General features: G+C 47.3%; 2 protein-coding genes across 2 annotated transcripts; both read left to right on the top strand.

Annotated features, from left to right (window-relative positions):
* The first annotated feature begins 2,102 nt into the window (after positions 1-2,102).
* Positions 2,103-3,041, top strand: LOC119463698 (glycerophosphodiester phosphodiesterase 1). Its single transcript, XM_037724523.1, has one exon. The coding sequence runs from the start codon at positions 2,103-2,105 to the stop codon at positions 3,039-3,041; it is 939 nt and encodes a 312-aa protein (XP_037580451.1).
* An 11,110-nt stretch (positions 3,042-14,151) lies between these two features.
* Positions 14,152-55,574, top strand: LOC119463699 (oxygen-dependent choline dehydrogenase-like). Its single transcript, XM_049655342.1, has 12 exons — positions 14,152-14,302; positions 18,141-18,343; positions 19,933-19,970; positions 20,571-20,800; positions 33,343-33,474; positions 44,097-44,221; positions 47,632-47,799; positions 48,671-48,815; positions 51,063-51,226; positions 52,103-52,280; positions 53,124-53,421; positions 55,345-55,574. Exons 1-12 carry the CDS (start codon positions 14,152-14,154, stop codon positions 55,547-55,549), a joined length of 2,037 nt encoding a protein of 678 aa, XP_049511299.1. The 3' UTR covers positions 55,550-55,574.
* The last annotated feature ends 6,509 nt before the right edge of the window (positions 55,575-62,083 follow it).

The following is a 62,083-nucleotide window of genomic DNA, read 5'->3' on the forward strand; positions in this document are numbered from 1 at the left end:
TATAAGACCGAGACCGACCGAGCTGTCAAGCGCTTTTTATTCCAAAAAGCAAACGCCCCAGCTCATGCGCGAAGAAGTAGAAGAACAGGAAGGTGATGATGGCTATGTACAAATGAAAAGGACGAAGTACGTTAATAGTGCTTACAATATATATATGACAGACTGGTGCGAGTTCTTCACAGTGGGGTCATTTATAGGAGTCCACTGTTCATATACGACTCCTATATAATGTCACGTAGTAGTGACGCTGAAGAAAACAGTCGTAAAACTATGTACGACGAAACTGGTTGTTTATTGGGCGAACCTGTGCCCACAAAAGCAAGGTACACTCAAAGCACAACGATAGCGGCGAACACAGTCGGCGATCGTCGAAAATCTGATCAGCGGCGAAACGCGTCGGCTTTTATACCTGAGTCATCGAAGGTTCTAGATTAATCCCTGATGCCCGCGCGTCTTCCAGAAAGTTCCAGACAATTCGCGTCAGTCATGCAATTAGATAACATAAGCGTCGGTGAAAACAGGCAATGGAAAGAAGCATCGATAACGTTCTAGAAACTTCCGATACAGGCGCGTCCTGCGCCGAGCGATAACGTTTTACATTTGTTAGCCGGTGGAAAGCGGCCACCGGTGAAAGATAAACATGTATACGTGTCAATATATATAAACACTGGACTCCTATAAATGCCCCCACTGTGAAGAACTCGCACCAGTTTGTCATACCACCAAGGAATGTCCCCGCACAACAACCTCCTCCCCCCCTCCCTCCCATCCTACACCACACACAAAAACAGTGAGTGGCCAGTCTGTTCAGCTCGGACCCGCGTTACTATCGACAGCTAATGAGCCGAGCCCTGCAGGTAGCCAAAGCCGCAGGAGTCCTGGACAGAGGACCCCTCACCCTGGCGCAAGCGGGAAGACAGAAGCCAGCTTTCGTTCTTTCTTCTTTTTAGTGAAATAAAAGTTCTTTCCTCCTTCTCCTGCTCCTCCTCTAAATGGCTCACGCCTCCCGTGGATTTCGCTTTATTGCAAGTTGATTTTGAGCCGTATAGTATAGTTGTACGTTGATGAATTCCGACCTCTATACAAAAGACAAAGAAGCGCTCTAAGATGGAAAAAGTTCAAGAAGATGAAAAATGACCGCCCAAGCACTCCGTGCAGATGGTTAACAAGCGAAGCTGAAACGTGCTGCCCCGGTGTTTATCACTGGGTTAATTTCGATGGTTCATTAAAGTATTTATCAATTATTGGTTGCGTCTGTGTTTCTCAATGGGGTTACACACACGTTCGGCTGCGACGGAGATGACTTCGTCAATGACGGTATGCCCGCCGTCCGCCGTTGTCGCTTGCGTTCGATGTCTCGAGTTTGCTCGGCGGCGTGGTTAGCAGCATTCGCCCGCCATTGCCTCCTTGCGATTCTTTGAAATTAAACAGCTTCAAAATTAAACCTGTCCGTCACGCAAGACAATGAATGGCTCATACCCCTTTGGGCAATGGCTCATACTCCCGTAATTGCGGCCTCCCCATTACGACTTCAGAAGAGAAGTGAAATTCTACGCTGGAACGATGAGTGGCAACGGAAACAGCTGTGGAAGAACACGACGACGAACGCGGGAGCAGTGGCACGAGCGCGTGCCGAGCACGTGCACGAGCGCAACACGAGAGATTCCAAAGATCCAGCTGCGGAAGACGACGACGCTCGAGCCAATGCTGATGATGACAGTTTTCTGTGGACAGGCGACTAAAAGGCGATTTTTTGTTTCGCCTAGCCATATAAAGCTTCGCTTAAAAATGTATAGTTGGAAACTTGAACTGTTCGAGAAGATATATTTATAATTTCCAAATTATCCTTATATGTAACTCGAAACTAAAATATTGAATTCCCAATCGCACGTGCCACGAAGGCCACATGAAGTAGAAGAAATCCTTGCGGCCGTCGTCACTACTTCGAGATTCTTGGCTGCACTGCTGACGAATCCCTCAGCGTCAGTTGCGCCATTACACCGAAGGAAAAACGAACCAACAAACCACTGTGAAGCCGCCAGAGACGACGTGCCTCGAGAAAGCGTTGGACTTGCTGCACGCCGGGTCTTCTGGAAGCCATCATGCTCTCAGAGTTTGTGGTCACGATCGTCGGGTCATTGTTGGCCCTCTTCCTTGTGGTGCTATATTTCGCCGAGCCCGCCGACGATGCCCTGGCCGCCGAGGTGATTCTGGGAGATAGGCGCGATGACAATCGCTGGCTGCCGCCTGTGTTCGTGGACTTCGCCGGAGCAAAGGACGTGCCGCAGAACACGTTGGCGGCCATCCAGGAAGCGAAGAGAATGAACGCCTCGGGAATCAAGCTTTATATGTCCATCACGAGCGACGACGTCGGAGTCCTGTTTCACGTAAAAACCCTGGAGGTAACCGCAAATGGCGATGGTCCGTTGGACGAGGTGGCCTTCGAAGACTTGCGCCGTGAGGACATTACCGAAAAGAACCCATCAGCGGTGCGCTACCGGAACGAGCGGGTACCGACGCTGGAAGAAGGCGTCGATGAGTGTCTGCGTCAGGGCCTTCGGATCATCGTGAATGTCGAGGGGGACGACTTCCGTGCAATGTTCGCCCTAGCCGAACTGTTCCGCAAGCGGCCCGAACTATCCAGACGAGTTCTTGTAGTGTCTCCCAGTCCGATGTTTCTCTTCCGCCTGGGAGGTCACAATGCAACATTTGTGACGGCATTAGCCTGGCGACATGGAACTATGGCGTACGTGGACAAAAGCTACACCAAGCGACGCTACGAAAACATCGGCTGGCACTTGATTGCGAGGGCCGCCGACTGGCTCCTTAGTTGGTCCTTTGACTACGGCCTGCTGACTCGCCTGTCCATGGTTTCGGCAGTGCTAGTCAATGCAAGCATGATCAGTCCCCAGTACGCACAGTCTTGGAGTGACTGGGGTCTGCGTGTCATCGCGCTGGCTTCGAACGACCCGGCCGAGCACGAATATCTTCGTCGAGTTGTTCAAGTGCCTATCCTTACAGACAACTTACGTCGTACTTAGGCCTGGATGAACTTCAATCCAGTTTTATTTTCGCGGGTTCTCACTACTGCGTCAAGGAAAGGTTGGCACGGCAACCTGTGCTAAGAGTAAACATATTGTCCATGTTTAATTGTTTGGTGACGGGCTGAAGGAGCACACATAAAACCCAGCGTCTCCTTCACCCATATCCGAATATCCCATCCCATCTGCCTTCATATGCTAGAAGCAAGAAAAAAAAAAGTAGCAGGACCCACTTCCTATAATTTTAATACAGGCACGTTTTCCCTCTCGGTACTCGGAAATTGCACAAGGTTGTCACTAATGCTTTCACGTCGAAGGATGATGACGTAAGATTAAAGCAAGTACAAGCATTTGTCGGGAACGAATTGTTGAAGCAATGCAGATAACGACTTGGTTAATACAAATCCAGTGGAATCCCGTATGACGGCCGCCATCGTGTTTTGAAAGCTCGTGCTGTCTACAAGTCTAGAAATCGGGAGACTTCAACACATTTCTTCAACACTAAACAATCAGCGTATTTCTTCCACTAAAATCGCAGAAAAGCGTTCGTGGTGTGGACATATGTTACAAGTCGGACGCGATTAGCGTTTGCTGAATGCGCTCTAGCGGGGACATCACAGACTCCCCTACTTGGGAGCAGCGGCGGTAATGACACTGCTAAGCAGCGCCGCCCGCGAGAGCAAATGAAAAAAAAAATGCCCTGGTTGAACGCGGTTAAACCAAGTTTGTCGCGCGATAGCACGGTTTTGTTTGCTTTGGGCAAGGACAGAGAGGCTACTCGGCAGCCGTCAGCAACTACCGCATCTACAATTGCACCACAAGACAACGCACAGACGCTGCTCGGCGCGACAGCAGCAGCGAGCGAATTGACCTTCATGCTGCGTCTCGCTTCAACGAGAACTAAGCGTCGAAAGCACTCGGCGCACTTTGTCCACATCGCAAATGGCTTTCAAGATATGGGCGCCCACGCGGCGTACGTCGAATCCGCCGGTAGTGGCAGGCTAAGTCCCAGTTTGACCTTGGCTGAGCTTGAAGGTCAGATTTACGGAACGAGGTGTTTCCCGGGTTTGTACCTGGAATAGTAGAGCTATCGCTCTAAATGTCGCCAGTGCGCGTGGTCGCATCGCCGCGTTAATGGGCGGAAGTACGGGTTGCAAGATTTTGTCTCCCATGCATTCGTTCGCAACAGCCTACCGTTCAGTGCCACAACAGCCTCGAAAACACGAAGGGCCGATAACCGCCCACGAAATTCTACATATTTCCGGGTCGGTAGCGCAAATAAATCAGAGGAGACGAGCATGCACCGCTGCTGTTTTTGGCGGAGTCAAATAAGTCACACGTGTTCGCTTAAATTCGCATGCCAAATTTTTATCCGTGTGGCGCAGTCAGTTGAGGGGGCTCTCCCGTGTAACTGGGGTCCATTAATAAAAGAGGACACTGCAGGGGCTCGTAGCCTCAGCTATACCACTGAGTACCGGCAGCAGCACCAGTTTCTTGCAGGTGCAGATAGTGGTGTGATGTGAGACGATCATGATGTTAAAAACGAAAACGAAGAAAGAGGAACACAATTCGTCAAATAGTAAGCGCACAAGTAGAGTCACTCAAGTACCTTGGAGTTAATTATAACGGACCTATTAACTGGCAGCGGCATATTGAGTATATGTTGCGACAAAAGAAGCTCCTGCAATGGGTATTTTGCGCAAGTTGAGCAGTCGAAGAACAGGTATGCGAAGAAAATCACTTTTGATGGTATACAAAATGTAAGTTCGTCCGGTATTAGAATTTGGCTGTGTTTTATTCTCAGGTGTTCCATTATAGAAGCTTCGGCCGCTACGTCTGTGCTTAGGCCTTCCAAAATACGTTGCAAATGCCGTACTATATCCGGAAGCGAGAATCCCGCCCATTTTATGCCAATTTCACTTTCTGACCGTTCTGACTTTCTTAAGACTATGTGAATCACCATTAAGCTGTCCTCAAATAATTTTCATCTCCGATCCAGAATCATTTTTTTCCTGTTCATTGACCCAGGTTTCATACACCACAGATTATATTTGTGCAAACATTACTTGAACCACTAAATGTGCCAATTAGCGACGTGCTTCCTAATAATACACATTCAAATTACCCGGAAATCAGGTTCGATGACATTTTCCCAAACCACACGAAACTACTACCTGACGGCATCCTAAACGGCATGTTACAAGACCACCTAAGCACTCTAGGAACAAGCATTATCGTTGCGACAGATGCGTCACAGTGCGAGAAAAAGACTGGCATTGGAATATTTTGTCCTGCACTCGATTGGTCTTTTTCTTTAAGACTGCATGATTTTGTGCTTATTTTTCTGGCTCAGTTTTTAGCAGTAATTCTAGCTTTACGTAAATTAGACCAAACGACTACGACAGCTGCTATTCTTACTAACTCCCTATCTGTATGCCCTTCCCTTACCGCTACTAGTGATACGCCCATGCTAAAACTCTTTCACTTGCTAGTTCCTGCCCGTGTGGAATGTGTTCATTTGATTTGGGTACTTGGTCATAAACGTTCGTTTTTTAATGAAACTGCCGATTCCCTGGCAAAGACATCACTTTCCGGCCTAGTTCTTCCTATTTACCAGTGACAGCAAAAATCAAGGCGGCTAGATTTCGGATGCGATCTATTAGAAAAGCTTTATCAAACACAGTTCTGACTGCTGCTCCAGATTATAAGCAACTGGCATTTCCCTGGCGTAGCGAATCCTGTCACACAAAGATGCTTGAGGTCTCTCTCACCAAATTACGTTGCCGCATTCCCTCCCTGAATTTATACTTACACAGGTCGGGGTTTGGTTCCCTACCCCATCTGCTCGTTTTGTAATGAGGAAGAGATAACACACCACTTTCTTCTATCTTGTCGCCGCTTTTACTGCAGCTAGAAAAAGATTATTGGAAATATTTTTTCGAAGACTTGGCCTGGACTTAACGGAACCTGTTATTCGTTGTATGTGGCCTCCACTTTGAGATTCAGCCACAAGGATGCTTGCTCTGCTGTCCAAAAATTTCTTACAGAATCCAACCGGATGCTCTGCTAAATTGTATCGTTTCCTTTTTGTGTACTTTAAATAATTGTTACTCATTCAATATGACTTTCCTGATTTTATTTTAACAGATAATTCTACGCTATTCAACGCTAATTCCATAGATATTCGGAAATATATATGCCTTATATTAAATTGGAATAATCCACCCATTTCCTGACCGATCCCCCATCGTGGGTAGGAGCCACAGACGTGATAGGCGGCGGCATCAATCCCAACAACAACCAAAACAACCACCCCAACAACCACCACAATCACAACCACAACCGCAACCACAACACTGCGACCATTCTAGATCGCAAGCGAAAATTTTGATTCAGATCGGACTTGATCGCGATCCAAAGTGCCTGTGCTGCGCCGGTATTTAAATAACGACCGAAAGCCAAAGCGATTCATACCACTGCTGCCCTTCTCACGCAACACAACTCGCGGAGTCAATATGTCATAAAGTACGGTTCGCATTCTTTTGAAGAATGTGCTACCATATCATACGCCTGTGCTAAAGCACTCAACTACTTGCAACTTGCTACTACAGAAACGTTACCGACCAAGTGAGCGCTGTCGATCAAATACGAGAAAGCGCGATGTGCATCGCACGCGCAAACCAGCCGGCGCTCCTGAAGGCGTCGCTAAAGGCATCTCGTATTAGAGCTGCAGCAATATTCTCGACGTCACGAACAAACTTTAACGACCGAGCTACAAGGCGAAGCAACAACAGTGCTTTTGTGACTGTTGTGACAGTTCACGCAACAGCGCCGGCCTCCTTGGGTGCCCGATCGTCAAGCAATCGCGAAACATCGGCGACGCGAGGAGCAATTTTACCAAGATGGCGGGCATCGCGAGCGCCTCACAGTGCCGGCGACCCGGTAGATAGTGAAGTGGCTCTGCGCTAGGGTAAGGAGTGGCGCTGGCGTCTGTCGGCAAACTTGAGGTTGGACGCCCTATTCTTTAACGTACGCTACTCTAGAGTGTACGTTTACGAGTGAATTGCTGAGGTAAGTCATTAGGAATATGCCGGGAGAACGCTTCGTCCTATTGTAGAAGATGTCATCTGTAATTTTCTATGAGAGTAATTTCATGTTGTGGACCTGAAGTCGTAGAGGCCAGCATGCATGCTCGTAGATCGTGTGGGCAGCGCGTGGTTTGCGTGAGTGAAGGGTGGGGACATCTACGGCGCCTTGGCCACCCGTGACATCAGGCCATTGGCAATTTAAGAACGCCACGATCCCAGCGTAAAGATGGTGCTTTTGATATATATTGAAACAAGTCCGACAAAATTTAGACGAATTAGTTGCGATTGCATGGTTGAAGTATGATATGTGCATTGAAGTGGTGTGCCTTCAAGATGCAACACTTTAGAAAGAATTCCAAGGAACACCATAATTATGGGCATGCTAAGCAGCAAACGGCGGTCCTTTCACTGTCATCTGAGGTCCCGTAAAAGCTATTAGCAAATTTATATGAGTGTACAGAGAAACACAGCGCCTCAATGTAAGCATAAAATACTCACAAGGAATTTACAAAACATCCATTTTATGTTCATTTTTAAGTACAGTGCACACGCCACGGAGGCTCAGCTGCTATGGCGTTCTGCTACTTTAAACGAGGTCGCGAGTTCAAAACCCGATCGCGCCGGCCGCATTCCGATGAGGGCGGAATGTAAAATGCTCGTCGGCCGGTCTTTGGGTGCCTCGATGCTCAGCGCCGCCGTCTAGGGTGGAGACAACCCCGCTGGCGCCGCCATATTGTGTCACACGAGCTGAGACTCAGCTACGCTTGCGTTCATAAAGTGTTACTCGCGGCGCGCTTCCAAGTGCTTTGCCTTGATGAGGATTTTTTTATCGGTGTCCCATCTGCATATCTTTATAACCAATAGCCGTTAACTCGTCGACGGTCGAAGACGTAAATGTATGGCGCCGGGAACATGCCCCAAGTTGCCTAACTCAATCACATTTAATATGCCGTGTGTATGTTTAAAATACGCACTATTTTTTTTTGCGCTTCGATGCTTGGTATATAAGGTTTGCGACCCCCTGTGTGTGGAAGTTTTTCTTTTTCGCTGTTGTATTTTGGTTTACACGTCACGCCTCCTTTACCGTAGCCAGCCACTCGCGCACGGCGGTTAGTTTCCCTTGCGTTGCGCGTGCTCTTCGCGTTCGTCGCAATTATTTGACGATATCTACGCGCAACTTTTGCTTTTTATGCCCACAAAACTGTGTGCTGACAGGATTAAGCTGGTGTAAACATAACTGCGATGTGAAAATAAGGTTTAGTTAGTGCTGTAGAGAAAAATGTAACGTAACTTGTCTGTGTCAATCTTGCGTAGTGCACACAAGAAATCAAACGATGCACAAAATACATTTACTTATAATGTCTAGTACAATCAATCATGAAAGAGATATGTACACGAAAAATTATATGTACTGTGTGGCGCCTGAAGGTTATGTTGAAAGACGAGATAAAAAAATGAATTCGCAAGGTAGGCTCGACACACAATTCGGGATAGAGAGAGTTTTTTTTTATTTATTCATTACATGGGGGGGGGGGGGGGGGTCAAGTGAGTACATCAACCTTATTACACACGATATAAATCGAAAACAAGAATGCAAACAAGAAAACGCAACCGCCGGTAATATTAATCAAGATATCCAGCCAGAATACATACATCAGCTACCATCGAATACGTCGCATCAGCCAAACACATCGATGGCGAGTACAGAACATTTCATAAATAACCATTAGAACACTGACAACTACATTGAAAAAATAAACAACACTGCATACATATCACGTACAAAAACCGTAAATGAAACTAAGACAGTCAAATACAGATTAGCAATGTTTTTCACTTCGAAAATATAGTCCATGATGATGTAGGGCTGTTGACTTTAACAGACGGCGCCCATCCTGTCGGTTTCCCTCGTACTGGTCCTCTTCAAAGTATTTCTAAGTACAGGTAAAACAACAAAAGTGATTATTGATATGAAAAGTTGCCTCGTAAATACAGAGAACCCATTACAGTGCTTAAAAATAAATTTTAGCAGAAACAATGCTGTATTACCTCACTTCACACGTTTCGAAGAAATGCACAGGCTACAACAGACACCATGCCAGAAAGCGCCGAAACATTTTGGTCCCATGATGCCCCTTAACTCTACTACACCTGGGCATACCGTGCACAGGCATTTAAAGACCGTCACAGTACCCACTACGATCGGGAATGAGCACGAATGACCATCGGCTTACGATCACCACGCTACAAATATGTACAAGTCTAAAAAATCAGCTATGTAACGTAACACCCTGAGGTCCGCAAGATATCTCCTGAGAAATCAGAGAAAATCACAATGTTTCGCTTACCACGTGCAAAACCGCCGCTCTCCCCAGACGAAGCACTGCGTTCTTTAGTCCCAAATAACCAGTACCGAAAAAGAAAAAAAAAGAAACAAGAGACACACACGATGTGTGCTTCCCGTGAAAAAGGAAAATAGGTGGCTTACGTGACGATTCGTAGCTAATGTAAGACTATTTCACGGCTAAGCATCTTCGTCAGTCCTTAAAATAAGGGTACAGACTGCGCCCTGCGCCCATCAAAACGAAAAAAGCCTATGCGACGCGCGCTCGCAAACCATACGCTACTCAGACAGCATCGGTGCAGTGCTTACTTAGTTCGTGAGCGAACGTAGGTACGTGAGCGAGGATCAGAGAATACTTTCTTATTTAAATCAAAAACACCGTGCGGTAGTCTAAACATTCTTGACACTTACCTCGCAACTGCAGGAGTTATCCGTTGCCTTCCAGTGATCGCGCATTACTTGGGCTTCCCATCTCTTCCGTCGCTCTGGGTCCCGGGGGAAGCGAAAACAACGCAGTCCTTTACGCGTCGATCCGGCGCACTTGGGAACACAACAGCCCGTCATGTCGACACGATGCACTTGATAGCTTGTCAGTCATGCGGCTGAACACTGTCCAGCAAGTAGAAGCGTCCGCGAAGCATCCGCGCGCACTGTGCCTCGAACTCAGCACCGGCACCAAGCAATCGCAACGGCTCGCTGTGACACAATATGGCGTCGCAGCGAGAAAGCGGCGGCGCGGGGGCGGTCAAAGGTTGGCACCACCCTGAACGGCGGCGCTGGCATCGAGGCACCCTGTTGGGTGCACGTTAACGAACCCCCTGGTGGTCAAATTAATCCACAATTACCTACTACGGTGCCCCTCGTGACTGACTGTGCGATTTCAGTGCGTTAGACCCCGCAATATAAGCCCCAAAAGCTTAACGTATAATTTTTGTTATACGAGTTCAGCTTGACCCTTCGAAATGTTGATTTCAGCGCAGGAAACTTGATGCAGAACCGGCATTAGCCTTTTTGACACTCTGTAGCGTAGTTTCAGTAGAGGATAGATCGAAAAACCTTTCATCGTTTTCATGCGAATGTATAATATCCACGGCCAGAAATAATGATTATAGAGTTCTTTTGATCTTATTTTTTATCATCTGTATTTAAGGGGAGGTTGGTGCCTATGTGGGGCGCCGCAGTAATCGAAGTGCTGCTCCAAACTGTCATTTTTGTTGGTAACTGCTTCAAACCTGCTCCGAAACGATGCTGGGAAATTCGATCTCGTACTGATTACCAACTGCTGCTGTGGCAACTTTGATATGTGACTGATTACTTTACATTGTGATGCTCAGCTTTATCAGCTTTGATCTCATGTCTGCCACAAGAACTGACATTTTAAATATATAGCTCATTTGGCGGTATTTTTGAACTTGACACGCAGACCATTGTGGTGAAATGTGAAAGTGACTGATAGTACTTCGATTTCATACCGATTATTAACTGCTGCTTTGGCAGCGGGTATATGTGATTCTGGTTACATTTATAATGTGGTGCTCAGCTTTACCGGTTCGATCTGATTTGTGCCACAAGTACGGGTAGGTTAAATATACAGCTCATTTTATTGCGCGTTCGTTAGCCATCTATCTTCTTAATTGTTTGTTTTTTGCAATTTCGTTGATTATTGTATGTGCTATGTGTTTTATAATAAATATTAATATTTACGAGACGCTTCGGGGATGCTTTGAACTCCAGGAGTCGCATGGTATATTTTGACATCTACTCCAAAAACACCAATAGCTGCTCCAAACTAGCATTCTTTCTGCTCCGAATACACTTATGGCTGCTCCAAAGTGACATTTTTTTTCTGCTCCAATATGTGTTACAAAAATTAAAATGTCGCTTCCATCACTGGCGCCGGCTACTGCTCTCCTCTGACAGGATGAATAGCCGGCGATGGATGTGGAATAAGGTTTGGGCTATGTGTGGTTAACTGATTCTAGTATACTGTACACGTGTACAGTCTACGAGTGTTCGCACCGCTCAACGCAAGAGCAGTAGTTCCACGATGCTCTCTCAGTTAGAACAAACTGTGCGTGTTGCAAAACCGGAAAGTTGGTTTCCGACAACATTTTCAACTAACCTATACTATTAGCATCAACATGTTCCTCTTCCCAAATGCAGCTAAGAGAACGGGTGCCGTTCTCTTAGTCATCGTAAAATGAAAATTCTTGGTGGTCGGTGTATATTCGCGGAGCTGCTTTTCGCCTCCTCTCACCCGGGAAGGTATAACCGCCAAAAACAATGTCCCTACCGCCTGGACAGAGCGAGACAGCCATTGTGCTTTGCACAAAGCGAGTTATTTTGCCCGCCACGAAGATGGACGCAGTTGCAGGCAAGACACGTGCGAGCATTGCGCGTGTGACCCGGGACAGCGGCGCCGACCTGAAGAAAACGACACATTTGGCCTCCACGTCTGCACGCCGAGTCTGGGCACGTTGCACAGAGCCATTATTGTGCCGGGCCGGATTACAACTGGAGCCCATAAGACCTTTTGCGTGGTAAGTACATATAAGATGAGCTCTTGTTAACCCTGAGGTAGGGCTTGAAAGAAAAAAAATCGCCGATGATTGCGAAACTCCCTAATGCGACGTTTGAGCGCAGCTCTATACGTGCTTTCATTTCGTGATATGTTGGCAGGCGCGGACAATCTGTCTCGAGCGGCACGTTGAAAACGGAGCGGAGTGTGGCGTGACTGCCCCGCTAGTCGTGTGATCGCGAGAGGCAGCGCGTGGGTGACGTGTGGGCGCATTTCACAGCAGCCGCCGCAGACAGACCTCCGTTTATGCAGCGCTTTGTTTCCATATATGGTATCGGTGGACGCGCTCGCAGCATGCCTTATCGTTGACGTCATCGGTGAATAGAATACGCGCGCAACTCTGGCGCCATCTCGTAGCCGTCGTCTCCGCAGAGCCCGTCTTGCACGACACTACGCTTTTCTTCTCACGTTTTCGCCGTACCCTCCTCTTCCGCTTTCCTCCTCGCGCTCTCTTCGTCATCGCTGTCTTTCATCCCCCGCAGCGCTCCGCATTCGCTCTTTTATCCTTCGCTGCGCTCGTTAGCTCGGTTACGCCGAGGATACCGACGCAGGAACAGGCGCCTAAGAACTGTGCTGTAAATGAAAAAAAAAAAGCCTGCATGACTCAGTGTGATAGTCAACTGCGGTCGACAACAGGATTTGTCTTCGTCGTGACAAAGAGTAGTCCCATTGACAAAACGTCGCCAGCTCGAGAGATCCCTTGTTCGGCCCTTGCTGATCCCTTCAAGTCTCCAGCTCCCTGTGAACCTCTGTCTGCCTCTCTTTCAGTTTAGTGTAGAACCCTGAGTAGCTACGGAGCCCATCGTTTACAATCTGCAGTGCCCCAGTTGTCTATGTGCCTCTCCTTCAGGTAAAGCATTCCTTGCGACATGGGCATATCACCAAACATTTCGAAGGTTGGAATGAAGGAACATTGAATATTGGTATTCAGATCTAAATGAGAAAACTTGTCAAATGAAAGGACAGTTGTTGAAAACCCATGTCGAGAACAAATGGGAAAGGGCAGAGGAGTGAGATTTAGCTAAAGACGGGATAAGTTATGCATTGGCAGCCCACAACACAACTGTCACTTTCAGTGTGGACACCGTGCCATTGGGTTCCATCACCATCGAGTATTCCCCAGTTGTTTCCCACGCGACAAGTGAAGATGAACAACACAACCTAACTTTAGTGAGTAGACACGAGCCGGCGCATTCAACGTGAAACAGCCGATATATATTTATTGTGACGGTTTCCATAGAGGAATTATTTCGCACCAATACAAACATATATTGCCTCATCACTTACACGAAGCGTTAGTTTAAATCGACAGGGCAAGTTGCCCCAAACATGTGTGGCGTGTTATATGTGAGGCGTCTGCTGCAGCGGGACTCCTCGTTCACGCTTCCGTAAGAACACTGGACGCCATCTAGCGGCACTGCCGCGAAGGCTGCACGTGATCTCTAAAATACATGGAAATAGACGAGTGCGAATAGTGATGTTTGAGACCAAATCGAATACGAATCGAATGGTGCCAAAAGCGAATCGAATCAAATGTCAAACACTGTTCGAATGTTTTTCGAATAACAAATAGCCGGTTATTCCCTATAATACAAAACGGTGTTACACGTAAAATTTCCGCGCAACTGGTCGCTCGAGACACTTTGCGTGCATTCGCGGGCTTCTTTCATGCTCGGAAAAACACCTTTATGTAGCACGTATCTAGCAGCAGAAAGCTGTATCGGGAGTTTTTCATGTTGGTGCACAATTTTTTCATGGACACTTTTCATCTAATTATAATATATGACAAATTGAATAATTAATTAAGATTAATTAGGTAATTATAGGCGGAATGCAAAAAGTAATCTATATATCTCCAAGCGACGGCAAACAACGTGACCTTGGTTCTGTCCAGCTACGTGGCATTTGCATATTTTCACATTTTGATGCACGACAGTTGGGACACCCTGCATATGCTACTCATTTATAACAAACTTAACGAAAGTTAAATTTCGCTGCAGCTATAGCCTTTAAGCATATTATGGTGACCCAGTGACGTCCGATTCACTGCCCGTTCGCAGGACCTGATTTCCCCGGAGGAGCTTCAGTGGCGGCGTCACCATGATCAGCTCTGCCACGATCCCGTTCGTGATCCCCAAGTGGGGCGTCTTTCTGCTGGCGCAGATTCTGTCCATACTGCAGATGAGCCAGCCACCCAGCATGAACTACTACCACACCGAGAAGCTGCACGAAGAGTACGACTACGTCATCGGTCAGGCACTGACGCCGCTTCACGCGACACTATATATCCTCCTAAAAAAGCTCTTGTACAATACACTGCACATTGTCTTCAACTTTTTTTTCTTCGAAATTCACTCGAAAGTGATTACGCAAAATATTCCATGTGGGTACGAGTTGCGGTGCATGTGTAAATGTAAAGAAGTGGTTTACTCATATCCTCGTAACCCCCTTTCGATAATTTTGAGACTCAGTTGATATAGACCTATGTATCGTCCCAGACGGCTGAAAGCAACCTTTGAGGTGCGTGTCGAAATCACCGAGATTGCATAAAAATATCGCACGTGGCAGTAACATGGCAATGTACTACATGTAGTTCCATGTTCATCTCTGCGTTTAGGCAATGAAATGTAGTTTTTACCACAGTAAACTTGAGGAGATGATAGAGATAGTTATTTTTTTCACGTGCATGGAGACCAAGTTGTGGCATCTAACCGTGGTATTGAAATTTTAAAAATTGTTTTTCAAATCCATAATATAACAGCAGACAATAAAAACCACCTTGAAGGCCGTTTATATCCATACCTGTGTTCGGGTCTCAGGAGGATATACTCTTAAAGCGTACCGATCATGCACATCACCAGACGTTAACGGTAGGGGTGTGCGAATATTCAAAAAATTTTGAATAAAGAATGGAGTATTGCACAATTCTATTCGGTCTTGGAATCGAACCTTCGGTATTCGTAAATATGGATCTATTTTGAATAAATTAAGTCCTCTAGCATGCACAACCAAACATGCAGATCGAGCAATATTGTAAGTTTCATTCTGGAGGCCATAGGTGACATCAAACGCGAGAAGCTACGTATAGTGGAGAAAGATATACATCGCTCATGGAGCCATACTGTCGCTTCTAAACCGTCATCCGCACTCTCTTATGAACTCCGGGCATGCAAACTTCTTATTTGTTCTGTGTGTATCATTTGGGCTATAATTAAACAATGATTACGTTCAATGTTAGGACAGAAATTTGCGAACATTGCGAATATTCTAGGATATGAACATCGTCTTATATTAATGGTTGAAATTACTATTTCGTATTCAAAGACTATTCGAAAAGCATTCGATATTCGATTCACTCAATTCGTTGCTGGCACTATTCGATTCGGTCTCAGAAATTGTTATTCGCCTACCCATCCTGTCATTTATATAGGCGATGGCCACTGTCATACTCTTTCCTTCCTTCCTTCCTTCTTCCTTGCTTTATTTATTCTATCTGGCTCATACCCGCATATCCAATGCGGGCATGCGGCACACGTGACTTTTTGCGTGACTACGCCGCCACCGAAATCTGTAACGCAATACAAGCTTCGCTTGAAAAAAGAAGCGAACTGGTGAAAGCTAGCACGGTTCCCCCTACTACTACGTCTCTCATAGCCCTATTGCACCGCAATGGTGCACTGGGGCCAAGTGGAAGAGCAGTCGCCTCGTTTGCGTTCGGCACTGCGTTCGAATCCCGGTGCCGCCGGAAACCCACATGGCTTTTCTAATGGGTAGAGATGCCCCCCGGATTGGTGCACGGCTACTTGTAGGGGTTCGCATCTCGGAAGGGGGCCCTATATAGATAATTCTAGGCGTGGTTCCGGGGTGCCCCATGTCTAACCGCAGATGGCCTTGTTCCAGGGCATCCGCCGCAGCTCTGGGAGGGAGACTAGAGCTGACGCTGGGTATACGTACCAGTAAAATGGGTACACGCGCCCTCCCGGCCGGGTGGTCGGCCATTATGGGACATCAACGCGTGGAAAGGGGCATTTCTCCAGAACCCGAGGGCGTCCTCCCCACCAAATAGGTGCCTCGGGATGCCACAGGAGAAATTGCCGTCGTTGGAGCGACCCAGACCCCCTTTCTCGACGGACCAGTGGGTGCCCGGTAGCGGTGGGAATAAAACTCACGACCTCCCGCAGCCGAGGCGGGCGACCTACCACTGCTGCGGTTGATTTGGGACGTTAAATCGCCGATTTCGTATCTATTTTCCAACGGCATCTGAGAGACGAGAGCAGGAAGTTGTAGGAAAAAAGAAAGATTACCAGGACATTATACTTAACTTGCTTGCCTCTATATGCTTGTCCGTTATGTCACAGAGTACTGGTGATCAATGATAACGAACATCCCTGGCCCAGACTTTCAAGGATATGTACTGTCGGGTATTGTTAGCTGTTGTTATGTAACTTGAAACTCAATGCTGTAGTAGTATACCGGGTGTTCAAAATTAAGGCTTTACAGAATTTTTAAAAATCGCCTGTGGCAGGTAGCATAATCCTTATTGTTGAGCTGAGTCATTCGAAGAGGCAGACGTTAGTAGCACGATAAATCGAAGCACATACTCAACTAATTAACAAAAATTGATTAATGAACTTCTTAGTTAACTACTTGACGACACATATTGCAATTTACGAATTGTAGCCGGCGAGTTTGCGAGACGCATCTACTTGAATTGAATTTCCAGGATGACACCAGTTTCGAGATATTTCCCAAACTGTGTGACGAAATACATGGGCGTTTGTTATTTTTATGCTTCAATGTATAAAACAGCATTTTCGTAAAAAAAGTAAGTGGAACAACAGTGCTTTTTTAAGGCGAGTTTGATGGCGCATATCTCCAAGCTGGCGTCATTCTGGAAATTTATTCCAAGTGGATACGCCTGACAAGCCCACCGGCTGCAATACGCAAGTTGCAATTTATGTCGTAAAGTAATCAACTAAAAAGGTAAGTAGTAATTTTTTAAATGAGTTTAATATGTGTTTTGATTTGTCGCGCTACTAATGTCCGCCTCATCGAATAGCCCAGCTCAATGATGAGAGTTATGTTGCCTGCCACAGGGGATTTCTAAAAATTCTGTAAAGCTTAGAAATGAACACCCTGTATATCATCATCATCAGCCTATATTTATGTCCACTGAAGGACGTAGGTCTCTCCCGGCGATCTCCAATTACCCCTGTCCAGCGCCAGCTGATTCCAACTTGAGCCTGCAAGTTTCCCAATTTCATCACCTCAAATCCTCTGCCATGCTCGACTGCGCTTCCCTCCCTTGACACCTATTTTGTAATTCCAATGATCCACCGATTATCTACCATACGCTTTACATGGCCTGCTCAGCTTCATTTTTTTCTTTTAATGTCAACTGAAATATCGCCTACCCCTGTTTGATCTCTGATCCACATCGCTCTCTTCCTTTCTGTTAACGTTACGCTTAACAATTACCGTTCCATCGCTCTTTGTGCGGTCCTTAACTTGTTCTCGAATTTGCTTAACCTCCAAGTTTCTGCCCCACATGTTAGTACCGGTAGAAAGCAATGATTGTACACTATCCTTTTCAACAACAGTTGTATGCTTTCAGTCAGCATTTGGTTGTGCCTGCCGCATGCACTCCAACAAATTTTTATTCTTTTGTGATATTCTTTTGTAAATTTTATTCAAATGATCAGGGCCCCTTTGAGTAAATAATATAGATAAATGTACAAATTCAAGAGGCTGACTTGCGATCATGAATACTTGTTCCCTTGACAGGCTATTGAACATTATTACCTTTGCATTTTGCATAATAATCGTCAACCCTACTCCTATACTTTCTCAGTTAAGGTCCTCAATCATTGGTTGCAATTCATCCCCAGTGTTAGTGAATACGACAATGTCATCTGCAAACCGATGGTTGTTGAGATATTCGCTGCGCTGCAGCGGCAGCGTAGCGTAGGGGAACTTGTGTCCAACCTTGTGTGGCAGTTGGAGGATCTGATTTCGTGCGAAACTTCGATTCCGAGCAGCCCCCTTTCCTCATTGACCCATAAGCCTGCGCTGACATATGCCCCATGCAGTCGGTGGTGGTTCGGCGGGCTGCGTGCTGGCCAACCGACTATCTGCCGACAGGGGGGTCAGCGTCCTCCTGATCGAGGCCGGCGGACCGGAAGACGCCACTACGGAGGTGCCGCTGTACGCGCTTCTCCACTACCACGGACCCTACGATTGGAACTACGTCACCGAGAAGCAGGAGCACTCCTGTCTGTCTCTCAAGGACCAGGTACGAGAACGCTCGTCTTTTAGCGCGATTACGCCCTGCATATTCATAGTAATAGTTGCACGTTTATCGGCATCAGGGGTTTGTCTTCTCGCTTTGTGGCATCCGACTCCACTTACCGTGCACCGTTTCGAAGCAGACGATGGAACGTTTCTGACAGCAGTGAAGCTATTGCCGACGGTTTTTCTAGCAGAGATACGTTAAAGTTAATTTTCTTCAAATGTACGTACGCCCATAGGTGGTGCACGTACCGTTGTCATTACTGCGAAATTAAATTTCAATGTGGAAGCATTTTGCAGGGGAGGTAGAGGCGGTCAACGAATTGGCGACGTCGTAGAATTCTCCACCTCCGCCTTATAGGCGTAGGAGGAGAAAAGGAGGAAGTGCCTTGCCTCCCATTTTAATTGCTGCTTTTGAAATCGGAAACAGGCACACACACAGTGCTGTTTGTGTCTGCTTCTATTTCGGTCCTCGTCCGGTCGCGCTTGCACGTTGTAATATAATATTACTTACATTGCCAATGGATAAATAGCCAACTCGTATTACAGAGAGCCAGTGAGAAAAACTTCGGCGTCGATTTTTCGTGTGATAAACCCTCGCTTTCAGTAGAAGCAAATACACTAATACGGCATTACAATAGCGTTTTAAATTACGGTTAATAAATTACTCTCGATAACGTCAAAAATACATTGCAAAACAGCAGCACTGCGAAAGCTCCACGTAGAGCTGAAGTGCCAGCGCCTGGCTGAGAGAAAGATACAAGCTTTATTGATATGTCTGAGAGGTTAGCTTAGATGATTGCCCGACATGCAGTTTTAGATGCTGGGTGATGGTTATGATATACCCATTGACCACATAAAGACAAGCTAATAAACAAGTTCATTTAAAAATATCAAGGAAAAAAAAGACAGCAGTGCCGTTTTCATAATTATTTGCGTGCACAAACTTGACCTGCAGCAGCAAAACAAAAGTGCAGCCTAGTACACCATACTTAACTTTGGCGGGGAGTGCACATCGAGGTAACTTATTCAAACAGTCTGGGACACAGTATAGTGATGAGGCCGTTTCTCATACCATGTTGAATAATATATTTTCCTATATTGGCTTTTCTGGCTGAGCTGACGAGCACGCGCCTATATAGGGAATCTTGAATTCGCAAGACCAAAATGGGGTTTGATACTGCAGATTCTGTTATTTATATCTTGCCACTTTAACATGTAAAGCTGCTAACCATGTTAGTATACCCTAACACTTTATTTAAATGGTGTGCGAGGCAAGCTTAAAAAAATAAAACTAGATCTTGTTTGGGGGCTTCATGTCGATTTGGTGCTCGTAGGATGTGTGTATTTGACCGCTTTACACCCGTCAAAATGAATCAATTTGAGGCCTTCTAAAGCACATAGGACAGCAAAAAAGGCCTCCAAATCAAGCTTTGAAGGAACAATACACAGCAAGTTAACGTAGCTATTAACGGGGCAGTAATATTGCGTAATTAGCGCGAAAAAATACCCAAATGAGACTCAGATGCGCTCATCCAAACTCGTGTGCTTAAAACCAGAACTGTGGCTTCACTCAACGAAAAATCTGGGCAGATCCTGGAGATAGTGCAGTCTAAACAACAAAGAACCTGGTACGCTAATGCGCCCAAGAAGACTTAGTCTTTTCTCGATGTCAACCGCTGTTGACCCGCCTTTTTTCTTTTTTTACGCGATAGCGTTAAGGGCTCCGTGTCGCAGAAAATCCGGCGTCGGTGTCAATGTAAGCGCCGGCGTTGTTGGCGGAAATAATCATCCCGAACCACATCATCCCGAACCACATCATCCCGAACCACATCATCCCGAACCACATCATCCCGAACCACATCATCCCGACCGGGCAGGCCCTTCGCGTGGCGCAAGGCGTTAGTGAACAAAAATTGAATTTCTCAAGTAAAATCCATGAGAAAAATCGGAAAGTACTACTTAACCGTACACAACCTACAGACGAGATAGCGTAGGACTGTAGTTTGAATATACGAGAAAAAAAGCCTGTTAAGCGGCCAGGGATATTAGAATTATATCGCGTTCCACTCTTAAAGGCGAAGCTTAAGCGTCCTCCGAAATTTTTTCTTAATAAGAGCTTTTATCATCATCATCATCGAACGTGCATTTAAGCTTCATCGCAGGCCGTCGTCCAGTTTTGGATAACCAGACGTATACTTGAGCCCGATTCCATGGATGGATGCTTTGAGCGTCCCCTTTGAAACGGGGCATCTTGGGCGTGTGCAGCGCAGCCCGTGGCCGCGAGGCAAAGCTCTTGGCGGCTCCAGCGTCATCAACTTCATGCTGTACGTGCGGGGCAACCGACGCGACTACGACAGCTGGGCGCACGACTACGGAGCCAAGGGCTGGAGCTACGACGAGGTGCTGCCACACTTCAAGAACATCGAGAAGTGCCACATCAAAGAGTACTCGGACAACGGTGAGCACACGCGCTGTATACACGGTGCGCCGTCAACAACCGCGAGTGACGCAGCGGAGATTCATTCGCTTGCGTCACAAAGAGCGTATGACAACACGCTGATGTCACTTGTGGAAACACTGAAGCCAAATTTAAGAGAGGCCACGGGGGCACTGATTTGTTATGTTCCATTCAAATGTAGAAATATTGAGGAAAATGGAAGTGAAAGTGGACGAAAACACAACTTACCGCAAGTGGAATTCGAACACATACGTTCCGACTTATGCATGCGGTACTTTACCGTGATGACGATGTTTATTGGCATCCCCTTTGAAACGGAACGGAAACAAATAGTCCCCTAGGCTGCTTGATGTTTCCAGGTTGTATTACATCTATTATTATGTAGCCTTTTGCCTATCTGAGCTCGATATTTAATTTCGTGTCTATGAAGTCTATCACTATTTGCTACACCTCCGGCTCTATCAAGCTCTTCCCTGCCTTTCTTCCACCAATACTCTAATACCGACTAAGCTACCGCGGCGCCATACCTCAGGCCACTTTCTTGGCTATTAGTTAGAGGTGGGCGAATAGCTGCTTTTTCTAGTTCAAACCGTATACGAATTGTAAGTATCGAATCAAATATCGAATAGTCAAACCCAGATGCATAATAAATCTTGCTGTTGGAAGATTTATTCAGTATAATTAGGTACCACGTCCTGTACTGACTGGAACAAAAGACGGCTATCAGGGACAAAAAAAATTTAAGCACAAGATCACTAATTGTCATTAAAAACTGCAGGATTGGCCTCTCACTAACTTTAAAGGATGGCATCAAGCAAGCTTAAAAACGCAAAATAAATGGTAAACGAAAAAAGATCAGAGCCTGTGGAAAAAGAAAACAAAAAAACTGGTGAAGGATTTGTGTGTCTAATCGCCACATGTAAAAGAAGCCGTTGAAAAAAAAAAACATGAGGTTGTAGCATAAAAGATAAAGCTTCTACAAGACTAGAGTGATAAAAACGGTGAATAGCAGACAAGCAAAGGTCACTGTTGTATCCGAAGCGGGAAGCACGGGCTTCAAGAAACGGCTTTATTGCCCGTGCTGCATACTGGCAGCATAAAGCAACTATTGACAGTGATACCACGCATGAACAAGAATATATACAGCTGAAGATACACTCGCGCATGCGCAACAGTATGGTGATGTCACTATCACTTGATCATCAAACGGCGGTAGACACGTGCAGTATTCCAGATAGCGACACAACACTTCCTTTCCTACTAGATCAGGAACGGTCGTAGCCCCAACGCTCAGGAGGCCGTCTTTCCCGGTTGCTCCGTCTTAGTGGATATGTTCATTATCGGTTGAACCCTGGTCTGACAGCCGTGGTTCAACTTGAGGCTCTGGCTGAACAACAGGCAGCGGAGGAAAGGCGACCTCGGACGCGTGTGGCAGGCACATTTCCCTGCTATCTTGGTTCTCGTCGTCAAGCACAGAATTTCGCAAATGATTTGCATGTACAAAACGCACTTTGTTTGCAGTAACAACCAAATACGTAGTTGGAGACTTCACTCGCGTAACTTTCCCAGAAAGCCACTTCACCGACTCGCATCGAACGAACCAGCACACGGTCACCAACTGCAAAATACCGCGGCTTCGCACTGCGCTTATCTGCTGACCGTTTCACCCTTTCTGTTTTCTCAGTCGTATCACTTGTCAGATTCGGTCTCAGCAGGGTCAATCGTGTTTCCTCAATCGGGACCGAAATTTCCTTCTCAAAAACAATTCGGCGGGAGTCTTTCCGGTGAATGTGTGCGGCGTTGTTCCATAGCACAAACCAAGGTTGTCTATTCTGTGTTGCAGGGTTCTAGTACTGCCTTTTTCTCTGTCCTCCAGAAATTGCTTGAACAGTGCCGTCTTTGTAGTCTGTACAGCACGATACACCGCCCCGTTAGATTGCGGGTGGTATGGAGGCGTGAATGTGTGCTTTACACGGTACGCTTTCAGAAAAACTTTGGAACTCCTCGGCACGGATTTGCGGCCCGTTATCTGTTACCATGTGCAGCAAACAGATCTAACCACTGCAACTGTCATGGCGGCCGTCGTCGTGTTACACACTTTAACTTCCAACCACTTACTATAAACATCAACTGCTAAAGGAACGTTTTCCCTTCTTTCTCGGCAAAATCAAGATGCACCCTTTCCCATGGGTGTTAACACGTTTTCCAGGGAGTCAAAGGCGCTGGCTGTGCAACTGTTTGCACACTGACAAATGCTGCACTTTCGTACAGTTTCCTCAAGCGCCCCATCAATTACTGGCCACCAGACCATTGACTTTGCAACCATTTTCATCTTTGCGATTCCCAGGTGCTGTTCGTGCAGCAAGTTGCGTACAACATTCTGCAAACATTTCGGAACGATTACTCTATTCGTCCAAACAACGCAACCAGCTTAAACAGGAAGTTCAAAACGTCGAACCCAAAAAGGTTGCAATTCCCGAGAAACAGCTTTTGGACAGCCACGCCATATCATGTCGCGACCTGCTGTTAGTAGTTTGTCGCGTGTTTCACGCTCGATGTCCTTTGCTGTCAGAGGAAGATCGTCCAGAGTGGAAAAAAATTCTTAAGTTTTATCTGCTCTCTCTGGCAATGACAGTGTAGATAAAGCATCTGCATGACCAATTGCCGTACCAGGCTTGTGAGCTATCTTATAGCTGTAGTTAGCTAGGAAAGCGAACCATCGGTGTACCCTAGCAGTGGCCACAGCACTGGCTTTCCTTTTCGGGTGGAAGAGCACGGTTAGAGGTTGGTGGTCTGTTAACACATTGAAAGCTCGAGCATACAGGTAGTTGTGAAATCTTTTCACACCAAACAACGCTCAAAGCTTTTTCGATCAGGCCATAATTACGTTCAGTGGGTGATTGTGACCACGACGCAAATGCAATCGGTTTGTCTTAACCGTTCACGACATGCAACAAAACCGCACCAAGACCATATTCGGAGGCGTCACACGTTAGCTGTATTTCTTTTTTGACATCGTACAACTCGAGAACATTGTCATTTGTCAGCATTTCTTTAGAAGCCCTAAATGCATCATCACACTGACACGCTGTTTCTCTGCGCAACAAGTCATGCAGGGGTTCTAGAACCGTAGCTAAGTTAGGCGAAAATTTTGAGGAGAAATTAATCAAACCCAAAAAGGCTTCCAGCTGAGTCACACTGTCCGGTTTTGGCGCATGCTTTATGGCTGCTACTTTATCCGCAGGGGGATGCAAGCCATTTTTGTCAACTTCATAGCCCAGGTATCTTATTCGTTGTTGGAACTTGCACTATCAGTGTTTGTTGACCCTATGCCATGTTTTCGTAGGCGTATGAGCACCTGCTCCAACCTGTCATAGCACTGCTTTCGATCTTCGCCTGCTATGATGACGTCATCTAAGTAACAAGCGGTGCCAGACAGCCCGTGTAGGATTTGGTCCATCACGGCTTGAAACACTGCCGGCGCGCAGGCTACGCCGTATGGCAAGCGTCGTCTTGCCCTCGCTCGTCCAATGCGAGCTGCAAGTACGCCTTGGACAAATCCAGAACAGAAAACACGGCTCCGCCGTCTAACGTTGCAAATATGTCCTCTGGCAGAGGGAGCGCGTACTGGTCAACTTAAATTGCACGGTTTACCGTGACACGGTGATCACCACATAGCCGAAGCTCCTCGCTGTTTTTCTTTGGATCAATCACCGGAGGGGTCGCCCAAGTACTGTGGCGCACCCGGTATACGACTCCAGCTTTTTCAAAGTTGGCCAGTTCTTGCTCGACTTGCTCGCGCATCGCGTACGGCACCGGTCGCGCCTTACAGAATACCGCTGAAGCATTCTCATTAACACCAATGCTTGCCTTGAAGCCTGTTATTGCTCCGTAACCAGGCTCGAGCACGTCACGATATTTGTCAGGTAAGGTATTTCCTTCGTCAGTGCGCTCACTTGCATCAATTCATGCCACCGCATTTTGACTTTACAGAGGCAGTTGCAGCCAAACAACGTAGGTATTCTCACGCCTTCAGTCTCTTACTAAATTACTAAAGGCAAATGAAAGCACTGCTCATAGTAGCTCACTTCAACATCAATTATTCCTATGGTATCAACCGGCGTGCCATTGTACGTAACAAGTTTGATATCAGCTTACCTGAAATTAGCACTTGGGAAATGCTTCGCGCACTCTGCTTCCGACATTACGGAAACTGCCGCTCCTGTGACTAGTTCCATGGGTACCTCTTTCCCGTTCTACCGTACATTTATTACAATGGCAGGACTGCCCGAACGGTTATCGGTGTGACAAAGCGTAAGCAACTCTATGTCCGGAGGTTCCGGCTCTAATTGGTGTACAACTCTGCTTTTGCACATTTTCGCGATATGACCTTCCTTTTGACACTTATAACAAGAGCTGTTCAAGAACGGACAATTAGAGTTGCGTGCCGCCCCCCGCATCGATGACAAATTGACTTAGCTCTTTGCATCGAAGTCCTTGGTATCGGCTTGTCGGGGCCGTAGCCGCTGGATGCCCCTGCCTCTGAGTGCGGTCGCAGCTTCGATGATTTGCTCTGCCAGTGGACGTCGCTGCTGCTGTACGACTGCGCAGTGTTGTTTTCCGCAACCATTCCCAATGCATCTCTCGCTGCCATCTCCTTGGCTGTAGCGATGTTGCAAACACGGTCCCAGGTGAGCTCGGTGTCGGTCATCGCCAGCAACCGGCAACGTATGACCTCGGAATTCAGACCTGCTATCAAGCGGTCCCGAAGTGCATGAAGCTGTTCCATGAAGCTGCCAAAATCACATGGGGCGGCCTATTTCTTGAGCTGGACCACGAAGTCTGTGACACTTTCTTGAGGTGCCTGCTTCCTTTGATTAAAGTGGTATCTTTCGCTCACCACTGAGTGCCTTCGGGAATAGTGCTTCTGCAGCGCCGCCGCGACTTCCTTGTACGTCGATGTGCTGGGCGTCTTTGGTAGGAGCAGGCTCCGGAGCGTCACATACGCTTCTTCTCCGATGGCGCTCAGGAATAGATGCAGCTTCTGGGCCTCGGCGACCTCATTAGCCATGGTGTACAGTTCGAAGCGTTCGACGAAGACGTCCAAGCTTCTGCTGTTGGAATCAAATTCCGGTAGCTCGCGGACCGCCGTTGCCATCTTCTGCTCTTGTATCCTACCCTCGTCGCCAGTTTGTTGTATCCGAAGAGGGAGGCACAGACTTCAAGAAACGGCATTATTGTCCGTGTTGCATACTGGCAGCATAAAGCAACTATTGACAATACTATATATAGCATACATGAACAAGAATATATCAAGCCCTAGATACACTCGCGCATGCGCAACAGCATGATGATGTCACTATCACTTCATCATCAAACAGCGGTAGACACACGTGCCGTATTCCAGATAGCGACACAACAGTCACATGCTGTCACGTAGACTTCCACCGCGAAACCGATAAGAAAGCCTGCATACCCCAATTTCTTTCTGCATTGCGTCGAAATTTGTAGTTCTTTGATTCACTTCTGATAATTTGCGACACTTTGTTTGACAGACGGAGAACTGTGACAATACTTTATCAGTCGGTTGTCACGACATATTTGGTTGGTTTCGAATATTTGAAAATACCGAACAGTTTCTTTTTTTTAAGATTGCGAATGGATATAGTGCGCAACGTTCGATTCGCATTCGGAACTCCGAATATTCATTCATACCTAGTCTTTCTGTATGTGTACTATATATTTATTCCCGTGAGTGTTAGTCAGCGCCACTCACGGTCATAGCGGCGGATGGGGAACATATTGTTGCAGGAAGAAAGCAGGCCCACGAGTGTAGAAGGATGTATATTTACAAGCGAAGAAATATGGCGTTCAGGCAACGGCCAGAGACTTCGTCTTCCTCTCGTTCGCGTCACCTTCTTCTTTCCCTTCACCGTAACATCACCCTCCCGGTGGGGTTAGCTCCGTCCCGGTGCAGGTTATGGAGCGTCGCTTAATGGGGAGACATAGGGCTTGAGCCTGGCGACGTGAACAACATCGCTGGTGACGTTGGGAGACACTGAAGGCTGACCGACTGGGGCGATCTCGTATGTCACGTCGGAGAGTTGTCGTAATATCTGGTATGGACCAGAATAACGGGAAAGGAGTTTTTCCGACAAGCCGACTCGACGTGAAGGCGTCCAGAGAAGGACAAGGGAACCAGGTGAAAAATGGTGGTCTCGGTGCCGAAGGTCGTAGCGTCGTTTTTGAGAAGCTTGCGAGACTGTGAGGCGATGACGCGCGATCCTCTCGGGCCTGGGCGGCTAAGGCAATAGCATCGCGAGCGTAACCAGTGCTGGGTGATTGTACTGCGGAAGGTAGCAACGTGTCGAAGGGCAAGGTGGGGTCGCGGCCATACAAAAGGTAAAATGGGGAGAATCCGGCAGTATCGTGACGGGACGAGTTGTATGCGAAAGTGATGTACGGTAAAGCGACGTCCCAGTCGCGGTGATCGCCGGAAACGTACAGGGCCAGCATTTCGGTTAGTGTGCGGTTGAGTCGTTCGGTGAGGCCGTTCGTTTGAGGGTGGTATGCGGTAGCGAGCTGGTGTTCTGTAGAACAGGAGCGGAGCAGATCATCGACGACCTTCGAGAGAAAGTAGCGGCCGCGATCCGTGAGTAACTGGCGAGGGGCGCCGTGGTGCAGGATGACGTCGTATAGTAGGAAGTCGGCGACATCTGTAGCGCAGCTGGTTGGCACCGCTCGTGTAATGGCATATCTCGTGGCATAATCTGTTGCTACAGCAATCCATTTGTTTCCTTTCATAGAAATAGGAAAGGGGCCAAGGAGGTCGAGGCCCACACGGAAGAAGGGCTCTGTAGGGATAGCAATTGGTTGAAGCAAACCAGCAGGAGGCATAGCAGGCGTCTTGCGGCGCTGACACAGGTCGCAAGAAGTGACATAACGGCGCACAGAGCGATAAATGCCGGGCCAGAAGAAGCAGCGCCGCAGGCGGTCGTAAGTGCGAGTGATGCCCAGATGTCCAGCAGTAGGAGCGTCGTGAAGTTGCTGGAGCACGGCCAGTCGAAGGTGCTTTGGAACGACTAGGAGCAGCTCCGGGCCATCAGGACGAACACTACGACGGTATAAAGTTCCATCGCGCAAGGTGAACATCCGCAGAGACGGGTCATTAGGCGAGGAGCTCAGGCGTTCCATAAGTGTTCGAAGAACAGGATCTTGGCATTGCTCGTCGCCAATATGGAGAAAGCCGGAAGAGACAGAATACTGATGTCCGAGTCTGCATCGGTATCGTCCGGTTGATCCACAGAATTGCGGGACAGGCAGTCAGCGTCTTTATGCAGGCGCCCTGACTTATACGTAATAGAAAATGTATATTCTTGTAGACGCAATGCCCAACGTGCAAGTCGTCCAGTTGGGTCCTTCAAAGAGGAGAGCCAGCAGAGGGCGTGATGATCGGTTACGACGCAGAAGCTCCGACCGAAAAGGTACGGCCGAAATTTCGCGACCGCCCATACGAGCGCGAGGCATTCCCTCTCAGTGATGGAGTAATTTCGCTCGGGCGTGGAAAGAAGGCGGCTGGCGTAAGCGATTACACGGTCGTGGCCCTGTTGACGTTGAGCGAGGATAGCGCCGATGCCATAACCACTCGCGTCAGTTCGTACTTCAGTAGGTGCAGAAGGGTCAAAGTGTGACAGAATCGGGGAGGTTGTAAGCCGCTCGATCAGGGTAGAGAAGGCTTGCTCCTGCAGTGGTCCCCAAGAGAAAGAGGCATCTTTCTTAAGAAGGTCAGTGAGAGGGCGAGCGATGTCGGCAAATTGTTTCACAAATCGTCGGAAATAAGAGCATAAGCCCAGAAAACTACGGACATCGTTTGTTGAACAAGGTACAGGAAAATTGCGCACAGCGTGGACTTTCTGTGGATCAGGTTGGATTCCGGCGGCGTTTACGAGATGGCCGAGCATGGTAATTTCACGGCGACCGAAATGGCACTTGGAGGAGTTTAGCTGAAGGCCAGCCCTGCGAAACACGGAGAGTATGGTCGTGAGGCGCCTCAGGTGGCTCTCAAAGTTCGACGAAAAGACAATCACATCGTCGAGGTAACAGAGGTATGTAGACCACTTCAAGCCGCGCAGCAGAGAGTCCATCATGCGCTCGAATGTAGCTGGCGCATTGCATAATCCAAAGGGCATGACTTTAAATTGGTACAGACCGTCCGGTGTGACGAAGGCGGTTTTCTCGCGGTCCATCTCGTCGACGCTAATCTGCCAATACCCGGAGCGGAGGTCAATTGATGAAAAGTATTGGGATCCGTGAAGGCAGTCAAGAGCGTCGTCAATGCGAGGCAGGGGATAAACATCCTTCTTTGTTATCTTGTTGAGGTGACGGTAGTCAACGCAGAAGCGCCACGAGTTGTCTTTTTTCTTTACTAAGACAACCGGTGATGCCCACGGGCTACTGGAAGGTTCAATGATGTCCTTGTCCATCATCTTGTCGACCTCTTTCTGGATTATGGCCCTTTCTGTTGCGGAGACACGATATGGCCGCCTATGATTGGGGCTGGCGTCACCGGTGTTGATGCGATGCGTGACAACAGATGTCTGACCAAGTGGACGGTCGTCCAAATCAAAGATATCCCGATAAGATGACAGGAGGTCACGAAGAGCTGTTGTTTGCTCGGAAGGAAGGTCAGGGGCGATCATCTTACAAACATCGTCCGCAGGCGTCGAGCACGAAGGAATGGGTGACAAAGGTGCGTTGGTACTCAGGAAGGATTCGGAGGCCAAAGAAGAAATCTCAAATTCATCCAAAGGAGTGATAAGTGCGACGGCAATGCCGAGTGGCAGCACATGCGGCGAAAATCCAAAATTGAGGATGGGCACCCGAGCGCAGTTTTCGAGGATCCGGATTAAGGTGCTCGGTAGGGAATATTTCGTGACAAAACCACGTCAGTAAGCGGAGACACGACGTACTCGCCATCAGGTACGGGAGGACAGGGCGTCAGGAGGACATTGGTAGCCGCCTGTGGAGACAGCCGTGCAAACTCAGCAGAACATAAGCGGTGTGAAGCACAAGTTGTTGCGTCTGCGTCGGCAGGAAGCGGCAGATCCAGCTGTACAACACCTGCGGAGCAGTCAATTTGGGCAGAGTGTTTCGAAAGGAAGTCGAGGCCGAGAATGAGGTCGTGTGGACAGTGCTCGAGGACGATAAATAAAACAACGCTATAATGGCCCGCAATGGTCACACGTGCTGTGCACATTCCAAGAACAGGTGAAGTACTCCCATCGGCGACTCGCACAGTGCACGGTACGGCGGGAGTCAGAACCTTTTTGAGCCTTCGGCGGAGAGCAGCGCTCATAACTGAAAGCTGCGCTCCTGTGTCAACGAGAGATGTGACAGGAACACCATCAACTTCAATGTCCAGTAGGTTTCCACGTGTAGGCCGGGTCAACAGAGGATTTGTGGGCCGGGTCGGAGTTGCAGCTTCACCTCCGGGAGCTGCACCGCCTAGTTTCCCGAAGGGAAGCGACCGGTTGCAGATGGGGACGAAGAGCGGTGAACGAGAGGCGAACGGGACCGACGGCCTTGCGGAGACGGGGAGCGGCTGAATCGTGGTGGAGCACTGTCGGCGTTGATGTTCCGAGGCGGCGTGTAGGGCGAGAAAGTGCGATTGTCTGGTACTTGGCGGTAGTGACTCGGAGACGACCACCGAGGAGACGACGACCAGCGATTACGGCAATGACGGGCGATGTGTCCAATACCGGAACAATTAAAACAGATGGGTCTGTCATCCGGTGTGCGCCAGTCAGCGGGGTTGCGGCGGAGTGGCGGGAAGCTTTGCGTCTGGGAGCGAGCGGCCGGAGAAATCTGGTAGGTGTTCGTATGGCGGACCGAGCAGAGAGATGGAATGCCCAAACTCGCTATTTCTTCCCGAACGACCACTTGTATAAGCGAGATAGCGGGTACACTTTCCCGACAGTCGGAACGAATTGAAGCCGGAGCCATGGCCTCAAGCTCACGGCGAACGATACGCGTTAGATCTTCTGATCCTGTCGGCTGAACGAACCGCGGCGGGTCTGCGCACGAAGATGTCGCGGCGGTATTGGGCAGCCTGTCGAAATGTTGAGGGACGCGGCGGCCTTTCGCTTGTTCGAAGCGCCGGCACTCCTTTATAATTGCATCCACAGTGGCACAATCCTTACACATCAGGAGATTGAAGGCGTCGTCTGCAATACCTTTTAGTATATGACCAATCTTGTCCGCCTCGGTCATGGTGTTATCAGCCTTGCGGCAGAGAGCCAGCACATCCTGTATGTACACGACATAGGATTCTGTGGACGTCTGAGCGCGGCATGCAAGTTCTTTTTTTGCTGCCAACTGACGACCGACAGGTCTGCCAAACAGGTCACGCATTTTTTCTTTGCAGACATCCCAGCTTGTTAGGTCAGCTTCATGCGTATCGTACCATTGCTTCGCAGTTCCTTTCAGATAAAACATGAGGTTTGCTAGCATCATTGTTGGACCCCACCTGTTGTTGTCGCACACTCGTTCGTACATCGCAAGCCAGTCCTCAACGTCGGTGTTGTCCGTGCCACAAAATGTCCCCGGGTCCCGCAGATGAGTGAGGATGACCGTTGGCGTGGACTGCTGAGGCGTTGTCGGTTGTGTCGGTTGATCTGCCATTGTGGCGGCAGGTAGATGACGTCCACTGCGAAGTTCCGTGATTGTACCCAGTACCTTCCACCAAAATGTTGCAGGAAGAAAGCAGGCCCACGAGTGTAGAAGGATGTATATTTACAAGCGAAGAAATATGGCGTTCAGGCAACGGCCAGAGACTTCGTCTTCCTCTCGTTCGCGTCACCTTCTTTTTTCCCTTCACCGTAACAATATTTTTAACCTCCGAAGTCGAGCATGCAGTACACGATCTTAGGAGCCGGCAAAATTGAATAACCTTGGAGGCCAATAAACCCTCGTGCGATGCTTTACCAGTTAAGCGGCTTTACCATAGCAGCCGTCCTCCTGTCCGTTATCTTGGGTGTACAGTGGGTGTATACAATCTAGCCCTGTCACCCGTAATTCGGGAGGTCGGGGTTCGGTTCTCACGTATCTGCATCTGGTTGTCTTTTCGTGCACGTTCGTTTCTCTTTTCCTTTATATTTCTACATTTCAAATGATTATAACAGTCTGCTTTGCTTATGCGTTCTCGGGCTTCACTGTTTGTTTTCTTCATACGGTTTTAACTAACGAAAATCCCTTCAGATCACCTTACTCGACTCCCTCTGTGGAGTTCTATTTGTGTAGTTGCACATCGAAAGGCACCGTTACTAGCTTGCAAGCAGCTGATTTTGAAGCAGAGCCACCATGGAGAGTGGGACTAAACACCGTCAACATTCTTCGCACTTGCTCGACAGAAATATATATATATATATATATATATATATATATATATATACATACAGGGTGTTTCAGCGAACACTTTCAAAAATTCTTAAAGGTTGCCTGTGGCAGATAGCACAAGTCTAGTTAATGATCTGGTCTACTCGGAGTGGCGGACATTACTTGCACGAGAAATTGAAATGTATAATCAAATAATTAACAAAAATTCACTAATTAAGTTTTTAACTACTTACTTGATGGCCCATATTTCAATTTACAAATTGTAGCCATGAAGTTCGCAAGCCCGGGATGACACCCGTTTCGAGATATTAATTCCCGAACTTTGCGGAGAAATGCATTGGCGTTCCAGTTAGTTTCTTAACAAAACGTTGATTTAGGCATTGAAGCACAAAATTAACTGGAACGCCAATGCATTTCTTCGCAAAGTTCGGGAATTAATATCTCGAAACTGGTGTCATCCTGAGAATTAATTCCAAGTGGATCCGCCTTGCGAACTCCACGGCTACAATTTGTAAATTGCAATATGGGCCATCAGATTATTAGTTCAAAACTTAATTAGTAATTTTTTGTTGATTAGTCGATTATGCATTTCAATTTTTGGGCAAGTAATGTCCGCCTCTTCGAGTAGACCAGATCATTAACTAGAATTGGGCTATCTGCCACAGGCAACCTTAAGTAAAATTTGAAAGTGTTCGCTGAAACACCCTGTATATATATATATATATAAGCCCAACTCGGGCCTCGTGATATCACTTTGAATTACGCAGTGGAGGCAGGGGTCACGATCAGATATCGGCGATAAATGCCGACGCTATCAGACTTTCAATTTGCATGCGAAAGCAAGCATTTCAGACAGGAAATGGAATATCTAAGTCGTACAGCGACCTAAAATGAAGAGCCAGCTCTTGATTTTAAGTTTTTCAGGAGCCACCTTTTTCTTTTTTTTTTCTTTTTTTGTGTGCGGCGCTGAGGCATGTGACGAAACTTTGTGTGCCGAAAAGCTTAAGAACGTAAATTAAACCTATCGATTTAGCTAACCTAAACATGTTTTTACAATTTTACCAAGATGTTCCTTTGGGATGCTGAAACCGATTTGTCAACCACCGTAATGAGTGTGTGTGTGTTTTGTCATTTTTTTTCTTACGCAGGCTATCACGGTACAAGAGGTGAATTGCCGTGTGCGTACGCCAGCTCCCACAGCCCTGTGAGTGACGTGTTCCTCGAGGCTGGCCAAGAACTAGGCTACCCCCTCGTCGACTACAATGGGCCCAGCCAGACAGGCAGGTGGCTTCCCTCGGTGTCGATGCCGATGTCACTGGAACTGACGAGTCGGTCGGATGAGTATACGGCTCACCGATTTATTTATTTATTTATTTATTTATTTATTTATTTATTTATTTATTTATTTATTTATTTATTTATTTATTTATTTATTTATTTATTTATTTATTTATTTATTTATTTATTTATACATTCATACTGCAGACACAACAGCAGGAGGAACGAAAATTGATGAAGGTAGATGATTAAAAAAAAGCAATCGACAAACTAGAGGTGGGCGACGATCAACTTTTCGAATACGAATGGAATACGAATAGCAGGTATCGAATATCGAATCGAGTATCGTGTAATCAAACGCAGATGCATATATTTACAGCAGCAATATTTATTTCGGTTTAACTACGTGCCACTCCACTACTGACTAGTACAAAAAAGACAGCTCATTACTAGAAAAATCAGGATCAGTTTCAAGCACAATGCCACCAATTGTCATTAAGAAAGTTCACGAATAGCCTCTCAACATCTTAAAGCCTGACTGCAAACAAGCTTTCGAAGAATGAATGGCTGCTATATGGAATGAAGCCCTCCAAATACGCACAATAAGTGGTGGCCAGAAAATGATAAGAGGCTGCGGGAAGAAAATGTTGCTGGATGATTTGTGTACCGTAAACCCATGTAAAATGGCCCTTTGAAAGAAAAATCCCTCTGGTCGTAGCCAAAAGATACGTTTGCTACATTGGTTAGGCAACCAAAAACACTAAATGACAAGAGTACAAGCAAAACTCACTGGCTGTCACGTAGATTTCCGCTGCGAATCCGAAAACGAAACTTGGTTGTAAAATTTTGTTTCTGCATTGCTTCGTAAACGTTTGTCCTTGTTTCACTTGTCATAATTTGCGATGCCTTGTTTATCAGTCAGAAAACAGTAACAATAGTTTAACAGTCGGTTGTTGTAAAATATTTGGTTAGTTTCGATTCCTAAAAATGTCAAATAGTTCCTTTTCGAATACGAAATGTTAGTCTAATATTCGCTTCGTATTCGTGGATTCGAATATTCCGTCACCTGTGCGAGAAACACTACATAATGTTTTTTTAACAAAAATGTAACATGCATAACAGGAAGTTACGAATAAAACAGATATGTCGAAAAGAAATCGAAAGAATAAGAATTTGGCATGCATCAAGATGGAACAACAGACGGCGTTGAAATCAAAGCAATTAGGGGGATGCTTAGAACTTCTAAGAATGTGAAGGCGAAAGCCTAGTGGGACCCATAGCGATGTGGAATGAAGCTCCGAGCCTACGCGGCGACGTATAAAAGGCGCACGAGCGCGCTGCGAGCGTGTTGCCGCCGTGTGTGTAAGTGGTTCGTGTGGAAAGGGAAATGTTGGCGCTACCTTCTGCAGCCCTTGAGGGAGCACGGCTCAGCGCCAAGCCGTCGTTTCCCGAACGTTCTTACGGGCGCCGCCGCTGACATTTCCCTCCTCCTCCCCAGCGCCGCCGTTGCCTTTTCCGTCAACGATCCTCCCGTTCCACCGCTGACATTTCGCACCTCATCCCCAACGTCGCTGTTGCCCTTTCTCTTGTGCGCGAGGGGCAGTATGGGAACAGTGGCCTGATGAGCGGCGTCGGAGCAAGCTGTGGAAGAAGACAACGAACGCGCGAGCAGTGGCACGAGCGCGAGGCAAGCGCGAGGCGAGCTAGCTCACTTTTTCTGTACCTCACAGCGACCTTGAAACATGGGGATTTAAGGCTTTCACCTTAAAAAACATACCGGGCAGTACGTGCAAGCGAGCACGTCTACCTGGCCAGTCCAGGTAAGTCGATAAGCAAAAGAAGCTTGATAATTTTAATGCTTGATAATTATCAATCAATCAATTAATCAATAATTATAGTAATATTCCCAGGAACAACATTGAGGCCTGAGTGCTGGTGCACCGAAAAAGAAAGGGAAAATGTAAAACAGATACCAACAGTTAGGGGATAAAAATATGTTGCAAAAAAAAGAAACGAGATATAGCTGGATAAACAGCTCCATAATGAGCAATAATACAGCAATAGCCCTCATTTGAGAGACGGAGTACGTATACGGAAGGACATAAAAACTATTATAATGCAGGAGAGGAGAGCAGGTATAGAAAGAAGACTCAAGACAAAGTGCGAAGCTTGCAACCACTTTGCGAGTGGGCAAGACAGTAGCAAAGCCAAAAACAAGCTTGCGTCCGAGTGTCAACTACGCACTGTTATTGCAAGTCAATATGTATGTCATGTCTCGTTCAACATATCTTGCAAGTCCCATATTTTACGTTGACGACGTTCGTGTAGCTTGCGGTTGTTCGATATACAAGCAATAACATGGTGCGCCGATGTCGATATCAGTGGGTTCAGCTTAATATATGCAATGATTATTCATGACAAGTTCATAAGTATGCTTTCGACTCGGAGGCTTCAACTGCTAAAACTGCCCACGGCCAAAATTGAAAATGGACAGCTGGAGTTCCACCGTCGGCTACGCGGACGACGGCGAGCGGGGCAGGAGCTAGGAATTTCTTTAGGTGCGTACGGATGTTCGAGTTCATAACCGATATGTGTGCGCATGTGTCAATCAGCGCTGTCACAGCTATACCGTTAACGTCCACGTTGATGAGGTTGAGATGCAGGCAGTGTAAGCGGAGGAATTTCGGGTCGGGTCGTCATGGCAGGCTCACCTCTCGGAGCTGCGCCCATTAGTTTTCCGAGGAGCGGCGGGAGTATGCCTTGCATGCCAGTGGACGCATTGTAAATATCCTGTAAATATAATTTAACCCTATCTTTCCCCGTAACATTTTGCTGGAAGGTGAGGGCTCTCCAAGACGCACAATGGATTTACGCAGCGGGCGCTCCTTGGCTGCACTGACAATGCTAGCTCAACGCGAGAATGCTTCGGGAACGTCGCCATTCGTGCCCACCGCCATCCTGGCACAACCGCGCGACCCCATGGCACCTTTTCCGGAACGGATAACACCGACGTGGAAGATTGGCTTCAGCTCTACGAACGGGTGAGCGCGAGCCGTCACTGGGACCAGATCGTCATGCTCGCTAACCTGATCTTTTACCTCGCGGGAACGGCACGCGACTGGTTCGAGACCCACGAAGAGAAACTCACCAGCTGGGACTTCTGCAAGCAAAAGCTCACTGATTTGTTTGGCAAGCCTGTTGGCCACCGGCCTAACGCGCAGGAAGACCTTGCTTTCCGAGTTCAGACTTGCATCTGAGTCCTATGTGACCTATATTCAGGACGTGCTTGCGCTTTGTCGCAAGGTTGACGAGAAGATGCCGGAAGCGGAAAAGGTCGGGCACATCCTCAAAGGGATCGCGGACGACGCGTTTTGTCTCCTAGTTTTCAAGAACTCATTCGACAGTGCAGGACGTCATTGCTGAATGACGCCGCTTTGAAGAAGCCTCACAACTTTTCTCGCCTTCCTAATAAGGCTGCAACATCTACCGGCGAGAACCTCCGTCTGCCACCCGTGCCGGCTGCATCCGACAGTATTGATGCGCATCGTCCGCCGGGAGATTTAAGCTGCATCTCCAGTTTCTACCCAGGTTCACGCCCTAGACGATTCCCACGCAAAAATATCTCTCATCCAGACCATTGTACGGCAAGAGTTGGCCAATGTCGGGCTCCACTCACTGAGCCCAGTCCACAGACCCGAATACCGCTCACCCGGCATACCCGATCTACCACGAAGTTCGTACGCCCGTCCTCGTTATCGAAACCCGGAGGAATGGCGCACCTCCGATGACAGGCCTGTCTGCTTCTGCTGTGGACGCGTCGGACATATTTCTCGCCACTGTCACAGTTCTTGGAACACGCAGTCTTGGCCGAGCTATCGAAATACCCGGCGCCCGCTTGGCAGTCCCCGCCGGCCAACACACATCGAAGAAGACAACGCGCCAACATCTCTGCCTGCACGACCAAACCGTTCCCCTTCGCCATGCCGACATCTTTCCCGCTCGCCTCTGCCTCGTCGCTCTACGTCTCCTTCTTACCCCGCACCTCCACCAAAATGTTACAGGGAAAGAGAGGTTTAAATTATATTTAGAAGATACTTACAATGCGTCCACTGACATTCAAGGCTTACAAGATGGAAAACCAGTCCGCGTGACATCAGAGAGCGTCGTTGTCTTCTGTATTGTCCTCAGCTTTGTCTCGAGCAGTGTTGGTAACAATATCATGAAAATAATTCAAACTGGAGAACAGCAATTCCCGTATAGGCATTTTTGTGGCTTACTTTCTGGTCTAGTGATGGGGTTTTACGCTACTACAGCGCCTGCGGCTCGGAAACAGATGTAATAAAAGGAGCAAACTGCTCCACTGTCGTAGAATAATGCAGTTTTAGTGTGCTCATTATATATTTGAGATGATAATTTGGAAGGACCTCGTCTGGCCACAGCGCCTTTGCCTTCAGTTTGTGCAAGCTTGTATGTTTATGTGGGGCCCGACAGTAAATTATAACATTCTTTGTAAACACCCCATATTTGTGTTAGTGTCATTAGCGAGCGCCGGCTCGCGGTTCTGGTTAGGTGCTCTTTTTAGGAGGCGAAGCTTGCGCTTTCGGACAACGGGCAGAACTGCAGCGTTACCAAATGCCTTTCACGTCTCTGTGCATCTTTTGTCTGTTTTGCGTGATTGATAATGGGGCTGATATCTGCACCGCGTATCTACCTATTGTACTACGATACCCTTTTGAATCAACATTTTCACGATCGCGGATTGCACCCTTTATATGCCAAACATTTGATAAGGTACAATCATGTCAGGCGCTGTACGTCGGACCCACTTAACCCTCTTTGCATTATTAGCAATAGAGTGCAGCTACAAAATTGTTCCTCGAATGCACATTTTAAAGAAATGTGTAAACCACGATGAGCCATCACGCGCCAATAGGTGCGCGTGGAATTCGCTGGAGACGAGTGCGTTACTCACGTCTCCATTATGGAGCCTATATGCGAAAACGAGCGAAAACATTTTTTTTGACATTGCTCGAGCAGTCAGTGGGTTTATTCGGTATTCGCGTTATCAAGCGTCCATTGTTCAAGAGTATCTTAATTAAAGGTACAGGTTTTGCAGCTGCGGTGATGAGCAGCGGGGCGTTTGTGTCCGTGTTATCGCCCCGTTTTTTTTTTTGCTTGTTTCTTATATCTCGCACGTGGTATTCTTGGCAGGCACATTGAATAGGATATACCAGCAGCGCTATTAGGTCACTCGACAAGGCACGTACGTATTTTGCAATGTCAAATTAGAGGAAACACCTGATGACTCCAACCGAGCATTCGTCTAACACACAAAACTTTACATGCCTGCACAGCAGGCATTGTGCTTTCTCGTGAATTTTAAACACATCGAGGTTCAGTAACACTGAGCGCTCCTCTTAGTATGCTACCGTAAACGCTAGAGCGGCAGTCTGAGTCGAGGAGGGACAGGCATCGTTCAGCGACATGCTCGAGCTGCTACATTACCGCGATCGATATCCTATTGCGATTCATTTGCCCAACCGCGCAGTATATAGCTGTTAATATTTATGTTGTATCCGCATGTGTGTTCGCCTGTACACCGTGCCAACAACTATCATAATCGTGTCGTCAGAGGAACTAAAGAAGTTTACGACAGTGTATACGAGAAGAAGTCCATGCACGAGATAAGTTTAACAGAAGTCTATCAAAAGGAAAAAAAAAATGTTATAGTGAGTAATGGAATGCTCCTGAATTTTCCTTTTCATTTTTTTATCCGTCGTACCTAAGATGCTCTTATTCGCAAGTAGGGAACATAACATAAAAAAAGAAGAGAATGAACGGTTACGAAAATAGCGTAACAATAATAAAATATATGCGATGCAGTATTACAATAATGAGAAGAAAAAAATGCAGCGCTACAACCTTAATGTAATTTCAACATCACTTGAAGATCGAACTGAGATAATGTATGAGACATACATAAACGAAGGGACAGGCATCATTTCGAACCGAACCGAATCGAAGGCTGCCATTCGAAAAGAGCACGAGGTTTTCACCGTCATTGCTGATGACGTAATAGTTGTCGCACTATCTCGTGCTATTATGAAAGAGTCTTAAAGGTTGCCTTAAGTGCCCCTATGCAAATATTTTTATTAAAGCAAAGCTTTCTATGTCTCACTGATTCGTCCGTGAGCGCCGCAAACGCACTGCAGGAAAGCCAACTTACACAATGGAACTATCTGCACATCTGCGCACACAATAGAACAACGGCGCACGACATACGTATCGTAAAACACTGCAGTTTACATTCGCAGTTGTAGCGATAAGAACAATGGGAACTGCAACGCCACACTACCCAGACGAACTGTATATATCTGCATTGCATTACGCGCGTCACGCAGTGCATTCCCGGCCGTCACCATGGGTAGGCCGCGGGTGCAGCGCACGGCAGAAGAGGTTGCCGTACACGAACGTAAGCGCGAGCGCGATCGTTTCCGGAAGGCAGAGCCTCTGACTGTCTATCACAGCGATCACAAGGCAATACTGTGCAAGTGTAGAGTCGTCCGTGAAAGTGTGAGTATGTGCGTGTAATGAACGGCTGCATGACCTAAAATAAAGGCAATGCAACTTAACGATGTGTGTCTTCATTCAGCTTCAACGTTCAAAGAATACATATCCTCAGCTAGAGTTACTGTATATGCTCTATCCCCAGCAGCAGCTGTGTCACGTGCTGCGTCGTACAATGTCGCCCTCCGCATATTGTTAGAACAACGTACGAAGATCTCGAGTGCAACGCTAAGCCTTGCTCTCGCTTTCAGCGCTTTGCCTTTGGGCAAAACTGCATTTTTTGTTATGACGGCAGTTAAACGCTCGAAACCAGGTTTACTATTTGCATCCATCCGTCATTTCCGTTACTCCTCGTCGTCGGTCGTCGTCGAGCCAGTGGCAAGGCACTGGCCACCACGAAGCAACTAGTTGGCAGCAATAAACGCAATGCAATCTAAGCGCATTTCCTGCCACATTTAAATATTGCAACGCAACAGGGCTGTTAAGCTTTCTCGTCGATTTCCGAATTTCCTGAGCTCAGTGGTGCATAGGTAAACACACGTTATACTCTTTAAAAGCTTTATTAGCAATTGTGGTAATTCAACGTTGTTGAAGAGACTGTAGGCGCTAGATCGACATCGTGGAAAAATGCGTAAGCCGGCAATGTGTTCCTCCAACAAATCTACCAATACTTTTTTAGTGAAGTGGCTGAGGAGCAACAACCGTTTTCGAGGACCCGTGGAAACGAATAGAGAAGAAAATTTAATTCAGTAAGTCGCTAAAATTTGTGTCAAATTTTTAACAGCGAAACTGTTTAGGCCAGCCGTAATTTTTTGTTCTCTTCAAGAAACAATTAAGAAATAAAGCAAATGAACTTTCTTGCCGAGGCGGGATTCGAACCCGCGTACCCCCGGTCTCTAGGTGAGCATCGTAACCACTAGGCTATACAGCCATTTTTTTCTTCTTTATTGCATGGAAATATTAGTAGTTATATGCGAAAATTAGTCGTACAGCCACGCTTGCAGACCATGCATTTATGCGGACCATATGGTTGCATTCGAGCGTCATCATCTTCGTTTACAGCTGGTGCGTGCTCTGCGAGGTGAAGAGATTTAGTTTCGCGCTATGAGAGGGAGAGAGAGAGAGAGAGAGAGCGACGCATTCACGGAGCGGGTCTGCTGGAAGGCGCTGTCGGCATTGCAACGCGGTGTCGGTGTTGCAAGCTGCGCTATGCAACGCGCAGTGACGGCCGTAAGTCCGAGACGCGCGAAACGAAATTATCATCATCATGAGTAATAAGATGAAAAGTTTTCGCGCACTTCCGGAAAATGCTGGGCTAAAATCACCCAGCTTCGCTGTTTCAAGCGTTGCGCGGCCGAGTGCATGGTGAATTTGACATAACTAGCGTTAAGCTAATGCATATCATACCTTGTTAGCAGAGGAGACAATAAATGACTAGCAGCTATCTTCTGAGTGGTTAAGTGTTAAAGATGCATTCGCTTGGGGCACGTCACGGCCGGAACAAAAATGTTTTGAGCAACTGTGCGCGAGATACCGGTGGGAGTCGAGCTGGCCTTGGCCTTTGGCGAGCCCCGGAACCAGGCAGTCTGGTTCTAAAATTAGGCTTCGTGAGATGCCAGCGATAGACGTCGACACGGTAACGCAGGGAACCACTTTTGTGAAACCGAGAGGCAATCGATGCTTTCAACGTGTTAGTTTAGGACGCGGAAGCAGACACGCGGACTCTTGACACGTGGTGGACGACTACCGCGTGGCTTACTGGACTATTTTTGCAGACACAACCCTTCATTCTGTTCGTCACCACAATGGCTCTGGCTTTCTAAACGTTTCTGTGCCTTCACCAGAAACCAAGTGCTAAGCAAATTAAAGAGAACGCGTGAAGGCGACGTCGTACGCTGTATAAAAAAGGCGTAAAATGAAATGAGAACACCCGCTCCTTCAGGGAGCGCAGGGGTGTGCCTAAATAAGGTTCCATACAATGCGGACATTCATATTGGTTTATTATCCCGAGTTTCTTTTTTTTTCCTTTTTGTCTGGCGTAGCGAATACCTGATTATGACGAGAGCGTTCGCCGGTCACCGATCGAGCGGGTTGTAAAAAAGATTGTTGCGATACTTGGAAAGCGCGACGGAACACAGAAAAAAAAAAGAAAAGACACAGAAATAGACTGGACATGCGGATTTACTCAACACTAATTTCTTTTACCAAAGTGACACTCTTATCAAAGTGACACAGCTAGCAGCAACAGAACATAACAAATAATGTAATTCACAGAAGCACTTTGACAAGAGAACGCCATCTAAAATGTATTACTGAGTATCGTAAAGCAGACAGACAAGGGAAAACGCCCGATAACTTTTACAAAAGTTATACGCATGCTATTAGGTAATGGCATTCTTTAGGGCAAAGGATCACTCAAGTGTGGCTTATACCTTTGACTCGTAATCGGTTACTATGAAAAGCTTCAGTTATTTCTTTTGTTACTTTGTTATTGCGGCGTGATAGGACGGCTGTGTCATTTCAAATGGGGTTACAGTAAGGTGTGCTACAATGATTGGCCAGACGAGCAAACGATTCGGAAGAAGACACGGAATGTGATGCCACTTCAGCTAACGCGTGTTGATGCGCCTCCGCTCATCACCTACCCAAAACTTTCCACACGCGTATGCCCAAATGCGTTTCAACTGCCATCGACCCAAGTTGACACTAGTCAATGCTCAAGTCATTCCTACAGGTATGTTACCCCTTAAGAATCGTAATACTGCCTTCGTCACCCTCAGCTGCGACGACTGGCGAAGGCGGCATTCCAAAATGGTCTCTTAAGAAAGGGGTGTCATCAACGCGAACTAGCACAGTTGCGAGCGATCGCTTCTGTAGGTAATATATATCAAGGACGGCGACCACAGTGATCCCACAGGGCACTGTCGGCCATTGCAATACGGAAGGCCAAAATATTTTTCTTTCTCCTAGACATAGATGACAAATTAGGGTTGCCTCGCGTCGGGAAGGTCCAGGTGGAATTCAAAGATGGAGCCGCACTTAATGGCTGCAGATGCGCGAGAGGGCCTTTCATCCTAAATTCCTCGACACAGCATTGACATATTCAAGCGAATAAGGCAAGGCTTGGTCATCTGCACTGGCACCGCCTTTCCTCGTTCCCTTCTGGCATGTCACCCTCAGCTTTGACAGCGTTTCAAAACCGAGCCGGCATCTCATGGATCTACATTAAGAGCTCTACACTAACAGCGCAGGCCACGGGAGAACAAAAGACGAACGGGAGACAGCGCCCGTCTTCCGCTTGTGTTTGTCATCTCTCCCGTCGTTTGCATTATACGTCATGCATGGAGCGTGAACGGACTTGCTAAACTTTGTATGACAGCACGGCGTTTGCAGGAGACTAGCACTGGTCGTGCGATAGAACTGAGAACTGTTAGAAGAGTGTCACTGCGTGGGACTTGTGCGAGTCTTGGCGGCAACAACCCGCACGAGCCGCCGCGCTATCGAAGGTTTTCTCCGTGGTCCTGTTTGCCCACTCGAAAGAGACATCATCGGTAAACTTTTGACGTGTGGGACAGCCCACCTGTAGAATTACTCGTGCGAAATATGCTCATAGTCGTACTTTTCAAAGCACACTTTCACATTTATAGAAAAGCATGTCCCATAAACCACATATGCAAAAACACGATGGGAGCGTATAGTGGGATAACTCGTCTGTACGTTAAAGGACTGTTAGGTGTAGGGTGATGGGGCATATGAGCTCATTTGTTAGATACGTTCTTATTTTCTCTGCTCAATGCTTAACACTTCACTGCTCTCAACTATGAGGGGGGGGGGGGGGACGTAACAGATGTGTTGGAGTTAACGCTCGTGCAACAGTTCCGACTACCTGTGTGTGTCCGACTCTATGTCTTAGAACATTTGTTCTTTTGCATGAAGTGCTGTACTCTCAGGTACGCCTCAATCGTGTTTGCTGTTCGTTCAGAGTCAGTTCCTGCGGAATGTTCGGTTCAATCAATGACTGAGCGACTCAACGACTATACCCTTTCCTTGGGCGCAGGCTTCTCTCGAATGCAGACGAACGTGCTAGGTGGGACCCGCCACAGCGCATGCAAGAGCTTCATCAAGCCAGTGATATCACAGCGGCGAAACCTGCACATATCGCTGTTGTCTCAGGTCACCAAGGTAAGAAAGATGGCTGCCTGGCAGCTTCGCCGATCATGCTGCGTGGAAGTTAGCAAGGTGGAAAGAAAATTGCAAAAGGTACTTGGTATTGTACCTTCAATCATGCACGCAGCCGGTTCCTTCGCAAAGTTAAGAAGACGAAAGAATATTTGTGTGGAAATGATCGCAATTAGCTGGTTTAGTCGAGAGCTAAAAATATTTTATATCCGTGCCATACAAGAAGTCTGTGTGATTGAGAACACGTAAAAGTGCAAGGAAAGTGTAGATGCGGGCTTGGCTTATGTCATGCTACCCAGCGCTAAGCCATGACCGACAAGAATGGTTAACACAACAAGCGCTGGGCGGGTTTACGCTTGTTGTTCCATGTGCTTTAACGCTGAACCTACTGCATGCATGTATTGTGTATAACAATGCACCAACTGCAACTAGCGCGCTATTCTTTGTCGATGTTGTGCTACCCTGCTCTTTTTATTTAGATTATTTATATTGCGCTGAAAAGTGGAGATACTTTTTCGTCTGCCAGCCGCATATGCCCTGTAATATAGGCATTTTGCATCCCCGCGTTGGTGTGTCGACAAGTACGACAAGAATGCGTGCTAAGATATACTAAACTACCACGTACTGCAAAAAATCTAATTTATTTTGCTTTCGACTTATGTACGGGTTTTAGACAAAGCACGCGCGGCAATTTTTTTGTGCCACTGGTTCATGCCAATATGGCATAGAGTACGGCCACTTCAGTTTCAGAAAAGCCCACACATGTGCTTATTAGACAACGGCTTGTTGCTATTTACAGCAGATGTTCCCGAGAGCTTTCAGATCGCGCCAACTGCTTAAGCTACATTGGGGAAGTGATGGAAAGCATGGTCATCGCACGTCTATAATGATACCAACGTCACAACGCCGACTCTATCTTCGTGGCAGGCTTTAAAAATTAAATAAATTTGGGGGCTTTACCTGCCATAACCACGATCTGATTATGAGGTACACCTTTGTGGGAGAGACTCTAGAATAATTTTGACCACCTGTGGTTAGCGCTGGGTAGCATGACATAAGCCAAACCCGAATCTATACTTTCCTTGCACTCTTACGTGTTCTCAATCACACATACTTCTTTGTATGGCACGGATATAAAATATTTTTAGCTCTAGACTAAACCAGCTAATTGCGTCCGAACTTTCTGATCAACTTGAAGGAGCTTCAACTTCTGCAACAATCATGCTTACCAGAGGTAATCCAATCCCTGCATGCATCGCACATTCGTAATCTTTCCAGCTGGATTAATCGTTGTCATTCCGGCTAGGCTAATCACAATTAAATTTAAATTGCCACATATAACATCATCAGCGGCGAGAGTTTGTTGTCCTTTGTGCTGTTATAAAATACGTTTTAAACAAGCGACCTCGCAAATGGGTCATATTCTGTCACTCATGGTACATACGTAGACGTTAACAAGCAGCGCTTGTCTACGTCTGTCTCTTTCGCCGTCCATTGTCCAAGTTCGCGCTGTTATACGTCATGGATCAACACCAACTCGCCCGGTCGCATACCGTATACTATACAGCACTTCCGAGTCTGCAATTTGCCCTACATCGCAGGACTCATGAGCAATTAGTATAGGAGATAAGTAAGCACCCCCGTCAAACTCTCGCTAAAGAATACGAAATAATACATGCATTTCAGTGGCTGACAGGTGATGCCTGTTTACTACTGGTAATGACATCGCATACTACCCGGTCTACCCGTGGAGGAACCCGAAGGGTTCCGATCCCACTATCGAGAACCGACGCTCCAAGAAAACATTATCTCTTGGCTTGAACTATAACGCACTCTCATTGGTGGTCCCCTTGTTCTTGGAAGTGTCAGTAAACTGTATCATTCTTCAAGACTACCACTGCCATCACATATTTGCTGTTCCGATGCGACTTAATTATGACGCCTCTGGATCGGGCTGGTATTTAGGAAAGCTTACTCGTTGCGCATTGCAATGGGTGACACGCCTATTTGCGACTCCTGCGGGACGAAAACAACTACTGAATATTCGTCCAGAGCCACCATCTCCGGACAGCATTCAACCTGTTGGACTCAAGGAAGTTTTCAGAAACGAAGACCCTTCGACCAAAATTTCGGCGTAGCGAAATTTTCCATGAACAAACGCCTGTAACTCTTCGATCCGTTAAAACTAAGAGCTTGGCAGCTCTCAGTATTATTCCTTGGATAGCTCCCGTTCCTGGGCATAGCCATAACAGTTGATTAATGACCGCTAGAGGCCGGAGCAGCATACTTTGGACAGCTCATGGGGTCTTCATGTGTTGGACCCCAGGTACAGGTGACTGAAGGTGCAAGGGTCGCTCCAACCCGTATTATCTGAAGAGTCTATCTCCCCGTGAGGAAGCTATATAACGGGGCTTAACGGGGGTTAAAGGATAGAGTGGGGGTCAACATAGTTTCTGGCCTACCACGGCTCCGTCCACGATAAGACTGGCGTTTCTGGCATTACAGAAGTGTAATACCAATCCGGCTTAACATTTCTCTTTACGCGAGCAGCCAATCTCCCATTTCAGATGAAGATGAAGAATTGGAGTTGAGCAGGTGGTGTAATGCGTAGAACAGGTGGCCGCTGGTGTATTAAGATGACGCAGACGGTGCCAAGGGAAGTATTTCGTGAAATGCGAAAGAGGGCAGTCGGGGATAAAGTGATGACATTCGGACATATGTTAGCATAGAATGGAGTAGGGTTACTCATGATATGGACCACCTTCGTCGTGCAGTGGACTGGATGATGATATACGTACTATAAAGAAAAAAGGTAAAGGGCAGTCGTCCGTCCTTTTGAGCTCTGGGCGGCCAACGGCGTGGGCGGCGGAGTTTGAGGTAATCTCGAGAAGCGTATTTATCACAAGGCAAGCATGGCGGCATTCCCTGGCAGGAGAGATCCAGAGCCTACGAGAGTCACGAGGACGCAAAGATTCCGCAGAAAGGTGCTGGATCGCTGTATGGCTGAATTTCAGCGATCCAGCCTACAGCGCAAATAAAAAAAAATATTTAAAAAAGCGAGAGACAGTCAGCCGCTCTTCCGAGAATTGTTGTTTTTGTCGTCGCGTCGTCATTGTTGTAGTAGTATTCTCTTATTTACGTCAACTTTCTCTCTTTCGGCCTCCGATGGCATGGTAATTTCTCTTCACAGTATGTGACAGCTAGTTGACAATTGCACTGCGGCGAAAAACGTAGCGAGGTGGCGACAAAATTTTCAGCAGAGGTGTGCAAACAGGGGTAACAAAGTGAAATTTCTTCTCGCAACAATTAGCAGAGAGGTATGCGTACTATCGACCTCTGCACCAGCAAGGAATCTATAATGAAATGCAACTGAGTGATTGAGCGTGCTCACTTTATAAACTCTCCCCGTGCAGGTGCTGTTCGAGGGCCGCCGTGCCGTAGGCGTCCTGTTCGAGCACGGCGCGGACAAGATGCAGGTGCGCGCCCGGCGAGAGGTGATCATATCCGCGGGCACCATCGGCTCGCCGCACTTGCTGCTGCTCTCCGGCATCGGGCCCCGCAAGCAGCTCGAGGAATTTGGGGTAATTGTAGCCGTCTCACACTAAACTCAATTTTGTTGTTACAGCGATAGCTTTACAATGTTTTTGTGACAGCGATAGCTCTAAAATATTGTGACAGCGATAGCTATAAAATATTGTTGTTGCAGCGATAGCTATATCATATCGTTGTTATAATGGTAGCTCTACAATGTCGTTGTTACAACGATAGTTCAACAATATCGTTGTTACAGCAACAGCTCTACAAGGCGCACTTTCCTGCGTTGTTGAGAGAAGCAAGCACACTTCCTCACATTGCCGAGAAAGGGTTACATGATGGAGTGTTGTTTGAATGATTATTTCTAGTGTAACGCCATTGTCCTTTGAGCAGAAGGCGCAGCTGGCGAAAGTTCAAGTTCTTACTTCAATTCGACGTGTGTTCACTCCGCGTGATGTCCATATGTTGATCATTTTCTACCGCAATTGCAGGGTCTATTTTAGAAGTAACAATATTAGTCCGAAAGATTATAGGTTATTCAGTTGTGTTGTTATTCTAACAGGCCCACCTTTATAAACAATATTGCGTGGTCTGGAGGCTTTATATAGACCTTCTGCAGACTACACTGCTTTGTTTAGACTTTTATTTTGGCTAAATAAAGTTTTTATTGGAGAAAAATCATTACTGTCTTTTCCTTTGGGCCTGCTCAGGTCCAGGAACTTTCACTATTAGTCGGCAAAAAGCGTATTATTTCTATTTCCGAAGGTTGTTTGTTTAATATCCGCAGATATCATGCACAGAACGACAGCTACAGACTTAGTACATACTAAGTAATTTTCTCGCGAGGGCGCAACTGTGCGGCGTGTCTGTGTTTTCCATTGTTTCTTTCGCTCACGCACACCTCTTCCTGGAGTCCAGATCCCCGTGGTGGCCGACCTGCCCGTGGGCGAGAACCTGCAGGACCACGTATTCGTCGGTGGTGTCGCGGCCACCACCAAGAAGCGCTGCGAGCTCCAGCTCAACAGTGCCTCCATCATAGTCAACTACGCCTTACGCAAGGAAGGTACGTATACGCGTGCTCTGTGCAGTCATGGCCAAACGTGTCCAGGCTGCAGCGTACGGGAGTAGAGTCATTTATGGCCGCCGCGATTCTGAGAGTATGTAGAGTCACAGAGAAAGTGCCCTGCTTATTTTTAAAATCTTTGCCGTTTTGAGGATCGTATATATATAAGCTGCACCACGTACGGCGGTCTTGAGACCAGTTCTCACCAAACATGAATGTTTTACCATTGCATGACCGCGACTGTTTTGCATAAGCCAATTTTTGCATAACCATAACCTACAACTGCTTGTTGCAGGGTTAGTTGGTCAGTTCTATCGCCAGCAAAAATAGACGTTGCAGTTCTCGCCTACAACGTCACAGGTCCCGCCGGCAACGTCAGGGATGACGACGCTGCGCAGCAGAGAAGTAGCTTTCAAGAACGGGAACCCAAGGTTTGCACTGAAAAAAAAAAAAGAAAAGTTATCTGAGCCATCACCGCAATTCCGGTGTGCAGCAAAAAAAGAAAAAGAAAAAAAAAGCTATCTCAAGCTGACTGTCAACGTTAATGCAATTCGCATCGAATGTAACGACAATGTAATGACAAACCATATTGCCACCGCTGAAACACGTCACCCATGAGGCGTACACTGCCAGCCGGGTTCCAGCGGCGTTGTTCCAGTGCCTCAAGTCGACAGGTCTTGGCGACCGTGTGTAGACTCGGTGCAAATTTTCAAATGTACGCGAAACTGTGCTTCTCTCTATCTACTCTCTCTCTTTTCATCCCATATACCCCCTTTCCTCAGTGCAGGGTAGCAAACCGGAAGTACGTCTGGTTAATCTCCCTGCCTTTCCTCTCTTCTATTTCTCTCTTCTATTTCTCTCTCTCTCTCTCACTTCTAGACGCGTTCCATCAAGCGCTGCCTCCGCGAAGTCCGCGCGTGGCGCGTGTCTGAATATAGGTTGAAATTTCACGCAACGTCGTCTAAGTATATATGATGGGGTTTGATTTCGTCAGCACCGCAGAAATTTTGAAGAATTTTTTTTTTCGTTAATGAGCGACGCACACTAAGTGGCACATAGCCAGTGACACAAGTTGGCGTGAAAGAAGTTAGACACGTACGGACAGACAAACATACTGCAAACTGTAGCAACCCGAAATAATGGCAATCCCATTTAATATGGAAGAAAGAGGGGGGAATTAAGGGAAGCGGGGTTCTTGACGTAACCGTGACGTGCTTTTCCAGCTCCGATATGGAGAAGGCAAGGGACAAATATAGCTTGCCGGTGCTCATGGAGACAGGGGGAGACGACAACGCCACCTATGGCATTGGGGAGGGCATCTGCGGAGGAGAGTGATGCGGCCGGGATTCCAAGATTCCATCAATTCCAAGATTTCATTTGCGTCCGCGCTGTTACAAAACACTGTTTAAAATTTTGCTGTAGAATGCTTGCAGGAAGGCAGAAGCAAGGCTGTGATGCCTGGGTTAGGGTCTTTTAAGGTGCTTGTATTGAAGATAAACCGACCATGTTAACATGGGCATGCCCATTAATTTATTTCGGCAGCCCCACAGCTCTCCAACCTCACGCCACTTCTTGAGGTAAAGAATGAAGTCTCATGCAGATGTTATAACAGATAAATCCGGCGATGGTGCCAGTGGAAGCCACCGTTGGGGCAATTTAGCTAATTGGTATTCATGAAAGACATGGTTCTTGATGGCATCGTCATAATTAATTTTTGCATAACATTGCAATACTTCTCCAGAAGCTGGGCTTTCAGCATACATTCTTAATTAGGAAGTAATTTGTCGGCTTCGAAGTCTTCATGGTACCCTTCTTTGAGCCCGTCTTTGTTAGCAGTATTTGAGCTTCCCGCAAACATACTTAAAAAAAAAAAGTTCAATGTTCACACTATATGGCGATTATAACCTTTAATGTGTCACACCTTGCCACATTCAAGCCCATCAATCTCCTCTCGTTAGGTTTAATGCACCTATAATTACAGAAAAAAATAAAGAATTTTTTAAGGTTCACAATTGCTTTGAAGAAATACTGTGGTAACAACAGCTTGACTACAAGAAAATACATGAGAATAAAGATGAAAGGAGCTACAAGTACGTTATGCGAAATGTCCGTATGACTTTGCGTAGTTCTAATTATTCCTGCTGTGTCTAGACAGTTACACCACTGTCTTGTACGTATGTAGTAACCGTGTCAACTCGGCTTTTGACAACGGTGCTCCGTGTATGTACTGTACGCGCTTGACCCCAGGGCCATTCGCCGTACCGGCCGGCATCGAGGCGGTGGCCTTCGTCAGCACCTCCTACGTCAACGCCAGCCTGGACTTTCCGGACGTCCAAATAGTGCTCCTCTCGGTGTCACCAGCCAGCGAAGAAGGCGAACGTTTCCTCACCGACACCGGGCTCACAAAAGAGGTACTAGTGCGCATTAACAATACATTGACGGCTATTGCTGCGAACTGCTTATGTTTACATACCGCTTAATCATTTCTATTCCCTCCTTCTTAAAGCCTAGGGAGGCGTAAAGCCCCTGGAAAAAACTAAAGTAGCGCCAACTGCGCCCATTCGTCTCTACCTCCTCTCCTAGAAGCTGCAGCAGCGCCTCTTTGGTGTCCACAAGGAAACTATGGACGCGAGAGCCACGAGCATGGCCGGGATCGACTGGCACACACCGACTACACCGCTCGGAACCGCACCGTCCTGATGTGCCCTAGTGGGATAATTGCACAAGCCCATCTTTCCGGCCAAGGGCCATGCTCAACGCGCTGCGCAGCTCAACTAACTTGATTTACAATCTACAAAACGCACGAGAGGGGAGACGCCTGCACACGGACACGAATGGCGCTACTTTAGTTTCTTTTTTTCAGGGGCTTTAGGCAGGCGTTGTGGTAACTGCCACCGATAGGTAGCAGTTACCAGCCTGCTCCTTCCCAATTTCCTTCCCGGTCCATTCTGTATGTGCATTTTCATGTCGAATTACAATCGTAACAATCTCAATGAGACTCCTCAATTGGGATATTCGTAATTGGTCATTCATGACTTGGACATCCATGACATATCTGGTGCAAGAAAGTTCCTTCGCATAATCAGGGTGCTTATAGTGGTCCCCCCTACATCTATACTCAATACAAACACTTCCGCATCTTTGGAGCACAGGAAGTGCAGTGTGACCTTGTATCCTTACAAATCTTGCAAGAATGCAAGCTCCTCGCAGTCTGCTTTCGGGGCGCACCGTGGACGCTCTTTGAACTTCTCACAGGTGCCGTGCGATGGTGCTTTCGTTTCTCGCAGGCGTACGAGAAGTACTATCGCTCCAAGCGGCACCAGTACGCTTTTCAGCTGGCGCCCATCCTGAACCGGCTCAAGTCTCGCGGGTACATCCGGCTGCGCAGCACTGACCCTGACGACTCGCCCATCATCGACCCCCAGTACTTCACCCACCCGGAAGACATCAAGGTGGCAGCGGAAGGCACGTGACCCTGACCAATAGCTTTACCTTGCACGAACTCATATCAGGTATACAATGAAGAGGAACTAAAGAGCGGCAGAAGATCGCTTTATAATGTCAGTGTAGCGCGCTTTTAAAGTGTATAAGTGTGCACGTATCAGATGAGAAAAGAGTGATTACGTGGCGGAGAAAACGACGGCCAAAATTTCCGTGTTTTAACTTAGAACCGTAATCACAGCGTTTGTGACGTCAGCGTGGCTTCACAGCTTTCTTAGCATGCTCGTGTACTTGGGCCGTTTTGTGGAGAAACAGCTAATACGATCGAGCTTCATAGCGACGTCATCCATTACGGTAAACATGTGTTCAAATGGTCCCAGGAAGGTGCCATTGCAATTGCTGTCAGTGCGAGATTGTGTGGAAACTCTGAACACGATGTCAATCTGTCTTTCGCGTTTCGATCGCGCTTGTACTTGTTTCTCAAGTATGTATTCATTGTAGGAAAGATAATTTTCGGTAGAGAGTATGTGTAGTTTATCAAAAAAGACGAAATATTCCTCTTTAGTGACCATTCATGTCAGATTTACAATAAGGAGACCAGTACTGCTTATCGACCCGGCATCCTGCGCTACGCGGCTCACCGGCTGCACGCGCTTATGTCGTGTTCCCTCCCGCTGTGCGCGTCACCTTGTCCAACCACCTCACACAGCGTTTCTGAATGAACACTACCTGAACGACCCACATATAAATTTTCCGCTGTATTCAATTTTCCTGAAAGCAGACGCTCGGGTGGACCAATTGCCGGCTTGTCTTGCAATACGCTATAGAACCGCCTGTTGCCACCAACAATCTTCTCGTCTGTGGAAGGAGAGGTTGGCAAGTTAAACATTCCTAAACCGTTCACAATGTATAGCCTACGGCATGATGGTGACTTTCGACGCACAGGCGCCCGCAAGGCGGTGGAGATCCTGCGGACCGAGGCGTTCGCGAAGATGGGCACCAAGCTGTGGAACGTGCCCTTCCCGGGATGTGAGGAGGCCGGCGAGATGTGGAGCGAGCCGTATCTCGAGTGCCTCGCGCGACACCACACCTCCACCGTGTGGCACCCGTGTTGCACGTGCCCCATGGGCGAGGACCATCGGGCCGTCGTCGACAGCAGGCTCAGGTATGTACGTAGGTACATGCCACGCGGACTGAACGTGCAGGAGTGTCTGAAGGCGGTCACGTGGTAGAGGTAGAGAGGGGATGGGATAGCTCAGAAGATCATGTATGTATGTATGTATGTATGTATGTATGTATGTATGTATGTATGTATGTATGTATGTATGTATGTATGTATGTATGTATGTATGTATGTATGTATGTATGCATGCATGCATGCATGTATGTATGTATGTATGTATGTATGTATGTATGTATGTATGTGTGTGTGTGTGTGTGTGTGTGTGTGTGTGTGTGTGTGTGTGTGTATGTATGTATGTATGTATGTATGTATGTATGTATGTATGTATGTATGTATGTATGTATGTATGTATGTATGTATGTATGTATGTATGTATGTATGTATGTATGCATGCATGCATGTATGCATGATGTATGCATGTATGCATGCATGTATGTCTGTCATCATCATCATCATCATCAGCCTATATTTATGTCCACTGCAAGACGAAGGCCTCTCCCTGCGATCTCCAATTGCCCCTGTCTTGTGAGAGGTGGCGTGGAGTAGAGGTAGAACACCCGACTTCAAATCTGAAGGTCGTAAGTTCGAATCCTACTCCATTCCACTACATTTTCAGGCATGAAGTGGTGCCTGACACCGGCAAAGAAGAAAAAAAATACATATTGCCGAGAGCTAGTGGGGCTATACTAGTTCAGGTGCAACCAAACTAGGCAGGCCCACTAAGCTTCATCAAAGTCACTCCCTCACCAGAACAGGAATTGGCCTCCCTGGTGCAGTATTCGGCCACTACTTCCCTGATGATGTATGTATGTATGTACATTGCCTGCTGGAATTGTGATGAACAAAAGTCTAGCCCCTCTGTATCCCTTCTTCTCGTTTATATATATATTTATTTATTTATTTATTTATTATTTATTTATTTATACGTATATAGAAAGGAGAGAGAGAGCAGGTGTTGGTGGTCTGCTCCGGACTACCATCAGCTGCACTTCGCTCCTTGAAAAGGCAGGACGTGTGTCGAGTCGAGTGAGCTCCTGAACAACACTTTGCAATGTGGTGAACGCAGCTTAAATCATGGATCCGGGACATCAAAGAGGTGCTACGTAATGCTAACGTATTGATCTCGCATTCAACGCTTGATCACCAATGACTTTTATTTTAATTTTCAATTACGAAAGCACTGCCACGTAGCATGCGCAATTGATAAAACGGTATGTGTATATAGGCTCGCTTCATAAAGTATGGCTTGTAGAACTGATTGTCCCTGAGCAAACACACATGATACGGTCAGTGCAACCACAGCCCATCTTCTTCGTGTTGCGCTCTTCTTATGGAAGGTTATCCCACATATGCAGCCACCCATCAACCTCCTGTTATCATCGTGTTGTGGTATGTCTGCATCACCCGCCGCGACAGCTCAGTGGCTGCGGCGTTCAACTGCAGCTGAGTGCGAAGTCGTGGGGTCAATGCCGGCCGCGGTAGCCGTATTTCGGTGGTTGGCGAAGTGCAAAATAACGTTCGCGTGCTTAGATTAAGACGCACGTTAGGGGACCCAAGATTAACTAGGAGCCCTTCACTATCTACGCGGTGTCCCTCGTGCTCCTAGAGTTGATTTGGGACATTGAATCCCACGAATCAAACAATAACTCCGTATACCACCTACTCCGAATTTGATCTACAGAGGTGGGGACGTCATAACATTAAAACCAATCAGGTTTCGACAAGGCGACTCGACGAAACGTTGCCTCCCATCGTTCGAGGACCTGTTGATTATACTTCGAGTCCCCCCTTCCCGTGGATCATCTTTTCCTGTTATCATCCCGTTATGGCCACTTCTGTATGCCAATTGCTCCTCGCCGCATGCCGCGAGCCTGACTGTCGCTCATTTCTGCGCTCTCGGTGCAGGGTACGCGGCGGGGTGGAGGGCCTTCGTGTGGTGGACGCTTCCGTGATGCCCACCATCGTGACGGCCAACCTAAACGTCCCGGTGCACATGATCGCTGACAGGGCAGCCACTTTCATACGGGAAGATTACGAAGGCGCTTCTTCTTCATCGGGGCCTTCCCGTAGTCCAATCTCAAGAATCCTGTCGTGGGCATCGAGAACGTGAAACTGACTGCTCATTAAAACTTGAAAGTGACTTTCCCACTACTTGCTTACGTGTGTCTCACAACGCTGGGCTCCTTGGCTTGAAAGCGAAAAACACATCGGCGTAAAAGGTCTCCTAAGCGTCGTACCAACAATGCAACCAGCAATTTTCCATCAGGGTTCCATGTTTAGAGCTGGTTTAAACAGGCAGAACACTATATCTTTCCCACGCGTTGTCCAAGGAATCGGATGGATTTCACATGTTTTGCAAAGTAAAAGCTACCCTATTCGATAGAATGATGGAGAAAGTAAAAAAAAAAAGAAACAGCAATTGGCTGAGGTTTAACTCTTGTAAACCTAGTTATCACGAGCGAAAGATCTGTTTGGCTTGGTTTTGCTAATCTGCGCCTCCCTTTGCTCCGGTGTTTCAGCAGCGAACTTTGCCTTTGCTTGAGATTTCGCAGCCTGCCGTCTAGCTATATCTACTGGATGATTGGATTCAGCCTGTCGCTTGCGCTGAAGCGCACGCACAGACGACCCAGCCGGCGCGCCATCCACGGCGAGACTGAGCGACCAAGCGCCGGCGAAGCAGCCGTTAAACCTTCGCCTAGTCACGCGGTACCGCAGCGGCGAGGCTCCGAGGGAGCACAGCGGCGACGCCTCTCCGCAGCGGATCACGTGACGTGGCGTCACACCTGCCAAATTTGCACTCCGGCGGCTCGCGATGACCTTGAGCACTTGCGAGACATGGCGTAGTAGAGCTTTCGCTCTAATAAACTCCGCCTTCATTCCACCGGGTGAAAGTGGATGTACAGCGCAGCTGTTGCCGACGTCAGACAAAGACGTGACCGTCGTTAGACGACGAGCACCACCACCACAAGTGTCGTACGTTACGTGCGCACACACGCGCGTGCGGTAGTGCAGCATACATGCTCATTCCTCTAGACACTCCGCCAAGCCCAAGCGCATTAGTCAACTAATTCAACTTTTCCAAGTAAATTGCGTCAGAGAATTCGTAAAGTACGACTTACACACAAGCTGCACACATGATAGCTTCGGATTGTAAGAGCGCAAGCTGTACTCGTATCTTCCACGACAACGTAGCGTAAGCGACACTCTTTCTATATAGTGTGCGCCGACTGTAGTGCGCTATTTAGCCCACCATGCGTACAGTTCCGCGAGACAATATAAGATCACTGTGGTCAGCCACGTGTCTATTCCCGAGGCAACGCTCCGCGCACTGCGCCGAATTGACGCAAAAGGCGCCGTCCGCTCTCGTCAACGCAGCGACTGGGATGAACCTTCAGTTCAATGCAATCAGTTCAATGCTTCAGTGCAATCAGTTCGGAACGGTCCCTACAAAAGGTTCCGGTTCGGGTATAGTTACAAGATGGCGGAGAAAAATTGGTTCGGGTCGGTTCCGGTTAACCTGAAGATAATTGTTCACCTCCGGTTTTTGGTTTAGTACCGATTGGGTTCGAACACCTCGGTCGCCGGCGCCTTGGTGATGGCATTCACCTACCAGCCGTATTCCTCGACATTGTCATTGTATCTGAGCCTCATTGCCTTGCGGAAAAGGAGGGCCTATACATACCCTGAAAGATCAGCCCAGCTTCTGGTGGCGTGAGAGGACATTTTGTGGGTTGGTATATTTTATTGCGATTAGCATTCTTGGGAAACTTCACCCCATTTACGGTACATATCTACCTTTTTGTTTCTGTGTTGGGTTACTGGCAATGTGCCACTGTGTATGTGCAGCTCTTCAATGACAAAAAAAAAAAATCGTTTAGAATTCATGCAGTGCTGGGCGGACTCAAACCCGCGTATATATATTCATAAAGTCTTCTCTGAATGTAGCTTCAAACACACACAACGCGCGGTCTTCGCGGCGGCACCGCTGGATAGCGCAGGGCGTCCTGAGGAAATAAAGTTATTGTGTTTAGGTGAGCATATACGGTAATGCTGACAGTGATGCGCTATAGAGCCTGCAGTACACGCCTCATGCAAGACGCGTTTTCGAGGTGGCATATACGTATTCACTGCATAACTAGGTACCACGCCTGTACTGACCAATTAAAAAAAGAAATCTTCTTGCTATCAGAGACAAAAATCAGTTTTACACACAATATTGCGAATTGCCATTGAAAACCAAGAATGAATGGCTGCTGTATGTAACAGAGCTTTAAAAATACGTTAAATAAATGGTTGCCGAAAAGGGGATAAGAACTTTGTGGTAGAACAAAAAAAATGCTGCTGAAGGACTTGTATGCTGTAAACACATGTCAGAGGACCCGCTGCAAAAAGAGAGAGAGAGAAATCATTTTCTGGTCGTACTGTAAAGAATAAAGCTGCATGACCAGTCTGCAAAAACATTACATGACAGACTACAAGAAATACTCACAGGTTGTCAGGCTTTAACGTCTCCCTTCTTATGGATGAGTATAATGTTGGCGTTCTTCCAGCTTCCTGGTACACTTGAAGTCGTGAGGCACTGCGTATAAAGGGTCGCAAGCTTTTCAGGTATGATATCTCCTCCATCCTTGATTAAATCGACGGTTATTCCATCTTCTCCAGTAGTTTTTCTCCTGCTCATGTCTTTCAAGGCCTGCCGTATACCTAGGTTAAACTTCTACTTACACAGGTCTGGTCTGGTCCCCTTACCATTATGCTCGATCTGTGGCGAAGCGGAGATAACATACCATTTCTTGTTGTCTTGTAGGCGTTTTTGTGCAATAAGAATAACTACTGGAACTTACCGCTTCGCAATATTGGCCTAGATAATCGGAGCCTGTGATCGTACCTTTTGGAGCCTGCATTATTGATTTCAGCCACAGAAATACTCGCTTGGCAATCCAAAATGATCTGATTGAATCTAATCAATGAACATGCCAGACTGATTTTCTCCCTCCCCACCGTAGTTTTTTTATTCATTTATTTTTTTTACCTACTGGTAGTTTTTTTCCCTCTCACAAAACCCTACTTTCTAAGCTCTAGCGTTGAAATCCTTAATTCCCTTGTTTTTGTACACCAATTAGAAACATCCGCTTCATGACCAATCCCCCACTGTGGGTGTGCGCCGCAACCATTCAGGTCAAAAGCTGCTGGAAAGCAGCTTTTTGTTCCAGTCCTGGCATTTTGCCTTTGTAAGAACTGAATGCGAAAATAAACTGTCTGTCTGTCAACAACGAAGACATACAAATCTGACAGGTGTTCAACCTGCCACAGATTATGGTGTTATCAAAAGGAATGAAACCAACTAGCGTTATGATAGCTACAGCTTAGAAGCCAAATTCTTTAGTGCAACACTGCTTGGAAGCCATAAAAAGGAACCCCTCACCTGCTCTAAGTAATATTCTCTATTTCGATCAAAGTTTCATTAGCGCTTGCGACAATTGCTAAGCTTGAGTTGCATTCCTAACAAGTTCAACATTAAGCATGTTTCTTTTTACTTAATCATGACTGCGTTCTTGTTGGAGACAACTAATGTACAACAATAGGATAATATTGTGAACAATGTTTCGTTTCACAAAAGTATAGGTACGCACATTTTCCCACCCGATTTCTTTTTCGTATTGGTTTTTCCAAACCAGTGGCGTACTCATTACAAGATATTCCTCGTTCTTGCCATTGTTATGACACTCTATTAACAGAAACGTGCCAATGCTTGAAGCTGTCGCTGCAGTTGCTCCCCTAGCTCTCACGTCGGTGCCCATGGCAACGAGGACGCTGGCGCCGTGGCAAAGGCAGCACACCACGCCACTGTACCCGTCAGCACCGCTATGTGCGTTGCACCTAATTGCACCTATTATATGCAACGCACACGTCGGAGAGGCACCTTACGGCGCTTCACCCGGATTATAGTGAACTAGATAGGGGTAGTGGGACGAGGGCGATCCGGGAGCCGAGGTCGTTTGTACGGAAACCGGCAGGCGGCGCTGCTGCGCCTTTCACCTGAACCGCCCCGCAGTGCGCGCTTATTCGCCGTGCACTCATCGGAAGAGTACGATAGATCTGAAGCTCATGCTTGACTCCTGAATGCTTACAGTGCTCACAGTGTCAGCAAAAGGAGAATAAATATATTTCTACAGTGTTGTCTATAGTGAATAAGCAGTAAAAAAACGATGTACAGCGCGAAGGACAAGGGCTGAGAGACAACACACACACAGCGCAGTGCGTTTCGTCTCTCTCGGTTCCTATCCTTCGCGCTGGATATCGTTTTTTACCATGGATTACCAACTAGCCCAAGCAACCACTTTGTGTAAATAAATATTTTTGTCTCAAAAGCTCCCAGCCATGGAATTTTAGGTACAAATCCGCCTATGAGAAAGTTCGCGGAACTACGCGTGGCTACTCGGAATGAACGGGTGTACCAGTACATCGAAAGGGTACCGCCGGGGCCGTGATTGCAAAAAAATAAGAAGAGATAGAGGGGCTCTGAAGGAAGGTACGAAACCATTTTATTCAGGACAAACCCTCAGATCACAAAAGCGGCGTCAAAACAAAACCAGGCCCCTAGGTCATCCTATCTCTGTGGCTTTGCGCTTCTCGAGCTGTTAGTACCTTATAAGAAGTGGAGTCGCGTGAGGACTTAGAAAGAAACAATTCTCATGCTTACTTAATCCTTGTGAGCGTCGCATCCAACATCATTGGAGCAGAGGAAATTACTTTTACAAGAGCCACAACATCGCAGATGCTGTTCGTGTGCAGCTCTAAAATGTTGAAACATTCTGTGAATATGTTCTCAAGAGCTTCAATAAATGAGTACAAATCTTGCGACGGATACAAAAGTCCACCCCAGTCACACTGCTGAGTGTACCTTGAGGGTAACAGGTGTGGCTTCTGTTCGGCTGACGAGGAGAATGTACTCACATAAACAACAGTTAAGTTTTAGGACGCATTTTCTTGCTACGTAGCCTGCTACGTAATATATAAGCCGTGAGTCACTCCTCTCCATTACTAATGATGAGTGGCTAGCACGGGGAGCTTCTACTATGGCTAGAGACTCTTCAGCTTCTTCTAACCTCCCTTAGGCGAGCAGCTCATCAACACTGTTTGGAGAAATATAGGGAGTTTTGTCGTCCACGCTGAGAAGTGCATTTATGATTTCAGGGGTGACACCGTCCACACTTCTTTCCATGTTGTAAAATGACAACAGTTCACTGTGATAAGAAACTGATCTGGCGAGGGGTGGGCATTACAGCCGCTGGACTGGCGGATAATGCCAAACACGTGCTCTACGGAGTCGGTGCTGAGACGAGCAGTTATCAAGTGATTGAACCCTACATTCTCTGCCATGTACTCTAGGAGAGACAATGTACTGGCAATAGTGACTCTCAGCCCTGTCGCTGTGGAGTTCCAACCTGCCTGCTCCCTTGCAAACTTGCAATGAATTATGTGCTACCTCCAGCACCTGCTTTGCCTTGCCCATCGTCCGTGACACACTCTCACATACGAGCGTCTTTGGTATGTACGTGCGGCAAATTACTGCACTAGGGCTCTCGCCGTAGTTCATCAGCACAGTCTTCTCAACACCGGCAGTCTTTTCCTCACTGTCCAACGAAGGCAAAACCACGGCCGGACTGGAGAGGCGCGCGCGCTCGCGCGCCTCTCCAGTCCGGCCGTGGCAAAACATACCCAACACCATCATAGTTCGGAAACGTGAGCAGTGCTCAGTGGGTTTGGGAATTTCACTCAGCACAAATACGCTATTCTCAGCGCCGTCACCTATTTATAGTTTCACTGGTCTGCAGGTCGTCCTCTCTCAGGCACCGCCTTTTTGTCTGGTCGGCATGGGGATGTAAGGCAGCCCTTTTCCTTGTGGGCCGTTCGCGCGATGGATTTTTCGAAAGGTACATGGGGAGATTAGGCAGAATCGTGGGCACGGCGTCTGTCGAGAGAGAGGGCTTTCCGCGTGGTGTACGTACCTCTTTGCCTTCGATCGTACGTGATCTCTCAGTACATACTTTCCGTCAAAATGAAGCTCGCATACGGCGTAAGTGGCATCCAGCGGCTTGTCCTTGCGGTGTAGATTCCGCTCCCATGTCACGCGCATTTCTTCATCCTCGGGGACACTGAACAGAGACAACTTCAGGGCATCTTTCACTCTGCTATACCCAGTCTTACAAACAGGCGCAAATCAATAGTTCAGTAAATTCAGTAATTCAGTCAATCGCCACCTCAACGCGCACATGCCACCAACAAACCGCGCACGTGCAACTGCAATCGGTAACACATCGGGGCCTCTCCCAACGCGTGCGGCGGGGATGCGGCTTCAGGTGAAAGGCGCAGTGGCGCCACCACACGACGTGCGAATATTTCCGTGTGTTTCGCATCGCCGGCGCTGCCCCTATCCGCCTCCCTCGACCCACTACCCCTATCTAGTTCACTATACCCGGATCAACACGTGCCAGCAGTCGACCCTCCACACCTCCCCCCACCGTCCCCTTCCTGATCGCGGCCCTCACAAGGCCAGGAGCGGTCTCTCCCGCTGCGGCACCGGATCGGCTGCTCCTGGACCGACATCCCGGAGGTACAGCAAGGAATCACGGTGGCGATA

This window comes from Dermacentor silvarum, chromosome 9, assembly GCF_013339745.2.
Source record: "Dermacentor silvarum isolate Dsil-2018 chromosome 9, BIME_Dsil_1.4, whole genome shotgun sequence".
In the NCBI taxonomy this organism is placed as follows: Eukaryota; Metazoa; Arthropoda; class Arachnida; order Ixodida; family Ixodidae; genus Dermacentor; species Dermacentor silvarum.

Excerpts from the sequence above, each read along its gene's own strand:
- LOC119463698 (XM_037724523.1), top strand. The coding sequence starts at position 2,103 with ATGCTCTCAGAGTTTGTGGTCACGATCGTCGGGTCATTGTTGGCCCTC.
- LOC119463699 (XM_049655342.1), top strand. The coding sequence starts at position 14,152 with ATGATCAGCTCTGCCACGATCCCGTTCGTGATCCCCAAGTGGGGCGTC. Across the intron at positions 14,303-18,140 it reads AGAGTACGACTACGTCATCG|TCGGTGGTGGTTCGGCGGGC; the intron begins GTCAGGCACTGA and ends TGCCCCATGCAG. Across the intron at positions 48,816-51,062 it reads CTACGCCTTACGCAAGGAAG|GGCCATTCGCCGTACCGGCC; the intron begins GTACGTATACGC and ends GCTTGACCCCAG.